General features: G+C 40.0%; 1 protein-coding gene and 2 pseudogenes across 1 annotated transcript; all 3 read right to left on the bottom strand.

Moving 5' to 3' along the window:
* Positions 1 to 29,917: 29,917 nt before the first annotated feature.
* On the bottom strand, positions 29,918 to 30,276 carry LOC119538390 (annotated as a pseudogene).
* Positions 30,277 to 37,672: 7,396 nt separating this feature from the next.
* On the bottom strand, positions 37,673 to 39,409 carry LOC119536584 (mammaglobin-A-like). The gene is made up of 3 exons (XM_037839439.1): positions 39,355 to 39,409; positions 37,888 to 38,075; positions 37,673 to 37,684 (listed from the first exon to the last, which is right to left on the bottom strand). Exons 1-3 carry the CDS (start codon positions 39,407 to 39,409, stop codon positions 37,673 to 37,675), a joined length of 255 nt encoding a protein of 84 aa, XP_037695367.1.
* Positions 39,410 to 48,140: 8,731 nt separating this feature from the next.
* Positions 48,141 to 48,707, bottom strand: LOC119536583 (annotated as a pseudogene).
* Positions 48,708 to 72,089: the final 23,382 nt, after the last annotated feature.

Here is a 72,089-nt window from a genome sequence, read left to right as displayed (position 1 = left end):
ACAATAAAAAGTTGAGTACAAGGTTTACGCAGAGAGTTGTTCCATGTTTATCCTCTCAGTTTGAATCAGGGCAAAAACCTAAGAATAAAAATGAAGCAGAAGAAGACCAACTCTTGTAGGAGATGGCAACTCAGTGGAGACGGGAGTCAGGTGAGAAAAAAGTATAGTGCCTTCAGGTGCCCTGACATGTCCCAGCTAGCTGGAAGGAGAGAAGATCAACAGAGGAAGGTCATTTCATCCTATGTCTCAAATAATTTCTACAGCCCTAATGTGAAATGTCATGCAGAACTCAATAAAATTCAACCAGGTACACAAGGAAACATGACAAAATGAAATAACAGATGATGGGGAAAGACCTCTAACAGCTCCAGATATTGGGATAATATAATGAGACAGGGATTTTTTTATTTAAGTAACTATGCTTAATATATTTAAAGAGACAAAAGTCAAGATTGAGAAGTTGGACAGACAATGGAAAATGAAAAGAATGGAAATTCACCATCTGAACCATGTTACTGGCATTAAGAACTGAATGATAGGGTTTAACAGATTTTGTTTTTCAAAATGGGTTGCTGCTATAATAAATACCTAAAAATATGGGAATGGCTTTTTGAAACAGACTGGAAGGATTTTGAAGAGCATGATAGAGAAAGACTAAATTTCCTTGAACCAGCTATTAGTAGAAATCTGGACTTTAGACCTCTGGAGGTGAGGGATCAGATTTCTAGGTAGCAGTGCTCCTATATCTGGGGTCAGAGGCCAAGGAGGAACAGGCAGTAGCCAGTGCAGGGAGAGCAGGTGCAATGGGTGGCTGAGCCCAGGGTGGAATTCTGGTGGAAGCCAGGTTGGGGTGGTGGGTGTGGGCCTCCAGCTGGGTCCCAGCTTCCACCTGCATCACCTGACCTTTTACATGGAAAGTGCTAGTCTCATCCTTGGCAGGTTGGAATGGAGTCCCTGCTTGGCCCTGGTGGTAGTCCATTGCCAGTGGTTGTGCCATGGGGCTCCAGGGGCCTGCTGAAGAGGAGAGTTCCCACCATCAATCTGTGGAATAATCAGCTAGTACTGATTGTTATTTTTAAAATTACTAAAGTAATACAGTGTATTAGTTAGGGTTCTCTAGGGAAACAGAATCAACAAAGTATATCTATAAATATGTCTATGAATATAAGATTTATAGAAGTGTCTCATGCAACTGTGGGTATGCACAAGTTCAAATTCTGTAGGGCAGGCAGCAAAATGGCAACTCCAATGAAGATATTTGATGACCTCCTCAGGCAGCGAACTGGCAACTTGGATGAATGTGTTCGATGAACTCCTCAGGAAACAAACTGGCAACTTGGACGAACTCCTTGGGAAATGCTTTCCTGGTTAGCTGAAGAGGTGAAAGTCCTCTAGTTGTCTGGCTTAAGAGTTTTCAATTGATTGGATTAAATGCAGTTGATTGCATTCTCTCTTTGTAGAAGACATGCCCTTCATTGACGTAATCAGCCACAGCTGCTGCCAATTGACTGATGATTTAATAAACCAGGCTTCTGGTTTATTAAGCAGCCATAAATATCCTTGCAGTAATGGGTAGGCCAGTGCTTGCTTAACCAGACACCTGGGTACCATCACCTGGCCAAGTTGACACATGAACCTAACCATCACATATAGTGTCACAGGAAGATTGGAAAATTAAGGAAAAAATACCATCCCTAATTTATCTCACCAGCTATAGGAACTTCTGTAGCATTTGCAGATGTTTTCTTTTATTCCCTATTGTTTGTTTTTCAGTAGCTACAATATAGTTGATATAGACAAAAGAATGTGTGTGCATACATACACACACACATATAAATTATAAAGCAGGAATAACAATAATAAATTACCACTTGTGTACCTACCACCCCCTTAAGTAGAACATTAAACACACTTTCAAAGCCACCTTTATGTTCACAATCATTCTTCATTATCTTTTTATCTATTTTTGTTGACCTCCTAATACAAGGATTTGAAGATGTTTCCCTATGTTATCTTCTAGGAGTATGGTACTGTCTCTTATATTGAGGTCTTTGATCCACTTTGAGTTAACTTTTCCTTTTTTTTATTAACTCTTTTTTTAAATCAACTATCTATCTATCTATCTATCTATCTATCTATCTATCTATCTATCTATGTATATATAAACATACAATAAAAAAAATTTCAAACAGACCATGACAAGGGAGTAAGAAAAAGACAACTAACCTAAGGTAACTGTTTTACTTCCAACATGTTCCTACTCTACCCCAAGAAAGCAACCTAATACAGCAACATTTCTGTGAACTTGTTCCTACTATATCCATCAGAAATTAACAGAACATAGTCATTCCTGGGTATTCCCAGAATGTTAAATTTACCCACAATAGCTTATCTGTTCTTATTGGATTATCATTCCCCTTTCCTTAATTGCTCTCTATCACTAATTCCCCTACATTCTACATTATAAACCATTTGTTTTACATTTTTCAAAGTTCACATTAGTGGTAGCATATACTATTTCTCTTTTTGTGCCTGGCTTATTTTGCTCAGCATTATGTCTTCAAGGTTCATCCATGTTGTCATATGTTTCACAACATCGTTCCTTCTTACTGCCGCGTAGTATTCCATCGTGTGTATATACCACATTTTATTTATCCACTCATCTGTTGAAGGACATTTGAGTTGTTTCCATCTCTTGGCAGTTGTGAATAATGCTGCTATGAACATTGGCGTGCAAATATCTGTTCATGTCACTGCTTTCAGATCTTCTGGGTATATACTGAGAAGTGCAATCGCTGGATCAAAGGGTAACTTTATATCTAGTTTCCTAAGGAACTGCCAGACTGACTTCCAGAGAGGCTGAACCATTATACAGTCCCACCAACAATGAATAAGAGTTCCAATTTCTTCATACCCTCTCCAGCATTTGTAGTTTCCTGTTTGTTTAATGGCAGCTATTCTAATTGGTGTGAGATGGTATCTCATTGTGGTCTTAATTTGCATCTCTCTAATAGCTAGTGAAGCTGAACATTTTTTTCATGTGCTTCTTGGCCATTTGTATTTCCTCTTCAGAGGACTGTCTTTTCATATCTTTTGCCCATTTTATAATTGGGCTGTCTGTTCTATCATCATTGAGTTGTAGGATTTCTTTACATATGCAAGATATCAGTCTTTTGTCAGATACTTGGTTTCCAAAAATTTTTCCCATTGAGTTGGCTGCCTCTTTACCTTTTTGACAAATTCCTTTGAGGTACAGAAACTTCTAAGCTTGAGGAGTCCCCATTTATCTATTTTTTCTTTTGTTGCTTGTGCTTTGGGTTTAAAGTCTAGGAAGTGGCCACCTAATACAAGGTCTTGAAGATGTTTCCCTACATTATCTTCTAGGAGTTTTATGGCACTGTCTTTTATATTGAGATCTTTGATCCATTTTGAGTTAATTTTTGTGTAGGGTGTGAGGTAGGGGTCCTCTTTCATTCCTTTGGATATGGATATCCAACTCTCCCAGCCCCATTTGTTGAAAAGACCTTTATGACCCAGTTCAGTGACTTTGGGTCCTTATCAAAGATAAGTCGGCCATAGATCTGGGGGTCTATCTCCAAATTCTCAATTCAATTCCATTGATGAATATGTCTATCTTAGTGCCAGTACCATGCTGTTTTGACAACTGTAGCTTTATAATAAGCTTCAAAGTCAGGGAGTATAAGCCCTCCCACTTCGTTTTTCTTTTTTAGAGTGTCTTCAGCAATTCAAGGCATCTTCCCTTTCCAAATAAATATGATTACTAGCTTTTCCAAGTCTCCAAGTAGGTTGTTGGAATTTTGATTGGGATTGCATTGAATGTATAGACGAATTTGGGTAGAATTGACATCTTAATGACATTTAGCCTTCCTGTCCATGATCATGGTATATTTTTCCATCTTTTAAGGTCCCCTTCTATTTCTTTTAGTAGAGTTAGGTAGTTTTCTTTGTATAGTTCTTTTACATCTTTGATTAAGTGTATTCCTATTTACTTGATTTTTATAGTTGCTATTGAAAATGGTATCTTTTTCTTGAGTGTCTCTTCAGTTTGTTCATTTCTACTATACAGAAACATTATTGACTTATGTGCATTAATCTTGTATCCTGCTACTTTGCTAAATTGTTTATTAGCTCTAGTAGCTGTATCGTCGATTTCTCAGGGTTTTCCAGGTATAAGATCATACCATCTGCAAACAATGACAGTTTTACTTCTTCCTTTCCAATTTAGATGCCTTTTATTTCTTTGTCTTGCTGTATTGCCCTGGCTAGCACTTCCAGCACAATGTTGAATAACAGTGGTGATAGCGGGCATCCTTGTCTTGTTCCTGATCTTAGAGGGAAGGCTTTCAGTCTCTCACCATTGAGTACTATGCTGGCTGTGGGTTTTTCATATATACTCTTTATCATATTTAGGAAGTTTCCTTCAATTCCTATCTTTTGAAGCATTTTTATCAAAAAGAGATGTTGGATTTTGTTGAATGCTTTTTCAGCACCTGTTGAGATGATCATTTGATTTTTCTCTTTTGATTTGTTATTGTGTTGTAATACATTGATTTTCTTATGTTGAACCATCCTTGCATGCCTGGAATGAACCCCACTTGGTCATGGTGTATGATTTTTTTAATGTGTCTTTGGATTTAATTTGCAAGTATTTTGTTGAGAATTTTTGCATCTATATTCATTATGGAGATACGCCTGTAGTTTTCCTTGTTTGTGGCATCTTTGCCTGGTTTTGGTATTAGATTGATGTTAGGTTCATAAAGTGAGTTAGGTAGTGTTCCATTTTCTTTGATGTTTTGAAAGAGTTTAAGTAAGATTGGTGTCAGCAGGGCAAGCCAGGCCAAAGGGTAAAGGTTGAAACTGATTGTGTTTTAGAACTTTAACTTCCATATGAGACCAAGGGAATAGATATTGATTTGGTACAGGATCTAAATTTTCTAAATGGTACAACTCTACAGTTGATTTGTTCAAACACCACAATTGCATGGAACTTTGAATAGGAAGTGAGTTATGGTAGGTTAGTATAGGTTGGAGTGAAATAGTGAAACATCCCAGAGAAATTTGGGCAGATAATAAAAAATATAATTACAGCCTCCCCCTCCCCAGCCCCGAGGATCTGGGGGAAGGTGCAGATGTGTTGGACATCCTCACCTGGACTGGTGTTGATGTTGTCACAAACATTGGGAATGGCGGTTTGATGTGCTGAGCCCTCGAGCATGGGACTTGCCCTTATGAAGCTCATTACCACAAAGGAGAGTCTAAACTTGCATGTAATGGTGCCTAAGAGTCTCCCCCTGAGTACCTCTTTGTTGCTCAGATGTGGCCCTCTCTCTCTATAACTGAGCCATCTCGACAGGTGAACTCACTGCCCTCCCCACTACATGGGACCTGACTCCCAGGGGTGTAAATCTCCCTGGCAATGCAGAATATGACTCCCGGGGATGAATGTGGACCCAGCATCATGGGACTGAGAGTATCTTCTTGACCAAAAGGGGGATGCAAAATGAGACGAAATAGTTTCAGTGGCTGAGAGATTTCAAATGGAGTCGAGAGGTCACTCTGGTGGACATTCTTATGCACTATATAGATAACACCTCTTAGGTTTTAATGTATTGGAATAGCTAGAAGTAAATACCTGAAACTACCAAACTCCAACCCAGCAGTCTGAACTCCTGAAGACAATTATATAAGAATGTAGATTACAAGGGGTGACAGTGTGATTGTGAAGACCTTGTGGATCACACCCCCTTTATCTAGTGTATGGATGAATAGAGGAATGGGGATAAAAACTAAAGGACAAATGGGGTGGGATGGGGGGACGATTTGTGTGTTCTTTGTTCACTTTTATTTTTTATTCTTGTTCTGGTTCTTTCTGATGTAAGGAAAATGTTCAGAGATAGATTGTGGTGATGAACGCATAACTATGTTATCATATTGTGGACAGTGGATTGTATACCATGGATGATTGTATGGTGTGTGAATGTATTTCAATAAAACTGAATTTAATAATAAAAAAAAAAGATTGGTGTCAGTTCTTTTTGGAAAGTTTGGTAGAACTGCTCTGTGAAGCCATCTGTCCCTGGACATTTATTTGTGGGAAGCTTTTTGATGACTGATTAGATCTCTTTGCTTGTGATTGGTTGGTTGAGGTCTTCTGTTTCTTCTCCGGTCAGTCTAGGTTGTTCATATTTTTCCAGAAAATTGTCCATTTCCTCTACATTATCCAGTTTCTTGGCATACAGTTGTTCATAGTATCCTCTTATAATTTTTTAAATTTCTTCAGGATCTGCAGTAATGTCACCTTTCTCATTCATTATTTTCTTTATATGTGTCTTCTCTCTTTTTGATTTTGTCAGTCTAGCTACGGGCTTGTCAATCTTGTTGATCTTCTCAAAGAACCAACTTTTGGCATCATTTATCCTCTCTATTGTTTTTTTGTTGTCTATGTCATTTATTTCTGCTTTAATCCTTGTTATTTCTTTTCTTCTACTCAGTTTAGAATTGGTTTGTTGTTCATTTTCTAGCTTCTTCAATTGATCCATTAATTCTTTGATTTTGGCTCTTTCTTCCTTTTTAATATATGCATTTAGTGCTATAAATTTCCCCTGCAGTACTGCTTTTGCTGCATCCCATATGTTTTGGTATGTTGTGTTCTCATTTTCATTCATCTCTATATATTTAGCAATTTCTCTTGCTATTTCTTCTTTAACCCACTGATTGTTTAGGAGTGTGTTGTTTAACCTCCAGGTATTTCTGAATTTTCTAAGTCTCTGATGGTTATTGACTTCCAATTGTATTCCATTATGGTCAGAGAATGTGCTTTGAATAATTTCAATTATTTTTAAATTTATTGAGGCTCATTTTATGTCCCAGCATATGATCTATTCTGGAGAAAATTCTGTGAGCACTAGAGAAGAATGTGTATCCTTGTGATTTGGGATGTAATGTTCTATATATGTCTGTTAAATCAAATTCATTTATCAGATTGTTTTGGTTTTCAATTTCCTTACTGGTCTTCTGTCTGGTTGATCTATCTATAGGAGAGAGTGATGTGTTGAAGTCTCCCACAATTATTGTGGAAACATCAATTGCTTCCTTTAGTTTTGCCAGTGTTTCTCTAATGTATTTTGTGGCACCTTGATTGGGTACCTAAACGTTTCTGATTGTTATTTCTTCTTGTTGAATTGCCCCTTTTATTAGTATGTAGTGGCCTTTTTGTGTCTCATAACATCCTTGCATTTAAAGTCTATTTTATCTGAGATTAATATAGCTACTCCTGCTTTCTTTTGGCTGTAGCTTGCATGGAATATTTTTTTCCATCCTTTCACTTTCAATTTCTTTGTGTCCTTGTGTCTAAGGTGAGTCTCTTGTATGCAACATATTGATGGTTCATTTTTTTGACTCATTCTGTGAATCTATATCTTTTAATTGGGGAGTTTAATCCATTTACATTCAACATTATAACTGTGAAGGCGTTTCTTGAATCAGCCATCTTATCCTATGGTTTATGTTTGTCAGATATATTTTTTCCCTGTCTCTGTTAATGTCCTTTAACATACCCATACTAAATCTCTTTAGTACTAAACCTTTCTCCATGTCTCTCTCTCCTTTCTTTGTTTCTCTGTTTGTAGGGCTCCCTTTAGTTTCTCCAGTAGGACAGGTCTCTTGTTAGCAAATTCTCTAAGCATTTGTCTGTGAAAAATTTAAGCTCTTCCTCAAATTTGAAGGAGAGTTTTGCTGGATAAAGAATTCTTGGTTGGCAATTTTTCTCTCTCAGAATTTTAAATATGTCATGCCACTGCTTTCACACCTCCATAGTGGCTGCTGGGTGGTCACTACTTAGTCTTATGTTGTTTCCTTTGTATGTGGTGAATTGCTTTTCTCTTGCTGCTTTCAGAACTTGCTCCTTCTCTTCAGTATTTGACAGTGTGATCAGAATATGTCTTAGAGTGGGTTTATTTGGATTTATCCTATTTGGAGTTCACTGGGCATTTATGATTTGTGTATTTATGGTGTTTAGAAGATTTGGGAAGTTTTTGCCAACAATTTCTTTGAATACTCTTCCTAGGCCTTTACCCTTCTCTTCCTCTTCTGGAACACCAATGAGTCTTATATTTGGATGTTTTATATTATCTATCATATCCCTGAGGTCCTTTTTCATTTTTTCAATTTTTTCCCCATTCTTTCTTTTGTTCTTTCATTTTCCATTCTATCATGTTCTAGTCGCTGATTCATTGTTCAGCTTCCTCTGGTCTTGTAGTATTAGTATCCAGAATATTTTTAATTTGGTCAACAGTTTCTTTAATTTCCATAAGATCGTCTATTTTTTTATTTCTCTTGCAACTTCTTCTTTATGCTCTTCTAGGGTCTTCTTGATGTCCTTTATATACTGGGCCATGCTCTTCTTCATGTCCTTTATATCCTGTGCCATGGTCTCATTGTTAATCTTTAGTTCTTTGATTAATTGCTCCAAGTACTGTGTCTCCTCTGATCTTTTGATTTGAGTGCTTGGGCTTGGGTTAGCCATATCATCTGGTTTTTTCATATGCTTTAAAATTTTCTGTTGGTTTTGGCCTCTTTGCATTTGCTTAACTTGATAGGGTTCTTTTAGGATTTTTAGACTCTTTAAAACCCTTATCTGTAATTTGTAAGATCTATATCTTCATGGAGTACACTTTAACTAAGCAGCAGGTGGCATCCACTAGCCACCTATTCCCCTCAAACCAGTTCTCCCTGCTTTGTCTTTGTGTTGAGTGAGGATGTGTCTTTTGGGGTCCAATTGGTGTACCAAGCTTGCCCACCCTCTATATGGGGCATGTGTCTGGGCCATCAGGGAGGTGGTTGGCTCTAACAATCAAATTTCACTGGTGTTCCTGGAGATTTAAAACTGCTGCAATAGTCTAATCCTTCAGTTCAGTCCTGCCACAGTTTGTCTCTGCCTCTGACCCACAAGTCCTTGGTATTGTCATATGGTCCCTGAGACTTCTGAGTGGGTCCCTCTTCCAGGCCATGCACCCCCAGGTCCTCTGTTGAAGGATGACTATGCTATGTCATAGGTGAACACCATTCCCCCAGGGTGGTTCTGGGCTGCAGGGCTGTGTTGGGAAGCTCCCAGTTTGCTGAAAGGATGGCTGAATGTGGCATGTTAATTCACACTGCTCCACCTTCCCAATTCTGGGACAACCAGCTGAGGGTGCAGGGAAGGCTAATGTCCATGCCTGATTTTGTGGTGTGTGTGTGTGTGTTATTGAAAGCACTTCCCATCACACTGGGTTGTTTGGGGCAGCTCTGGGCTGTGGGGCTGGCGATGGGCAGGAGTGTTCCCTGTCCACCGGGAAGATGGCTCTGAGAGGACACCCCACTTTTCTTGGGAAGTTGTGGTGTTTAGTGAATTTTCTCAGCCACTGGACTTATTTCCTTGTGTCTCAGAGCTCTCTTAGCTCTGTTCTTGTCTTGATTTGCCCAAATTGCAAGTCTTTGAGGCTTTCTGTATTGGGCTTCTTAGAGTAATTGTTTTAGAAAAAGGGAAAAAGATTTAAAAAAAAAAAGGGAAAGGCCTTTCTTGCAGATCTAATGGGTTATTGAAATGCTGAGAGACAAGGCAATTAGGGCCATTAAGGAATGGTCCAGGGGGCAGAGAAACCAGTTTTTCTTCCGGATTTGCATATGAGTCTGACTCTGCCTGAGCTCTGCCCTTCCCTGTTCTATGTTCACCCGAACTCCCAAAAGCCTCCACTTTTATTTTTGGGTTTTTCTTGCTGTTTTTGCTATCCCTATCTCCTCTCTGCTGGGCTGGCTGCTCCTGGGTTCATGAATGTTGTATGAGGTATGCCCAAAGTCAAATTGCTCTGCAGTGTCCAGTCCACACAGTTCCTGGCTTTCTACCTACTGCCCTGGAGGAGTAACTAAAATGTACACCTCACCACTCTGCCATCTTGCCCCGCCACTACTTGAGTTAACTTTTGTGTAGGGCATGAGGTGGGGGTCCTCTTTCATTCTTTTGGATATGGATATCCAGCTCTCCCAGCCCCATTTGTTGAATAGACTGTTATGTCCAGTTCAGTGGTTTTGGGGGCCTTATCAAAGATTAGTCAACCATAGATCTGGGGGTCTCTTTCTGAATTCTCAATTCAATTCCATTGTTCAATATGTCTATCTTTGTGCCAGTATCATGCTATTTTGACTCCTGCAGCTTTATAAGAATGTGCAAAGTCAGTGTCCTAGTTTGCTAATGCTGCAGAATGCAAAACACCAGAGATGGATAGGCTTTTATAAAACGGGAGTTTATTTCACTACACAATTACAGTCTTAAGGCCACAAAGCGTCCAAGGTAACACATCAGCAATCAGGTACCCTCACCGGAGGATGGCCAATGGCCTCCGGAAAACCTCTGTTAGCTAGGAAGGCAGCTTGCATCTGCTCCAAAGCTCCGGCTTCAAAACGGCTTTCTCCCAGGACGTTCCTCTCTAGCAAGCTTGCTCCTCTTCAAAACATCACTCCCAGCTGCACTCTCTTTCTTCCCCCCGAGTCAGCTCATTTATATAGCTCCACCGATCAAGGCCCACCCCGAATGGGTGGGGCCACGCCTCCATGGGAACATCTCATCAGAGTCATCTCCCACAGCTGGGTGGGGCACACTCCAAGCAAATCTAACCAACACCAAAACTTCTGCCCCACACAAGACTACAAAGATAATGGCATTTGGGGGACACAATACACTGAAACCGGCACAGTCAGGGAGTGTAAGTCCTTCTGCTTTGTTTTTCACTTTTAAAATGTTTTTGGCAATTTGAGGCATCTTATCCTTCCATATAAATTTGATAACTAGCTTTCCCATTCTGAGAAGTAGGTTGTTGGAATTTTGGTAGGAATTGCATAGAATCTGTAGATGAGTTTGGGTAGAATTGACATCTTACTGACATTTAGCCTTTCTATCCATGAGCAAGGAATATTTTTCCATCTTTTTAGGTCCCCTTCTATTTCTGTTTGTAAAGTTATGTAGTTTTCTATGTGTAGGTTTTTTACATCTTTGGTTAAGTTTATTCCTAGGTTCTTGATTTTTTTAGTTGCTATTGAGAATGGTATCTTTTACTTGAGTGTCTCTTCAGTTAGGTTATTTCTAGTGTATAGGAACATTATTGACTTATGTGCATTAATCTTGTATCCCACTACTTTATTAAATTTGTTTATTAGCTCATGTAGCTGTGTCAGCAGTTTCTCAGGGTTTTCCAGATATAATGCAAATAATGGCAGTTTTACTTCTTCCTTTCTAATTTGGATGCCTTTTATTTCTTTGTCTTATCAGGTTTCTCTGGCTAGCACTTCTAGCACAAAGTTGAATAACAGTTGTGGTAGTGGGCATCTTTGTCTCATTCCTGATCTTGGAGGGATCATTATCTTTTAAAATGCATTTTGTACATATTATAATTAGGGCATACACCCAGATTTGAAACCTGATTGTTGTGCTGCCCATGGCTTGTCAGGGCTCAGTCAAGGGCATTTGTGCAGGCCCTTGGGAGGCCCTTAGATCTCCCCAGGAGTTAAAATCGAAGCCACTGTCTTTGGGCTGGGTAGGATGGAGGCATGTTTGGGCAGTGACTCTGCTGCTTTGAAGAAGCTGTCTGGTGTTGCTGCCCATGTGGCAGAGGGCCTGGGGCATCACTGGACAGATATGATGGGGTTGTCCTGGGCCAGCATGTCCCCAGTCCAGTGTCACTGTCCTCCATCATGTACCCCCCCAGGAGAAGGAGCAGCAGCACCAGAAGAACCTGTGGTGGAAAGAAGAGGCTGAGCACCTCCACAGGCAGACAGTGAAGGAGGACAAGCGGCAGAGACTGGAGGATGTGAAGCTGTAAGTGGCCTGGCTCCCGTGCCTGACTGGACAGGCATCCTGCCCCAGCCTCTGCTGGCCACCCATGACTTCCTTGTGCTCTGCAGGAAGGAGGAAGTGCACCTCTGCAAAGTTCTACAGGGCCAGGAGCGCATTGAGCAGATGAAGGAAGAGAGAAGAAGCAATCAAGCAGCAGTTTGCTCAGGTTGATGAGAAGACTGAGAAGGTGCGAGCCTCAGGCTGGCAGGCAGCCAAGCTTTGGGGTGACTCTACCTGGTCGACCCCAAGCAGTTCAGACTTTGTGGCCTGATGGTTATGGCTGGACCACTAGGGAAGTTAGGCGGTTAATATCCCACACCTCTCCTGCCCCACAGGCTCTAGAATCTGTGCTCTACCAAGCTTAGTGTGGCAGTTCTCAGCTCTGGGTCCTCACAACAGTTCTTTGCCAGTGGGTGGCTGATACTTCTGGACAGGACAGCTGCTGGGCACCTCTCCCCTGGCCTGGGGGTGCCTGCCATGTTCCGCATGCTCAACGAAGTATGGCTGCTCCAGTGGGCACATGTACGGGGCTCTGCCGGCCAAGGAGGAGCAGTTGGCAGAGGAGAAGGTGAAGAAAAAGGCCAAGAAGATGGAGGAGGTGGAGGCACAGAGGAGATAGGGCAAGGAGGCTCAGGGGTTCAGGTGCCTGTAGCAAGTACAAATGCAGGTGGGCAGAGATGTGATGGCAAGAGGTGGAGTGGTTCAGACTCTGCTTCAGTGCCTTGAGTACCTACCTGGCACCATCATAGGCTATTTTGGGCCACCCCTCCCAGAAGGAGTTTCAACAAATGACTCCGGGATGGTGATAGTGACCTTCTTCCTGTTTTCTCTAGTGGTGCAGTTTGAGGATAAAGTGCATGGACACTGGAGCCAAACTTTTCTGAATTCAAATCTCAATTCTGCCATTTATTAGCTGTGTGACCTTAGGTGGATTTCTTGGACTCTGTGCTTCAGCCACTTCAAGTAACAGTGGTATCTCCTTGATGGGGTTGTTGTGAGGATTAGAGGCATTAATGTATGTGAAGTACTCAGATCAGTACCTGGAACATGGTCAATGTTGTCATCCATTTCCTGAATGTTCTATCTGTGCCAGCAGGGGCATAGCTCTTCCTTAGATCTCAGAACTCTCAGGGTTGTGACTCAGTAATGCAAATTTGTCAATAGGGATTATAATGTTAATGGCAAAAATTGATTGTTCCAGGTGTGTCATCTGTATAAATCCAAAAACTCCATAAGGTGTAGGTATTGCTCTTGTCCCCAGTTTATAGATGAATACACTGAGGCAAGAGAGGTTAAGTGACTTGCCCAGGGTCACACAACCAGTGAGTCTGGCTCCAGCGTCTATACTCCTAAGCGTGAAATTTGCTGCTGCAACAAAGGAAGTTGTTCTAAGATACCTTTTCAGGCTGGTTGTGGGGATTCTTGTAGAGCCTGGCTTCCTACATGTTCCACAGCCACCCCCTGCTTTCCCTGTGATGGTGGCTGATGCAAGGGAGGCTGGAACCCCATGGGAACAGAACCTGGCCTGTCCCTCCCTCCCTTCTTCTCCTGCTCAGAGGGCCCCAATCCTGCTCTCTGTTCCAGTCTCAGGAGGAGGAAGGTTGACAGCAGAAGGTAAGGAGGAAGAGCAGGAGCAGCTGCAAAAGTGACCGAGGGCAAGAGACTGGCAGAGCAGCAGGATAAGAAGCAGCATTGGGCAGTGCAGGAGTTGAAGAGGGAGCAGGAGAAGAAGAGGGAGCTCGAGTGGAAGAGGGAATGTGAGGGGCTCCAGGCCAAGAGGTGGGGGAGGCCCCAAAGGCCAGGCAGGAGATCCAGCCTGGTGGTCAAGGAAGACTGAGTCCTCTCACCAGCCCTCCATCCTGCATTACTATGCATGTATATAGAAGAAAATGACATAACAACTCCAACCTCCATCTGAGGGCTTGAAAAGAAGGGCAGGTTTCTCCCTTGTCTCCAAACCGAGGTGTCTGTAGCTGGCAACCACCAAACACCAGGCCTGTCGGTTATAGGAGATTTAAGAGGTCAGGAGATGGGGTTGTTGTTCAGGATTTTGTCTTGAATCTGCCTTGAACTGGGTGTTCTGTCCCCTTCAGTTCATTTTTCCATCAGTTGACACAGGGGAGTTGGTTAGACCATCCAGTGTTTTCCAGTAGGGGCACCCTTGGCTTTTGGGATAGTGGTGTTCTTGGTGATACCTTTTTGTACAGTGCAGGATGTTTAGCATCTTTGCCCCTGCCCACTGAATGTACCTACCTCCCCTGGTGATGATAATAAGTCAGTATGCCACTCCCCACCCAGAATTTCCAGATTCCCTGATTGAGAACCATGGTCCAGCTGGTCCTGAGGTCTCCCAGTTCTCTGTGCAGTAGATGAAAACTCCACATCTAATTCTCCAGGTGTTTATCCTTGGCCTACCTTGTAGCTGTGGTGAGTCCTAGTGATGCAAAGGAAGGTGAGGTGCAGACACTATTGGCCAGGAAAGATGTCAATATAGACAGATACACCTGCATGTGGACATGGGGCACCTGTGGGGACAGACAGGTAGGCATGTTCAAGCCCAGGCCCCACTTTGTCCTCTCTCCTGCCTCTACTTCTCTGGGTAACATCCAGGCTGAGAGGGTCAGGCAAGACTTTTCTCTGTGTCCATCTTTGTGGGTGGCCATAATCCCTGTGGAGAGATGGGGAGTCACAGCCAGCAGACTGGACTGCCTCAATAACCCTCCTGTTGTGTCATGGAGTTGACCAACACAGATGTGGTCCTGGCCCCGTGGACAGAGTCAGAGATGGGCACCACTGGCTGATGTGCCCTGGTAGTCTGGGGTGGGGACAGCAAAGTTGATTTTAGAACTGATTGTTTGCCACGATGCCAGTGGCTCTGTTGTGAAGGTGGTGGTCATGTGACTGGCACATGTGGGTTGGGTCCCACACCACATGCTTACACCTTGGTTGAAGCCTCACCAAGGACCAATGTACCAGAGATGCATTCAGAGAGGTCAGATGACCTGCTCACAGTCACAAGCTAGCAAAGCCATGAGCAGCTGCTGCCCTGCCATGTGCCAGGCTTGGAGCCAGAGTCAGCCCTGGGCGTTGCACCTGACCAGCAGAGCAGAATATTTGCACCAACATGGTGCTGAGGAGGGAACATGGATTGTGTCACTATATTTTCCTGATGACCCTGGAGAGGACAAGTCTCCATTCTATGGAAAAGTGAGGCTCGGAGATCTATGTCAGTAGGAGGGAGGAACCAGACTCTGGTGGTCTCCAAAGTGTGCTCCCATGCTTGCTCCCTCCGTGCTTGGGTGTGCACTTTCCTAGCACTTCCTGCCAAAAGCATGGCTGTAGGCTCTAATCTGTTGTGCCCATTCTGCTGTCCTCTTTTGAGGCATGTCCTGGTGGACCTGTCCCAAGGGGTACTTGCTTGGCCTTCAGTGATCAGCAGGAGAAATAGAAGGCCCTGTGGCTGTAGAAGGAGTAACTGCAGAGGGAACTGGAAGAGAAAAAGAAAAAGGTAAGGTGGGTGGGGTGTGGGGCTCCGATGGGATCTAAGACGTGCTTTGTTCAGGAGAGTGTGGAGCTGGCCCTGATCTTGGTACCCCTGGTGCAGAAGCCACCTCACCTGCCACATTGGTGGGTCAGCCTTGTGGGAGGGGATGGCACATTCCCTAATGCTGTGCCCGCTGCCTGGGACCCAGGAAGAGCAGCAGTGCCTGGCTGGTCATCAGCTGCAGGAGGAGAAAGAGATGAAATCCAAGGAGCCAGTGACCATCAAAATCCTGAATGTGACTGTGGATGTTTAGGTGAGACTCATGCCCCAGAGTGGATTATTCTCATCCCAGTAGTCCAGAGACATGGGCTATGTTAAGGCCCTGAGAGAGAGGAAGGGTATAAATGGCCCAATTATTTCTTTTTATTTTTGATATACCTGTTTTTTTATTCTAAAAGTAGAAATGGTTGTTTAAAAGAGAGTAAGCTTTTTAAAAGAGTATAAAGTAAAAAAAAAAATTAGGGGATCAAGATACCCTTAGAATTAAACTCTATTAAGCTTGATATCTGTCCTTCCAGGTTTTTATATTTTAACCTATTTACACACACATGCACAAATGCACATGTTTTTTTCAGGGGAAACATGCCTTTATTCATGACATCGATAAGAGTTTTATACAGCATCTTACAAGTATTGCTGTATGAATAAATCATTTTTTATGACTTTCCATAAATAACATGTCCCACATGAATTATCTGGCACTCCCTCAAGGAACTTCATCTTCCACTAAAGACCTGTCTCTCTATTGTTTGGAGCAGTGGATGAAGACATATCCACTTTAAAAACATTCATATGATTTCTTTCATGTTGCATATCATCAGGTCATCCTACTAAGGGCTTTGCTACATAGGTGAGTGATAATATTTATTTTCTCAAATATGATCTGGCTTACATTGATGAAGTATTTAGGATGACCAAATCTCTACCAGATTCATTAAAAACAGTGTTTCTTTTTTGTGTGTGAGTTCTTTAGTATGTTTAAATCAGTGGCTGAAATCTCTTCCATATTCAAAAGATTTATATTATGGACTACATCATGTAGTCTAATGTCTGAACATTGAAGACTTTCACATATAATGGCATTCATAGGATTTCATTCCATTTTGAGTTCCCTCATGTCATTGAAGTTTACAAACATAAACTAAGGTTTCCCAAGATAGGTGATATTCCTATGGTATCATAGTTTTCTCATGTATTCTAAGGCAAGAATGATGGGTGAAGGCTTTCCCAAACAGATGACATAAATAAGGTTGCTATTCCCTGTGAATTCTCTCATGATTTTTAGGTGAGAACATTGAGTGAAGGCTTTCCCACATAGATGACATTCATAGGGTTTCTCTCCAGTGTGAGTCCTTTCATGTACTCTAAGGCTAGAAAAATGGGTGAAGACTTTCCCATACGGATTACATCATAAGGTTTCAGTCCAGTGTGATACTTCTCATGTTCTCTAAGGGAAAATTAATGGGGGAACATTTTCCCACATACATGACATTCATAGGGTCTTTGTGCAGTATGAATTCTCTATGTACACTAAGTTTAGAAATTTTATTGAAGACTCTCCCACATATGTGGATTCTCTCCATTGTGAGTTTTCACATGTTTTCTCAGTGTGGAGAAATGAGTGAAAGCTTTCCAACATAGATGACATTCATAGGGTCCCTCTTCAATGACATACATACATTTAAAAATAGACACAGATTTCACATGCCATTTGGTAGCTTGATTTTTTCTCTTTTTTTCTAGTGTAAATACCTGTCTGTTTCAACACATATTTTTTCAAATATATAGCTATTTCCAAATTTATTTTTTAATCTTTTTTAAAATTAACATTCTTCATACATACACAAATTATTTTAATTTGCACATTTAGAGCTTATAAATATGCACATATATGTATTTAATATTTTTATTCAGTCTGTAATTTTGAATAAATGTACCCACTCATAAATAGCCAAGGCCTTCAAAAACTAATGTACCCTTTTACCTTAGCTACAACACCATTATCACAACCAAATGATTGTCAGTGGATGAGCCTCCAGTTGCCTTATAAATGTCATAAATACTTTTTAACCTTTTTAGAGAAACAGTGACCTTGCAGAGCAAAATGGTGGCTTAGAAAGGTGTGGAATTTAATTAGGCCTCTAGAGCAACTAGTAAATAACCAGGAACAACTAGAAATAATCTGGAATAACTGTTGGGAGAGATCCGTGAATGGATACACATTGTACCCCAGCCTGGAGTGGGCAGAACAGCTGAGATTGTAGCACAGACTCATAAGTAAAGTTCTGCAAACACAGAGCTGATGCCCCACCCACCTTGAGCAAGGCAGGGTAAGCTGAAACCCTTCCATGTGGAAAAAACAAATAGGTTACAGGGAAAGTAACTCAATCAAGCTCCAAATGCTGTTTTAATTAATGAATTTGGACTACTGTAAACAAGCTGCAAGCACAGATAATCTTGTATGGAACAGGAAGGAAAGCAGATTCCTTCAGCAGTGAGGAGGAGGGCTGACAGAAAAAAATGCATAAATATATAAAAACAGAGAATTTTGGAGATGGCTGCACTCAGAATACTGGAAGACAGCTGTGTCCCAAGAAAAGGGGCATAGAGAACTGGGTATGAACTCCAGTAGACCCATGAAGCTGAGGTGTTGGGGACTGGCTCTGAAAAGGGGCTTTTCCTCCTTTTCTTTTTTCTATCTCACTCTAAGTACCCCATTAGAGGAAGCCACAGGCATTTTCAATTCAGTGTTGACCCAGGCAGGGGTGGAGTTAACAGATCCAGAAAGACAGAGGAGGAATTCAAGTAGAGAAGATAACTCCCTAAGGGCTGTATCTTTCCTAAGAAAAGAGGGGTTTGACCAGCTAGAGTGACTGCTCTCTCAGAATTCAGACCCCAGGGACTGGGGGAAGACAAACAAACAAACCATAAACAACTTAAGCTTGGCTTCTGACACACTTGGCCCCTGGCCAGGGCAGGATCCACTGTGAGTTAAAGGGACCACACTTCTTTATACCAGTGGGGAGCTGTGGGCTGACAAGTACCACTTGCTGGGCAGGATAAGAAAAGCACAAAATCTAGAGATCTCACAGGAAAGTCTGTCAATCTTCTAGGACTCACACTCAGGGAAATCAAATACTGAATACAGCCTCCTCCTGAGACCTGAGCCTCTCTGGTCTGGGAAAATCTGATTGGGGTAATCAGGGAAACCAGATGCCTAGACAACAGAAAATAACACATCACACTAGGAAAAATGAAGATACGGCCCAATTAAAGGAACAAACTTACAATTAAACTGAGATACAGGAATTGAAACAGCTAATTATTAATCAAAAAAATCTCCTAAATCAATTAAAAAATCAATCAAAAAATCAAAGTAGTTGAGGGAAGAAATTGCAAAAGAGATGAAGCATAGAAGGGTATAAGGAAGACTGGATGAAAATAAGGAAGAAATTGAAAGTTTGAAAAAACAATTGGCAGAACTTATGGGAATAAAAGGCACAACACAAGAGATGAAGGACACAATGAAGACATACAGCAGCAGATAAGAGGCAGAAGAAAAGATTCATGAACGGGAGAACAGGACATCTAAAACACTACACACTAAGAACAAATGGGGAAAAGAATGGAGAAATATTAATGACATCTCAGGGAACTGAGTGACAACATGAAGCACATGAATGTACATGTCATGGGTGTCTGGAAGGAGAAGAGAAGGGAAAAGGGGTGGAGGAAATAATGGAGGAAATAGTCACTGAAAATTTCCCATATCTCATATGAAAGACATAAAATTACAGATTCAAGAAATGCAGCAAACCCAAACAGAATAGATCTGAATAGATGTATGCCAAGACACTTAATCATCAGATTATTAAATGTCAGAGACAAAGAGAGAATTCTGGAAGCAGCAAGAGAAAAGAAACCCATCACATACAAGGGAAGATTGGTAATACTATGTGTAGATTTCTCAGTAGAAACCATGTAGGTGAGAAGACAGTGGCGTGGCATATTTAAGATACTGGAAGATTAAAACCACCCACCAAGAATTTTATATCTGGCAATACTGTCCTTCAAATATGAGGGAGAGTTTAAAATATTCTCAGACAAACAGACAATGAGAGAGTTTGTGAACAAGATACCTGCTGTATAGGAAACACAAAAGGGAGCACTACAGACAGAAAGGAAAAGACAAGAGAGAGAGGTGTGCAGCACAGTTTTGGGAGATGGTAGCACAATAATGTAAGTACACTGAGTAAAGATGACTGTGAGTATGGTTCAAAGAGAAAGGTTAGGGTCATATAGGGCACCAGAAGGAAAGATAGAAGATAAAGACTGGGACTGTATAGCTTATTGAAACCTAGAGAGGTCACATTGTGATAAATTGTACAAATATGTTTTTATATGAGGGAAAACAAAGGAATGTCAACTTTATAAGCTGTTGAAATGGGGGTGGTATTGGGGGAAAATGCAATCAATGCAAACTACAGTCTATAGTTAACAGTAATATTATGATATTCTTTCTTTAATTGTAGCAAAGGCAATATGCCAGAGCTAAATGCCTGTAAGAGGGAGAAATAAGGGAGGAGCATGGGATTCTTGACATTAGTGTTGCTGTCTGATTTTATTATTGTATTTTATTTTAATTTTACCTTTTATTTTGTAGGTTTTTAGTTACCATTTTTCTTTCTTTTTCTTTTGTCTTTTTACTTTTTTCACCCTTCCTCTTTCTTTGTGTCTGTGTTTTTAAATCTTATTTTTACCTTTCCTTTTATCCTTTGTATTATTATTTTTTTCAATTCTTTTTTTGAGTAATGCATGTATGTATGTGCTAATTGTGGTGATGAATGCACAACTATATGATAATACTATAAATAATTGATTGTACGCTGTGGTTGATTGTATGGTATTTCAGTATATCCCTATAAAATTTCAGGGAAAAAATAAAGAGGGATGCAAGTGCTGGAGAGAACTTGGAGAGAGAGATGTATGTATTCATTGTTGGTGGGAAAGTAGAATGGTGTAAACTATCTGGAGAACATAATGGTGGTTCTACAGGAAGCTAGGTATGTGGGTGTCACAAAGTCCTGCAACCTCACTATGGGGGATATATACTTGGAAGATCGGAGAGCAGGGACATGAATGGACAATTACACACTGGTGTATATGATGCCAGTATTCACTATTTGCAATGGATGGAGGTTGTCTAAGGGTACACTGACTAATGAATAGAATGGTGGACTTTGTTGTATGCATACAGTAGAATATTGAGTGGCTACAAGAAGGAATGAAGTTATGAGATATGTAACTAGGTGAATGGATCTTGAGTACAGCATTTTGAGTGAAGAATGCCCAAAATGAGAGGACAAACGTTATAATATTTCAGTAATATGGACTAACTATAACATGTGAACTCTGAGAACTGAATCTTATGGCACAACTTGTCAGGGAATGCTTATTGTGATGGTCCCTGGATTGAAAGCTCTTGCATCAGTCACCTCTATTCCTGAGTTATAATGGTTATCTCTAAATCCTGAGATGCTGAGGAACTTGTGCATAACCTGGTCAGTCTCTGGAACTTTGGGTATCTGTGTGTCATCTGAGACTTCAGGCTAGAGCTTGGCAGCTATGAATGTCAGTGTTACTCCACAAGGCAACTGTTGAAAGAGCTGAAAAAGAGTTCAGACTTCAATTAGAGATGTGAATGAAATGGATATGGTTAGGACTAAGGGAAATCAGGCCCCAGAGTAAAGGATGATGCTGACTGGGTTTTAAAACTACAACTTTCATGCAAGACCAAAGGAGAAGATGTTTATTTGGTGCAGGACCATCTTTTCTGTAGCACGCTAGGTAATTTAACCTGTACAATCAGTTTGTTTGAACACCATAGGTACATGGAGTTGTGAAAGGGAAGTGGGATTTGATGCGTTCTTATGGGCTGGGGTGAAATCCTCATACATCCCAGAGTGATATAGGCAGAGAGTAAAAGTGTATTTGTGGGCCCCCCTGAGGAACTGGGGATAAGTGCAGAGATGTTGGACTTTCCCACCTGAAAGTTATGGGTGATTTTATTGCAAACATTGAGGACTGTCAATTTAGTGGGCTGAGCCCTCAATCTGGGGCTTTCCCTTGTGAGGCTAGTTGCTGCAAGGGAGAGGCTAAGCCTACTTATAATTGTGACTAGGTGTCCCCTCCGTAGAGCCTCTTTGTTGCCCAGATGCGGCACCCTTTCTCTCTGCAACCACTTGGCAGGTGAACTCACTCCTCTCCTCCGTCCATGGGACATGACACCCAGGGTTGTAAATCCCCCTTGCAATGTGGGAAACATCTCCTGGGGATGAGCCTGGACCCAGCACTGTGGGATAGATAGGATCTTCTTGACCAAAAGGAGGAAGAGAGATGAAACAAAATAGAGTTCCAGTGGCTGAGAGATTTCAAATGGTGTTGAGGGGGCACTCTGAAGGATAGTCTTATGTGCTATGTAAATATCACCCTTTGGTTTTTGATGTGATGGAGTGGCTAGAGGGAAGTCCCTGGGGCTGTCAAATTGCAGCCCAGTGACCTTGATTCTTGAAGATGATTGTATCACTTTGCAGCTTGCATGGTGTGGCTGTGTGACTGCGAAAACCTTGGGATCCACACTCCCTTTGTCCAGTGTATGGACAGATGAGTGGAAGAATGGGGACAAAAATTAGATGAAGAATATGATGGTATGGGTGGCATGGAAAGATCTAGGTGTTGTTTTTTGTTTTTATTTTTATTTTGGAGGAAGGAAAAGGTTCAAAAAATGATTCTGGTGATTAATGCACAACTGTATGATGGTGCTGTGAATAATTGATTGTACACTGTGGATGACTGTAGGGTGTGTGAATATATCTCTATGAAGTGTGTTAAAAAGTAGATGAACAAGGTGGGGAACGGGAATGGGAGGTTTGGATATTTTTATTTTATTTTTTATTTTAGTTTTTGGAGTAATGAAAATGTTCAAAGATTGTGGTGATAAATGCACAACTATATGATGATACTGTGAACAACTGGTTGTACACTTTGTATGTTATGTGAATATATCTTAATAAAATTGCATTTAAAAGAAACAATGATCCAAATAAAGTCCATACATTATGATTGGTTAATATGTACTTTTAAAGCAGGTTTGTTGAGATGAATTCATACAATCCATCTAATCATAATTCATACAATCAATCCAATCCATCTGATCAACGACTTCTAGTCTACCTTTACCAATATTCTTTATTTGTACACTCTCTTCCAAGCCTCTCTCCTGTCCTTTTTTTCCAACCTGCAGGAATTCCTTTCATGTTTCTTATAGCACAGGTCTCTTTTTAATGAAGTCTCCTAGCTTCTGCTTATCTTTGGCTATTTTAAAATCTACAGATAAAGATGATTTTGCCAGATAGAGGATACCTGGCTGGAAAGTTTTTGTTTCAGTAACTTGAATATATCATATCAGTGCATTCTCATCCAAATGATTTCTGGTGAGAATTGGCACTTAATCTTACCAGGCATCCCTTACATGTTATGAAGAACTTTTTTCTTGCTGCTTTCAGAATTCTCTCTTTAACTTTGGCATTTGACTTTCTGATTTGTATGTGCCTTGGAATAGGCCTATACAGCATTATTTGGTTTGGTTTGGAGGTTTTTGGACCTGGGAAATCAAAGACTTTCATAAGAGTTGGAAAGTTCTCAGCTATTATTTCCTCAAAATATTCCTTTTGCCCCTTTTCCCTTCTCTTCTCCTTCTGGGACAACCATGATGCAAACATTTGTGTGCTTCATATTGTCAATCAGTTTCCCATGTCCCTACACAAATTTTTGCATTCACTTTTCTGTCTGTTCTTTTGTCTGTTCTAACTTGTATGCTCTGTCTCCTAGCTCACTGAACCTTTCTTCCACCTTTACAAATCTGCTGTTGTTTGTCTGTCATTTATTTTTAATTTCATCTATTGTGCCTTTCATTCCCATAAGATCTGTTATTTTCTTTGCATACTTTCAAATTCTTCTTTATGCTCACCTAATGTCTTCTTAATGTCCTTTATCTTTTTAGCCATCTTTTTGAATTGGTTTAGGGGATTTGTCTGAATATCTTTGATTAGTTGTTCCAGACTCTATCTCCTCTGACTTTTTCATTTGCTCCTTTGACTGGCCATATCTTCCGGTTTCTTAATATGGCTTGTTAATTTTTGCTGATGTCTAGGCATCAGATGGTCTTGGTAAGTTTACTCTGAAGATGAGAGTTGTTCATCAGTGCTTTTGTTGTTGATTGCATTTGTGTTAATTCTCTTTTTGATACTTGGTTCATCATTATTACCAAAGCTGGGCTGGGCTGGGGACCCATGAAAGGGGTGCACATGTGTTCTGAAGGGTCCTAGGGAGACGATCATGTAAAGATGCCAGATAGCCTTTAATTCTGCTACCCACAGGTGTACTCTCCTGGCCTTCCCAGCATATGACCCTATTCACCCAAAAGCTTTTTAGGCATTGTTGCAGTTTGCCAACATAGCCAGAATGGAATATATCAGAAATGGGTTGGCTTTTTCAATGTGAATTTATGAGTTTACAATTTGCAGTTCTAAGGCCATAGAAATGTCCAAATTACGGTGTTAAGAGGAAGATACCTTCTGTGAGAAAAGGCTGCTGGCACCCATGGCTCCTGTGTCACATGGGAAGTCATGTGGCAATGTCTGCTGGTCTTTTTCTCTGGGGCCCTGCTTTCAAAATGGCTCTCTCAGTTTCTGTGGGTCCTTCTTGTTTCTCCAGGGTGTTTTCTTTTTAACCTGTCTCTCTCCATGAGATCTGTTAAAGGACTCCAGTAAAGGATTAAGAACCATCTTGAATTGGGTGGGTCACATCTCCATGGAAACAACCTAATCAAAAGGTTACACCCACAACAGATATGCACACACAAGACAGGATTAAAAGAATATAGCATTTTTCCTGGGGCACATAACAGTTTCAAATCAGCACAGGCATCTTCCTGGAGGTGCACATTCGCATCTTCCAGCAGATGGTGGACTTCTGCAACCTATTCCCTTCAGCGCACATAAGGCTGAAAAGTTCCCTGCAGACTCCAGAGAATGGCAAAGCCATGGCTGGGGAGGCAGGTTGAAACCACCTGCCCAGCAGTCCAATTTCACTGGCCCAAATCTGGAATGGTGCTAGACTATGTTCCACCTCATTCTTGGGAGGGAGAACTTCCATGGAACTTCCAATTTGGAGCTGCCTACCTGCTAGGGACCAGAGAATTGGACACTTTCTGCCCCAAGAGCGGGGAATGGGTTCCAGGAGCTGGAACTTGGCAGGGGTTTATGCACGATCTCTCACTACAGCTTCTCCATCTCTTCTTCCCACACTCTCCTGGGTGTTGCTCAGCACATGCCCCAATCTGCAGAGTCCCAGACACATTGTTACAGAGACTTTCTGCCTGACCCCTGGTTGTTTTTCTGGGAGAGAAGTGAGCCCAGCCTGTCCCTCATCACCCATCTTGGGTTCTCTGTAATTTGTCTTTTTCAAAATCTCTGAATCTCTTGTTTTTAAGGGCTATCTAGTATTCCTTATCTTGATATATGAGAATTTCTTTAGCCAGCCTGTTCAATGGACCAGTGAGAGAGGAAGCTGCAAGGTTGTGACCTGTCCACCCATGTTCCCCCCATGTTCCCTGTTCAGCCAGGCCATCATCCACCAGTACTACCATACCCTGAATCTTCCCAGGCTCTTTGGGACCATTCTCCCACTGGACTTGTAGGACATCTTAGAGAAGAGCAAGCCCTGCCACCACAAGCACACCAGCTCTGCTGTCTGAAATGCACTGCCCCTGCAGGGCCCCAGGGTCCCCAGCAGCTTGGCCTACAGCCTGAAGAGGCACTGAGGCAGGCCCAGGGGCTGTGTTGGGCAGTCACAGGCCCTGTGAGTCTGTCCACCTCTGTGGTTCTGGTGCCTTCTGCTTGGTGTGCATCTCTGAGGGTTTGGTCAGCAGTGTGTATGTCTGTCCTATCTGTGCAGGTGTTTCTGCTGCAGGTGGAAGGTGAGATGAGGGCTCTCTTAAGGCTGGGCATGGGTGGTGGGTGGAGGAGAACCAGGCCTAGTCTCCCCCCACCCACAGGCAGCACTCTGTAAATAGATTGTTAGAATTTGCAGAATTTTAGCCACCAGTATTTGCTAGCTAGTCTAATAAAGTATATCCCTCAAGCCTGCTGTGGGTATTGTGAAGACTGGGGCCCTCACATGGTGCCGAGTTTTGGGCCTTTGGATGTGCTGGTGGCCTGAGACCTGTCCCTTCCTTTGGGGTGTGTGCCATGACCAGGGAGCCCCAGCCCCAGATATGACTATCAATCCAACTTCTTCCAACTTTCCTCATGATCCTGATGCAGTCCCTGGGGAGCCCCTGAGAAACATGGTTCTTCTACAGTTACTTTCATGAAGGGGCAGGTGAAGATGTGTCTCATTTCTTTCTGGGGAGCTCCCTCTTTGTATTGGGGGCATTTGGCCTATGGGAAAGAGCAAGAGTTGAGGTCAGGAGACCTGGTCCCATGACCTGGTTCTGCACGTAGACAATCTCTCCCCATCTTGGCCTCGGGGGCTACACTTGCTGCATGGATGGCGAAAGGACTGGAGACACTGTGTGTGCTGTTGAAGGGTGAGAGCTGATGGTAATGAGGAGGTCTTGAAACCACCTTGGGACCAGAGCTGGCCAGCAGTGAGATATTTCCACAACAGAACCAGGTGGCCACTAATCAAATGCTTAGTGCCAGTGAAAGCAGACCCTGATGCTGCCCACTAGCTGCCTGCTATGTTCTAAATGTGTTAGTCAGCCATTACAATCTGCATCTCTAGCCATCACAACAGGGTCATCACACTATGGCCCCTGAGCCCAAGAAAGCTGTAGTCAGTTTTTGCAAAGTTTATTGGAACACACCCACATGCATTCGTTCACCTATTGTCCATGGCTGCTGTGCTGTAGGGCAGAGTTAGGGAGCTGTGATAGAGGCCTTCTGGCCTGCAAAGCTGAATATACTATTTGACCCTTTGCAGAAAAAGTTCTGACTCCTGCTTTAGGACAAAATAAAGGCTAAGTGTGAGAGTGCCTCAAAAAATGAGGATGTAGTGAGCACACACAATAGACCAAAGTCTAGAAGATTCAACCCATGTGTTCTGGTTTGCTAATGCTGCAGAATGCAAAACACCAGAGATGGATTGGCTTTTATAAAAAGGGGGTTTATTTGGCTACACAGTTACAGTCTTAAGGCCATAAAGTGTCCAAGGTAACACATCAGTAATTGGGTACCTTCACTGGAGGATGGCCAATGGCGTCCAGAAAACTCCTGTTAGCTGGGAAGGCATGTGGCTGGCGTCTGCTCCAAGTTCTGGTTTCAAAATGGCTTTCTCCCAGGACGTTCCTCTCTAGGCTGCAGTTCCTCAAGAATGTCACTCTTAGTTGCACTTGGGTATTTGTCCTCTCTCAGCTTCTCAAGAGCAAGAATGCTTTTAATGGCCGTCTTCAAACTTTCTCTCATCTCCAGCTCCTGTGCTTTCTTCAAAGTGTCCCTCTTGTCTGTAGCTCCTCTTCAAAACATCACTCACAGCTGCACTGAGTTCCTTCTCTTTGAGGCAGCTCATTTATATGGCTCCACTGATCAAGGCCCACCCTGAATGGGTGGGGCCATGCCTCCATGGAAATATCCCATCAGTTATCATCTACAGTTGGGTGGGGAGCATCTCCATGCAAACAACCTAATCCAAACGTTCCAAATTAATCCCCACTATTATGTCTGCACCACAAGATTGCATCAAAGAATATGGCTTTTTCTGGGGGACATAATACATTCAAACTGGCACACCATACAAGAAAAATGTTTTGTTTTTTTCAAAACTGTGTGCAATTCAGATTTGATCCATATGGTCTCTGACTGGAAACTGTTGTGGTGAATAAACTGTCGAGTGTGTCTTTGCCTCAAATTACAATGTTAAAGTGTCATTGCTAGTACCGAGCATATTTATTTAGTGTGAGAAAAAGTTGTTCAAAAATAACGTAGCTCTAGTTGCTTTGCATCTTTATCAGTATTGTCAGTAATTTTTATTTCAGACATTCTAATAGATGTATAGCGGTAGCTCATCATGGTTTTAATTTGTGTTTCCCTAATGGTTATGGTGAACATCTTTTCATGTTTATTTGCCATCTGTTTATCCTTTGGTGAAGTGTCTGCTCAAGACTTTACAATTTTTAAATTAGATTGTTTACTTACCTTGGAGATTTAAGAGTTTATGTATTATGAATACAAATCCTTTGTCAGTTACTTGTTTTACAATATTTCTCCCAAACTGTAGCTTGTCCTTTAATTCACATGACAATGTCTTTCACAGAGCAAAATTTAAACTTTTGATGAAGTCCACTTTCTTATAAATTATTTTTTTTATTCTGGATTTTTCTTCTGGAGTCATGTTGAGAAATCTTTTCTTTGCCCCTGGTCTTGAAGATTTTCTCCTCTTTTCTTCTAAATATTTTCTAGTTTTACATACTTCATTTAAATCTATATTCAATTTTGAGTTAACTTTTTATAAGGTGTGAGGTTTATGTCGTTGTTTATATGGATGGATGTTTAATTGTTCAGCATAATTTGTTGAAGATATATCCTTTTTCCACTGAATTTCCTTTTGCATCCTTGTCCAAAATCAACTAAGCCTATTTGTGTGGGTCTATTTCTGGACTCTCTATTCAGTTCCTTTGATCTGTGCATCATATCTTTTTGCCAATACAACCCGATCACAATCATGATAGCTTTGTCATATGTCAGATTCTGGTGTATGTTTCCTACAATTTTATTCTTTGTCAAAATTATTTTGGCAATCTATTTGCCTTTCAATATAATTTTAGAATCTGCTGACCATGCGAAAAATCCTGTGGGATTTTGATTGGAATTGCTTCAAATCTAGAGAAAAATTTGGGGAATAAAATGTATTTATTATAATGAGTCTTCTAATCCAGAAACATGATGTCTCTCTACTTTTTATGCCTGTTTTTCTTTATCAGCATTTTATAGTTCTTAGCATATATGTCCTATACATTTTGTTAGATTTTTATATTTAAACATTTCTTTTTGGGGGAGCTATTGTAATTGGTATTGTTTTTCTGATTTGGTTTCTACTTGTACATTGCTGTACTATGGAAGTACAGTTTAGTTTTTTGTATGTTGCCCTTGCATCCTGTGATGCAACTAGGGCAGGATTAGAGAGATATTTATAACACCAAATATCTGTGTTAGAAAAATCAATGACCTCACTTCCACTTTAAGAATCTAGAGAAGAAAAGCAAATTACACTCTGTGTAAGCAGAAGTGAAATAACAAATGTACGACCAGAAGTCAATAGACTGGAAGAAAAAAAATAGTAGGGAAAATTGAAGAAAACTAAAGCTGGTTTTGAGACCAATAAAATTGATAAACCTCTGTTCAGACTGGTTGGGGAAAATGAAGAGACAGATGACTTCTATAAGAAATGAGAGAAGTGACATCACTACAGGTTGTACAGACTTTAAGACATGATAAGAGAATATTATGAACAACTTCATGGCAATGATTTTGGAAATTTAGATGAAGTTGGATATTATTTCAATTCACTCAGGAAGAAACAGAAAACCTAAATTGCCTCATATCTCTCAAATAAATAGAACTTGCAGATAAAAATCTGACACAGAAAAAAATCAGTGGTAAATTTTGCAACATATTTAAGGAGGAAATAATACTTATTCTACAGAATGCTAACCTCTTGCAGAAAATTAGAGAGGCAAGAACACTTCCTAACTCAGTTTGTGAGGCAAGCATTGCCTTGATCTCAAAACCAAAGACCCTGGGATCTGATCATGCCTTTTGTGGGGCACATGATCAGTCCCCAACAGTGAGAAAATCCTTTTCTCACACTGTTGGACCAAAGCAAGCATGTCTTCATTACTACTGCTACATTGAATCAAAGGTTCTAGCTGGTGCAATAAGGCAAGAAGAAGAAACATTGAAAAGGAAGAAATAACACTGTCTTTATTTGAAGACGTCACATAGAAAATCTGATAGAATCTACCAAAGAAAAGAGAGCTATTAGAATAAATTAGTAAGGTTGCAGAATACAAAGTTAATATAGAAAAATCAAGTTTATTTTTATATACTAACCCTGCACAGCCAGAAATTAAAATTTAAAAAGATTTAAATTTAAACAGTTTACAATATTGTAAAAAGCTACCAAATACTTTAAGAATAAATTTGGTAAAGATATGAAAGATCTCTACAGTGAAAATTAAAAGTGTCACAGAGAGGAAATGAAGACCAAAGAGGAGACAGATACGGTACTGATAGACTGGAAACTCATTACTGTTAAGATGTCACCTCTCCCACAAAATTGTTCTATAGGTTGAATGCAATCCCAATCAAAATCCATATAGGCACTTTTTTTAAGCAACTGACAATCAGCTTATTAAAATAGTTGGGTTAAGCATCTGCAATGGTGACTTCTACCTTAGCTCCTGGCTTGCTACTGGTGGAAGTAATCTGTTTAACAATCCAAGATGGATTGTGCAAGTCCATGTGTTCCTTATAGATTCTCATCTGGAAATGGTCTCAAGTATTAGGACCTGCACCACAAGGAGAATTCCTTGTGGTGATTCTCAGAGCCTTTGTGGGCACTGGAACTGGTCTCTTCACTTTGAGGATCTTTTCCGTTGCACCTCCAATGAAGTCTGCGCACACCTTTCCAAGGACTTCCCATTGTGGCTGGCTAGGGTGATTCTAATGTGATGAATTGCCACCTCTGTTTCCACGGGCATCTTTCTGGGGTCCTCAAAAGCCATGGCTGTGGTGTGACTTCCTGATGGACTTGTTCCCCGGTGAGAGGGAACAGCGTGAGTCAGGAAGAGTGGGGAATTGGAATGTGACAGCATCAGTGACCACCTTTTCCTCAAAAAGTCAGTCATTTAATAAAATAGAAATTTACAATCTGATTATAAAACATTTATTTAAATGCAAAGGACCTATACTGGGCAAAACAACTTTGAAAAATATGAATGAATTTGGAGGGATTACACACATAACGTTAAGACTTATTACATTCTTATTCTATGGCATTTCCATAAAGATAGAAAAATAGATATGAAACTGTATAGAGAATCCAAAAAAATTACTGCATGTATGTGGTCACTTGATTTGACAGGTGGAATGGCTATGTCCTGGAGCATTTGGTTATGTAAAAAGATACAAAAAAACTCTTACCCTTTCATCATATCATATTCAACATTTAGCTCCTAGTGGATCATAGACCTAAGTGTAAAAGCTAAAAGTATAAAAACTTCTAGAAGAAAATATGAGAAAATGTTTTTGTTTCTATCTTTGTGTTTGGTTTGAATTTCTTTCACATGACTCCAATAGTGTGAACTATAAAAGAAAATGTTAATTGGATGTAATCAAAATTAAAGAATTTACTCTTTTAAAAACTCTGTTATTCATCAAATTTAGTTTTTTATTTTATATTTTATATTTTATTTTTTATTTTTATTGGGGGATGAACTAAAAAACCTGTTCTGCCGTATCCCTGGGAATAGATCTGGGCTTGGCCTTCACCCCGGTCAGAGTGAAAATGAAAGAACTAGATTCATCTAGGCTCCTGCTCCAGCAGGACCCATTTGTGAGCAGCAGCCCCATCCCCTCACTGTATCCTACCACCTTCCCTACATGGCCCACTCTTGTCAAGCCCCAGTTAGTTACTTGCTCCATGAGGCTTTCCACATATCCTCCAGGTAGACTATGTCATAGCTTTGTTCTTGCTCCATCTTGGTCTTTCACTGCATGAACCTAAATCCATGTGCTTAGTGGGGTCATGGGCATGGGCATGCCCTTCAGTTCAGTTGACCAAGCAACAGTGAATGCTGGATAAGCTTTGTTTGGGAAAGGACTGTATCAACCTCTGCTGCCTCTGGGCTTCCATGATGTTGACTTCTCCAGAAGCTTTGGGAAAAGGAAGAATGGGCACGGAAAGGAAAGCCAGCCATAACCTGCATTCCAAGGGGTTCTAAACTACACCCAGACCTCAGGTTATTGTTTTTATCTTTGAGCCACTTGGAATCCAAACTTGAGGCTCCTTTGAACATTTATGGAAACTGGGATAGCAGCACCCAGAACTGTAGATGCTGAATTACATGAAAACTAAAGTCCTTGCTTTGTATTCCTTGGTGATCTTGCTGCCCTCAACTAGCAGAGTAGAAAATAACTCACACTGCCAACTGCAACCACATCACCACTCCTGTCCAATAATTTTGAACTTTCTCAACCAAAGCAGTCCACCCTGCTTGCTGGGAGAAGGAAGTGAACTCATTTTGGAATATTAATAACCTTCAATTATAAGACACCTACTATGTAAGGCACTGTGATGGTTTGAAGCTTTATGGACCCCAGAAGATCACATTTTTAAAGTTAATCCATTCTTGTGGTTGTAAACCTATTGTGGGTGGGACTTTTGATTAGGTTATTTCATTTGAGTCTTGCTTTATATGGAGTCCTTTATAAGAACATGAAATTTAGAGAAACAACATGGAAACAAGACACAATCTAAGAGAGAGATGCACAGAAGCTGAGAGAGAGAGTCTTGGAAGCAGAGAGAAAGGCACTGAAACAAGAAGCTGAAAGCAATAAAGCCCAGAAGAGAATGGAGAGAATGGCAGGCATCGCCATGTGCCTACCATCTGCCAGAGACGCTCACGATCACTGGTAACCCATCTTCAGGGAGAAAACATCTTGTGTTAATGCCTTGACACAGCCTCAGAATGAGTCTTTCATGTTAATAAATCCCCAGTTGCAAAAGCCAACCCATTTTATAGTATCTGCATTTCAGCAGCTTTAGCAAACTAAAATAGGCACTGTGCAAGGTGCTTTGCCTCAGCTGTGTCCAGCAGTCACATCTGCTCTCTTAGTTGGCTGGTGATCTTTTCACCTTCATTTTAAATGGACAGAAAGCAGAACTCAAAAGATTTAAAATAACTTGCCTAAGATCATAGCATGTGTAACCAGGTATTCTATTCCAGAATATTGTATGGAACAAGCTTGAATTGTCCTCTGTATTTTCTTTTTGGTTGCATGAAGTTTTTATTTCCTAATCATAAACTTAACTCTGCAATCCAGCTAGGCTTGGAAGGGGAATGTGCTGGTTTGGATCTGTTATGTGCCCCATAAAAGGCCATGTTCTTTTAATCCAATCTTGTGGTGGTAAACCTAAATTGGGTGGATTTTGATTAGATTGTTTCCATGGGGATGTGACCCTGCCCATTCAAGGTGGGTCTTAATCTTTTCCTGGAATCCTTTATGAGAACTCACACAGAAAGAGAGCTCAGAGATGCTGAGAGAGACATTTTGGAGAGCAGCTAAGATATGTAATCCAGAGTGTGATCTTGGGAGAAGGTAAGAGAGAAGCTAAGACAGAAGTCCAGAGACATTTTGGACAAAGTCACAGAATCCAGAAGCTAAACCCAGGAGAGGACCAGGAGACTCTAGCCATGTGCCTTCCCATGTGACAGAGGAACTTCAGATGTCATCAGCCTTTCTTCAGAGAAGCTTTAGCAAACCAGAACAGAGTAGAACACAAAGAACTTCAGTGAAATCACAAAGTTTATATGATACTGAGAGCAGACCAGGGGTGGTGGGGTGCTCCCATGAGCTACAGAAGGAAAAGCATGGTGGTTAAGACAAAACAAATCAAATTTATTAGACTTGTCCACAGTTGGCAATGGTGATCTTCTTGCTTGTCTTGCTATACCTGGACCCAAAGTGCTCCATGGTTTCCTTAATGTTTATGCTACGTTTCACCTTGCCAAAGACCTTGTGCTTGCCATCTGTTCCAGTTTGCTAATGCTGCCATTATGCAAAACACCAGAAATGGATTGGCTTTTATAAAAGGGGTTTATTTGGTTACAAATTTACAGACTGAAGGCTATGAAAATGTCCAAATTAAGGCATCAACATAAGTATACCTTTACTGCAGGAAGGCCGATGGCATCCAGAAAATCTCTGTTAGCTGGGAAGGCACGTGGCTCCTGTCTGGTTGCTCCTAGGTTGCATTTCAAAATGGTGTTCTCCAAAATGTCTCTCTAAGCTGCAGCTCTGAGGTCCTTCTGTTTTTGAACTATTTTATAAGACTTCAGTGAACTAATGAAGACCCACACTGAATGGGTGGGGCCACACCTCTGTAGAGACATTCTATCAAGCAGTTGTACCCTAACCAAAAGTGTCACAGTTGGGTGGGTCACATCTCCATGGAAACACTCAATCAAGTTTCCAACCTAATCAACACTAATACATCTGAGCCCACAAGATTGCATTAAAGAGCATGGCTTTTTCAAGGACATAATACATTAAAACCGGCACACCATCCAACCACTCAGTCTTAGCAGTGCAGTTGAAACATTGGGAACTGTTTGTGTTGAGTCCAGCATTGTCCAAAGAGATGTCAGGACCCTTATGCTTCAGGATGAAGTTCTCATCATCAAGCATATCCCGATAGATGAACTTGCCAGCAGTGCTGTTATGGCATGTAAAGTCACCCCTGGCAATACACCCAGGAATAATTCTGTGAAAGCAGGAATCCTTATAACCAAATACTTTCTCCCCAGTGTTCACAGCATGAAAACTGTCTTCTGTCTTTAGAACTTTATCTGCAAATAGCTCAAAGGAGACATGGCTAAAGGGATCATTGTTGACTGTGATGTCAAAGAACATGAACACTGTGGGATTGATTGTGGCTGTGGGTGGGGGACTGCTGTGGCAGTGGGCAGTGGCATCTGCAAGCTGTCCTCTGTATGTTAATGAACCATAAAACATTTTTCTTTGCATAGGTACATCAGCAATGTATAAAAGTTCTGATTTCTCCACAACCTCACAGTCCTCTTTTTGGTATGAAGTGGTATCTCATTGTTGGTATGATTTGCACTTCCCTGATGGCTAAAGATGTTTAGCATCTTTTCACATGCTCATTGGCCATTCTTATGTCTTCTTTGGAGAAATGTCTATTCAAGTCATTTGCCCATTTTTAAATTGGGTTGTCTTTTTATTCTCAAGTTGTGAATGTTCTTTATGCCTTCATGGTTTCTTGAACACTCTTCTATCATTCCCATTCATCCCTTTTCTGCCTAATTTAACTAGATTTGGCTCCTTCTTTTGTAACCAAACACCCTGACTGGTATAGGAGGTATGAAGTCTGGTTCCCTAACCTTACACAATCCTCCTAAGGGATATTAAGGATACTTCAGACAATTTACAAACAGTTATCAAGCACCCGTGAACAGAGCTTGCAACTACTGTTTATTATTGCTTCCTTGGTGTAAACATCTTGCTTCCTCCGGTATCATAAATTTAGTCTTTGAGACCAGAAGTTTGTGTTTCAAATCAGGAGCCTTTACTTTTTATCATCGGCAAGAGTGACTGGTATCTGGAATTGATGGAATTGAGCACAGCTTGGGGACAGCATGAGGCTTGGGCTTTCCCCTAGTTGTTAACCTTCACCCCGGAGTGCCCCTCTAATCAAATTAGAGTCTCATCTGGTTTCCCCACTGGAGCCACCTTAGAGTCATGTGCCCTCTACAGGGCCAAGACACTCCACTGGTAAATGGTGAGTTTCCTGGTCAGATCTTCAGGCCGGAGCTGGAAGTAGACACCTTATGTTCCAAAGCCAGGCCAAACCTCATCAGACCTTCTGCTGGATTGTATATATGGTGTTCCCCAAAAGCCACGTTCTTTAATGAAGTCTTGTGAAGGCATACATTAATCTTTTAATTGAGTGTTTCCATGGAGATGTGACTCAATCAACTGTGGACAAGACCTTTGATTAAATTATGTCCATGGATATATGGACCCTGCCTATTCAGGGTGGGCCTAAATTAGATCACAGGAGTCCTAAAAGAGAGCTGACAGACAGAAGGAGGTTAGAGAAGCTGAGAGAAACTTTTGGAGAGAAGCTAAGAGCTGACACTGATGTTGACACTTGTGATGCTTGGAGACATTTGAGATGCTAGCCCAGAATTTGCTCTGGAGAACCTAAGAGAGGACCCCCAGATGGTTAGATGCACAGGAGCTGAAGAAGCTAAGAGAGAAAAGCCCAGAGACATTTTGGAGAAAGCCATTTTTAAACCAGAGACCAGAAGCAAAGGATCAGCAGATGCCAGCCATGTGCCTTCCTAGCTAACAGAGGGATTCCGGACACCATCAGCCATTCTTCAGTGAAGGCATCATCTTGTTGATGCCTTAGTCTGGACACTTCGATGGCCTTAGAACTGTAATTGTATCCTAATAAATCCCTTTTATAAAAGCCAATCCGTTTCTGGTATTTTGCATAATGGCAGCACTAGGAAACCGGAACACTCCTTGAAAATACCATTTGTTAGAGTCCCGAGCCTCTTCCTTGCTTCCACATGAGAAATCCGAATTGCAGAGGCTGTACAGTTTCAGAATTCATCTTACACATGGTTAAGGAATGGAGCCAGCATAGAGTGGAGACGAACCACGGTGAGCTAAGCTCACAGGTGAGATCAAGAATGTGGTGGACGCAGGGAGTCTGAACATGACCCAACCATCAGCGAGAAGTGCCTGAGGACTTCAGAGAGAGTGGCTTAGAGAGGGGAAAATGCTGTTCCCCAGAGAGGACCAATGCTTGCACTACAGCTGGTAAGGACATAAGTACTTTTCAGGTGCTTTATCCCCTCACCGACAAGTTCTTTAATGAATAATGTCTGAGTGCACGTGTGTGTGGTGTGTGGTGTGTGGTGTGGGTGCATGCCTGTGTGTGAAACATGCCAGGCCCTCTACATCTTCCATTTTAATTAGGAACTAAAACTACAAAGGGACTTTAGCTTTTTGCATTGCATTTAGTTTATTGAAATGAAAACATATTTGAGGTCTCAACAATTGTCTTGTGGTTTGTAGATAAAAAGACAAAATAATATAAAGAAAGGCAATGATTTATAGCAATCAGCAGTAAGTTTGTTATCATACTTGGTAGTCTCCCGAGCCAAAGGTCTTTTGGAAAGTTAAAAAAGTTTACAGCGCCAACTGTCATATATTATGTTCTGGAAAACAAAAATAGACAACACTCAGATTTTCAACACACTCTTGCAAAGTAAAATATTGAAATTCAGAGAACTTTTCTTCTACTAGTTTTCCTGGATTTTCCCACAGCCTCTAGCATTCACTAAAGCTAGAGCTGGAAGCTAAATCAGAATTATCTCATTTAGTGTGTCATACGACAGACAATTATTGATGCCAAAGTAGTCCTGGTGATTCTGGATCTTTTCTCTTTTGAGGACCCCCATTAACGATATTTTCTCCAAGTTTTCTATTCTTTGAAATAATTTACCAGATAAATAAACTGCATTTATTTTTTGATGAAAACGTATTGTAGCTGTTTCTGAAAACACTGTTTCAACCGAGAATTGTTAAAATCTGAGCTCACATGTGAGGACAAGTGATGTTTTTGAGTTTCTATACAGCCCTTAACTTTAGAAATACTGAAAACAGTTTGAGGTCCTCTACTATTACCTTTTTGGCTTAAAGGTATCAGAGCTCTACATGATGAATGATTAGTTTAATCTGAGTTTTAAAGAAGAAAAATCTCATCATCCGAAACTGCAAGTGATGTTTACATTTGTCCTTACACTTTTTTGGATATTTCTAAATTTTATACCATGGAATGTTTGAAATTGAATATTAGAATATTGGATAAAGGCTAGAAAAAACCTCAACTAACATGGATTTATAATTAGGAGAAAATACTCATTGATATAACTGCTGATTTTTGTTTCAAACAATTCCACCACCCACTGTGATTTCAGCCCCATGATCTGTGCTTAACATTTCACGGGTGTGGTTAACAAAATGGTCCATGATTTCCAGTCATTTATGCTAACAAATCTTGGTTTCTTGGATGTTCATTTTAAGTTCTTTAGATTTGAAGTATTTAGAAACTTGCTCAAATGATGTACTCTGTACTTTATCAAAAAATTCTTTGGAGTGTTTTTACTATCTGTTTTTTGTAGAGAAAGGGACCTGTCTTAGCTGATCCCTCCTCCCAGTGAGGGGCTACTTGAGAAGCACATATGCTCTTCTCTTGATAGAAAATGTTTGTCTATGTGTGTGCATGCGTCGGTCAGTGAGGGGGCTAAGCCAGGCCTTTCCGGAGCTTTCTTTTCTCTCTATTGCATTTTTCTTTATCATTCACTGAAGAATCTGCAAAGTGAATTGGAGAATAAAATGTGGAGCCTTGGATTACGTACTTGATTCCAAAGTCAGCGGACTCACCACACAATTGAATGAACTGATTTAAAGAAATCATGTTCAGCAATTGCTTTGGTATTACCAGAGAGAAATTTAGAGCCTGCTTTTCCCCTGACATTGGTTCTGAAGAACACATAAGGAGAAACCAAAATTACCATCATCAAGTTGGCATTTGCTAAAGTTTCATTTGACTGATTGAGAAAACATTGTTTGAGTTCATCAACAGCCAATGCAGTGTTGTTGTCTGGTATGTACTTTTGAATGAATTCTTTCAGCTCAACTGTAGACACTCCAGGATCAATGCATTTTTCAGTCACATCCTGAAGAAGTTGGCAGCCAGAACCTGTGAAAAAAGCAAAATAAAATGGTTTCATTACCAGCAAGGTATGAGACCCTTTCTGGGTGTCCCAGTAGAGACATAGATTCAGAAAGATTATGGTGTAGAGTTCTGAGTTCTGAGGAGTTTTACTTTCCCCAAAGATCAAACTCAAAATATGAGGGGTTCTTCAACGTACAGCAATGCCTTCTCCTCCCCTCTCCTGTCAGGGAAGCCAAACACCATTCAACCTTGAGAACACCTGAGAAATGTGATGCTCTGACTTGGTGCAATACATTAAACATTATTTAATCTCTCACTGTTGAAAGTCACGCAATGCTTCACTCTATTAATAATTCAGTATCAATTAGGAGTTTGAAGTATTGTGGGTGTAATGGTTCTGGCATATTGTCATTAGCTTCATTGACTTCATTGATGATTGGCTGCAACAACAAAGAATGTAAAAATGAAATTCTTGTTCGTAAAATGACCCCTCAGAGATGGAGGGGAAAGAGCTCTGTATGTGGATTGAGGAGAGCTGAATTTTACTGCCATTTTCTGCTAGTTGATCTTCAGCATATCATCTTTTGCCCGTCTGTACCTACTCTGGGAACAAATGAGGCCCAGTATCTAAAAAAGCTTTGAAAATATAAAAAGCACACTGCATATGTGAAGTGTTTTTGATGATGAGATCCAGACTGCTGGAGCTTTTTCCACTCTCTGATCTTCATTGCTGGAAGGAGGTATCCAGATGGATGAGTTTTCCTCTTACTCAGACTTGAGAAGGAGGGACTGGGTGCCCAAGGACATTTCCTATAGGCTCAGATCACCTCTGCAGATGCATGTTGAGTGGGTGCATGTTGTGAGACCATGAACCACACTCTATTGCTTGAATCTTGTCTCCTGGAAGAGTTCCCATTTCCTTTAAGGAAACCCCATAAAGGCCTTTTTTTAGGAAACTTATCTGAAAGCAAATGCCATTGGGTCCTCAGATCATATCCTTCCTTCGCTCCACCAAGATATCTAATTCAATATTCAATTGCATCCTCTTTTCATGGTACCTGTGACCATGGTGGGATAACCTGAATGACAACTAGACAAGACTCATATGGCTCCAATACAAGGGCAAAGCCCATGAGGGAAGGACTTTTTTCATTGTCTGGAGTTAATGGTTGCCCTTAGGTCTACGATGCCCAGAAATTTATACTGGGTCTGGCCTGTACTTGGATTTGGGGACTGGGAGGTGTTCCTCTGGAGTCTGGGAAACAACTGAGCCCACAGTCTGCCCTCCCTCCATGGTACTCACCTGCATAGCAGTACATGGGGAAGGCAACCAGGAAGAGGACCATCATCAGCTTCATGGCTGCAGTTGTCCGCTTCATCTTAGTGGCAGGGATCAAGGAAGTCACTTTGGAGATGGATGCCCAGGACTCCTCTATTTATTCTCCTGGTAGCCACCTTAATTCCTTCCTGTAATGAGAGAACCAGTCACAGGACGAACCTGGCATTGGACCAGGAAACAACAATGAGGACAAATGAACCCCAGCCAGCCTGTGTCCTGTTTGTAGAACACCAAGGAGACCAAGGTCTTTGGATTCAAGACAAGTTTGGTTCTGCAATTATGACCCATGGCTTTAGGTAGAATGGTTGTGGACATGTTTTCTAAAGTATAAAGTAAAATAATAGAACTTTGTGAGTCTGTGTTGTGTCTTTCGTGTTGTTGTTTCTTCTTTTGCTACTGCTTTGTCCTTCTTCTCCTTCTTGCAATGAGCTTCATAAGCTGTGAGTGGGTTTATGGTGGATTAACCTAACTGGGCTAGGTGAAGTACCTCACACCTGTTCTTGGTGGCAGACTTCCCTTGCTTGCTCTTTAGGATTTTCTTCCTACAAACTCAAAGGATGATGTGACTATGTAGAACAATTTATTGCTTAGGGTAGGCAGGGCTGAATGGCAGAAGGGTGACAGGATTTGGGCCCATGCAGATGTGGAATTGGGTTCTGGCTATAACACCTAGTCATGAAGAGTCCTTGGGCAAGATACATAGCTGGTCTCTCCAAGCCTCCTTCTCATCATTTAGAAAATGTATAAATGGTACCATGCCAGGATTTTATAAGATTTATAGATGCCCTTTGTAAAAGCCTGTTGCCTGGCCTAGCATATGATAACCTTTAAAAAATAGGAGTTTGCATCCCTCCCTCCATCCATCCTATGAACTGGGCCCAATGCTACAGGCTACAGATTTAGTTGTAAGAACTACAGGAATGAGAAGGCAATGACAATCCCACAAATAAATGAGTAATATAAGAAAATGGCAAATTCTACAAGAACAACAAAATGACCACAAAAGCAGAGTATTGTGATGGAGACTGAGTAGAGTGGGGGTGATGTTAGGTAGGAGGGTCACAGCTTGACAAAGATGGGGCTTGGATGAGTGGATGCCAATACCCAAGGCAAGCTCTCCAAAAGCGTCTTGTAGGTAAAGGAAACAGAAAGCACAGAGGCTCTGAGGACAAACGGTGCTTGACAAGGTGAAAGAAACAAGGAAAGGAAAGGGTGGCCAGAACATCACAAAAGAGGGTAGGACAGCCTTGTAGGACAGAAAATCCATCCTGGTTTAAGCAGGGGCAATAGGAAGTTCTTAGGAACCAGAAACACAAAGTTGGCTCAAGTTAACAACAGTAAGAGAAATGGATGAGAGAGCCAGAAAAGTGATTTAATTCTTGATTACACATGGATGCAATATTTGCCCTCTGGATTACTTGTGTCATTTCTCTCTCCATCATTCAGCTGGATCATAAGTTGCCAAAAACAAAACTGATTTAGAAAGAGATTGGAAACACAGCTGAATATTTTGTACTCAAGTGTGTACTTTCATGTGGTTGTCCATGGCTGGCATCCTTTATTCTAAAGCCAAGTGAAAGCCATTGGTGATGAAATGGGAGTCTGTCTCCTTGGACAGGACACAATATTAAGAATGGCAAAGATCTTTCAAATGCCAATAATAATAATAATAATAATAATAATAATAATGTATCTGTATATGATTCAATGAGAATGGAACCAGGACAAATACCATGCTCTTTCTTATCCCAGAGCTTATTCTGTGGCCCACCCCCCTTCAAGACACTATGTGATTCAGAATGAGCTCTACTGCTTATGAACCTACCCTGTTACCTGGTGGAACAGAGGTTCCTTTGGTGATTGCTCACTTATTAAAAAAAATTATGTATACTGTGCCTAGCACTAAGGAAATTGTGTTTCTTTAACCTCCATGTTTTATCCAGACATCTGATGGTGTCTCAGCCCACAAAAGACATATTTGCCAGCATTTTCAGGGCCCAATGCTTGGTTGGTCCAATATTTTTTCTCTTCCCAAAAGGGATTTTTAGTTAGGTCCCCAAATTAAGTTAAAAACCTAAAGAACTCAAGTAATTTTCAGTGTTTATTTTTGTGACAAATATCTATTGAGAACCTGCTATGACAAAATAGGGTGAAAGATAAATCCTTCACAGAGCTCATTCACATACATTCTTTTTTGTTTTCACTCTTAAGTTTTATTAATTTCTTCAGTTTGCTCATTATTTAAAACAAGACATATGCTTTGAAAAGCATTCTTACATATAAATAGACCAGGGACACTTAAGTAATTGATCCCTAAAGCATGCTAATTAATTTTTTTCAGGTGTGTCTTGGAAAGGGAAATAAGCTTTAAGCATTTTTCTTTGGATTAAACACATTTGGAAATTATTATTCAGAATTGCCAAATGTTTTACTAGAACAAATGTAATTTTTCCAATAGTTTTGAAATGCTGATGCAATTAAATGGCATTTGTGTTGATAAAGAGGACTGGAAAGATGTTTGTGCTATGCATGATGAAAAAGAAAAGAGTGGGCATGTGATATATTTACAATAAATGAATCAGGTAGCATGAATCAAGAGTTTTAGATGGAAGAACAGGAATCATGAGCCATATTATATGACACATATATATTCAAGGCACATGACTAGGCTAAACAGATGACTATGTTCTATAGACTAATTTGTTCTTTTGTTTAGAAAATAATTTCTATTTAACAGCACTTATTGATAAATAAATGCAATTAGATCTAGGGCAGCAGGTATCTTCCTTTCAGACACACTCCAAAAATACATAATAGATAACAGTTGGCTGAGTAGCCTAAGCAGTATGATTACAGTCCAGTTTTCTTACATTGCAGTTAAATGAATGTTAAACTATTTTACATTGTTTCCATACATCATACTGTCTACTCTCTTTTAAGTCACACAAAAGAATTCTTCAAAAGTAGGCAGATTAAAGAATTTATTAGCCCACAAAGGATGCTCAAACTATTATTCAACAGCAGTCAAACCCAAACCTTGGATTTGACTGTTGACTCTACTCAGTTTGGGCTTTTGCCAGAATGGAAAAAGTTTCCCATGAAAACTCTCTACAACTAAAATGCTAGCACATCCACTGTGGTCCTCTTCTTTTTCTTCGGTGAGCCAGAACAATTTACCTCCCCACTCCCTCCACTACCTATTCTATTAACAATACAATTGCCCTAAATATCCACAGAAGGAAAAAGAATATATTAAAAATCAACCTTCAACAATATTTTAACCATCATTTTCTCAAATCAACTGCAACATGGAAATGGGTATCAAGTAATTCATTTTATTGTGAATGATCAGCACGCTCAACTTTATCCCTGAAAGTGAATACTATGAGAACAGGGATAATTGTGTATGCTTCTAATGGGCAAGCAAAATGCCCCTCAATTGATTGAAATAAAATGTTTATATAGAACTTAAAACAACTCAATCTGTCTGGGAGGTGGGGCAAGATGGTGGCATAGAGGGGTGTGAAATTTAGTTAGTCCTCTAGAGCAACTAGTAAATAACCAGGAACAAGAAGTAAATAATCTGGAATAACTGTGGGGGACATCTGTGACTGGACACACATCATACACCATCCTGGAATAGGTGGAATGGCTAAGATCACAGCACAGAATTGTAAATAAAGCTCCCCAAACTGTGGAGCTAGTTTCCCTTCCACACCAGCATGTGAGGCTGAGCACTTCCCTTTGGAAAAACTGAAACACTTCCCTGTGGAAAAAAAGAATCAGGCTATAGGGAAAGTAATCCAACTGAGCTCCAACTGTGGTTTTAATTAAGAAATTTCAATGACTGACTACAAGTTACAAGCATAGATAATCCCAGATGAAGCAGGAAAGATACCTGAGGTTCCTCCCAGCAGAGAGCAGGCATGGATGATGGAAATAAAATACATACATAAATAAAAACAGAGGCTTTTGGAGATGGCTGAGCTCAGAATACTGGAAAACAGCTGTGTCCCAAGAAAAGGGACACAGAGAACTGGGTACCAACACTGGCTGACCAGCAAAACTGAGGTCTGGGGACTAGTTCTAAAAAGGGGCTTTCTCTCTTTTTCCTTTTTTTTTCCTTCATCCTAAATAGCTCATTAGAGAAAGCTTCAGGCATCTACAGTTGTCATGGCTGACCAAGGCAAGGGTGAAGTTAACCATGTCAGAGAGACAAAGGAGAAATTCAAGTGGAGGAGATAACTCCCTAAAGAGTGTATCTGCCCTAAGGAAAGAGGGGCAGAGCCCAGCTCAAATGGTGGCCTTCCCTCGGAGAATTTAGACCCCAGAACCTGGGGAGGTGTGTGAAAAAAAAAAACACTTGGAAAAAGAAAATCTTGGCTTCTGAAACCCTCGACCTCTGGACGGTACAGGGTCTATGGAGAATTAACGGGACTGTACCTCTTTACACCAGTGGGGAGCTGTGGGCTGACAAATGCCACCTGCTGGGCAGGATAGGACAAGCACAGAGTGGAGAGGCCTAACAGGAAAGTCTGACAATCTGCTGGGTCTCACCCTCAGGGAAACCTGATACTGAATACATCTTCCTCCTGAGACCTGGGGCTGTCTGGTTTGGGGAAATCTGATTGGGGTAATCAAGGAAATCAGATGTCTAGACAACAAAAATTACAAATCATTCTAGGAAAAATGAAGATATGGCCCAGTCAAAGGAACAAACTTACACATCAACTGAGATACAGGAATTGAAACAACCAATTATTAATGAAACAAATCCCCTAAATCAATTCAAAAATCAAATCAATGAGTTGAGGGGAGATATGGCAAACTAGACAAAGGATGTAAGGAAGACATTAGGTGAACATAAGGAAGAACTCAAAAGTTTGAAGAAATAATTGGCAGAACTTATGGGAATGAAAGGCACAACACGAGATACAAAAACACAATGGAGACAGATGTGAAGAGGCAGAAGAAAAGATTCATGAACTGGAGAACAGGACAGCTGAAATCCTTTGCACAAAAGAACAGAGGGGGAAAAGAATGGAAAAATATGAGCAGCATCTCAGGGAACTGAATGACAACATGAAGTGCATGAATGTATGTGTCATAGGTGTCCCAGAAGGAGAAGAGAAGGGGAAAGGGGACATAAAGAATAATGGAGGAAATAATGAAAATTTCCCATCTCTTATGAAAGATCTTATGAAATATTCCCATCTTAGGAAAGATCCAACAAGGGCAGCATACCCCAAACAGAATAGATCCAACTAGACCTATGCCAAGACACTTATAATCAGATTATCAAAAGTCAAAGACAAAGAGAGAATTCTGGGAGCAGCAAGAGAAAAGCAATCCATCACCTACAGGATAATCTCAATAAGATTATGTGTAGATTTCTCAGGAGAAACCATAGAGACAGAAGGAGTGGTGTGATATATTTAAGATACTGAAAGAGAATAACCACCAACCAAGAATTTTTTATTTCACAAAACTGGCCTTCAGAAGATGAGGGAGAGCTTAATATATTCTCTGACAAGCAGACAATGAGGGAGTTTGTGAACAAAATAAGATAACTGCTCTATGGGAAATACTACAGTGAGCACTACAGGCAGATAGGAAAAGACAGGAGAGAGAGTTTGGAGCACAATTTTGGGTCTTGGTAGCACAATAATGTAAGTACACTGACAAAGATTACTGAGTATGGTTGAAAGAGGAAGGTTAGGGGCATGTAGGACACCAGAAGGAAAGAGAAGATAACGACTGGGACTGTAGAACTTAGTGAAACCTAGAGTGGTCAATGATTGTGATAAAATGTAAAACTATGTTTTTACATGAAAGAGACCAAAGGAATGTCAACTTATCAAGGTGTTAAACATGGGGTGATATTGGGGAAAAATGCAATCAATGCAAAGTAGAGTCTATAGTTAATAGTAACATTGTAATATGCTTCCTTTAATGGTAACAAAGGCAATATACCAAAGCTTAATGCCTATAAAGGAGGATACTAGGGAGGGTTATGGGTCCTTGGCATTGGTGTTGTTTGACTTTTTTATTGTATTGTATTTTAATTTTATCTTTTCTTTTGTAGCCTTTTAGTTGACATTTTTTCTTTCTTTTTCTTTTTCTTTTGTCTTTTTACCATTTTTTTTTGCCTCTTCCTCTTTCTTTTTGGAAGAAATGGAAATGTCATTATATAGATAGTGGTGGTGCATGTATAACTACATGATTTTACAGGGAAAATTTGTTTACCTATGGTGGAATTATGGTTCATGAATAAAACTGTCTAAAAAGTAAACAGATGGATAGAAAATGTGGGAAAGGGATGTACCTAACAACCATGGTTAAGGAAGTAGAATGGTACGGACCATCTGGAGGGCAGTGTGATGGTTCCACAGGAAGCTAATCATGGGGTTGCCATACGGTCCTGCAACTCAGTTATTGGATATTTACTTGGAAGAACTGAAAAGAAGGACATGAATGGACATTTTCACAGTGTGGTTGATGGGGTCAGTATACACAATTTGCAGTGGATAGAGATGGCCAAAGGGTACATAGACTGATGAATGGAATAATGAACTGTGGTGTATACACAGAATGGAGTATTGAGCTACTACAAGAAGGAGTGAAGTTGTGAGGTGAATGGATGTTGAGGAGACTATGTTGGGTGAAATAAACCAGAAATGAAAAGAAAAACATTATAATGCCTCAATATTATGGACTAACTGTTATGTGCAAACTCTGAGACCTGAGCCTGAGAGCATAGGTTATCTGGGGAAGACTTATTGTAAAGGTTCCTAGATTGTAAGCTCTTACAGCAGTTACATCTATTCCTGAGTTGTCATGGTTATTTCTAAATTCTGAGATGCTGAGGTCTTTATGTAAAACCTGGTCAGTTCCTGGAACTTTGGGTATCTGTGTGACACCTGAGACTCAGAGCTGAAGTCTGGCAGCTATGAATCTTGGCATTACCCCATACAGCAAATTTTAAGGAGTCTGAAAAAGTAGATCAGACTTCAATGACAGATATAAACAAAATGGACTTGGTTAGGACTAAGGCAAATCAGACTAAAGGGTAATGGATGATATTGGCAGTGTTTTTAAAACTTCAACTTCTGTGTGAGACCAAAGGAAGAGATGTTTATTAAGTGCAAAACCTATATTTTTTGTAACACATTATATAATTTACCTTCTATGGTCAGTTTATTCAAATAATATAATTACATTGAACATTGAGTATTGAAGAGGTACTTAAATCTTGTTCATTAGTACAGGATAGTGTAAAGCCCCAATACATCCCAGAGTAATTTGGGCAGAGAATCAAAATGTATTTGCAAAGCCCCCTTGAGGGACTGGGAGAAAATGTGGAAATATTAAATTTTCCCATCTTGGGAATTGATGATATTCTCACAAGCATTGGGGACTACCAATTGGGAAGGCTAAACACTTGATCTTGGGGCTTGCCCTTGTGAAACTTGTTCCTGAAAAGAAGAGGCTAAGCCTACTTAAAATGGTGCCTAAGTGTCACCCCCAGAGAACCTCTTTTGTTGCTCAGATGTGGCCTCTCTCTCTAAGCCAACTCTGCAGGTAAATTCATTGCCCTCCCCCATACTTTGGACATGACTCCCAGGGGTACAGTTCTCCCTGGCATTGTGGGATTGAGAAAGCCTTCTTGGGCCAAAAGGGGGAAGAGAAACAAAACAAAATAAAGTTTCATTGGCTGAGAGATCTCAAATAGAGTCAAGAGGTCATTCTGGAGGTTATTCTGATGCATTATATAGATATCCATTTTTAGTTTTTAGTGTATTGGAAAAGCTGGGGGGAAATACCTGAAACTGTTGAACTGCAACCCAGTAGTCTTTATTCTTGAAGATGACTGTATAACCATATAGCTTATACTGTATGACTGTGTGATTATGAAAACTTGTTGCTCCCACTCCCTTTATACAGTGTATGGATAGATGAATAGAAAAATGAGGACAAAAAGTAAATACATAATTGGGAGGGAAGGGGATTATGGGATGTTTTGGGTGTTCTTTTTTACTTTAACTTCATTTCTTATTGTTTCTTGTGTGTGGTAATGGAAATGTTCAAAAATTGATTGTGGTGATGAATGTACAACAAATGATGGTACTGTGAATAATAGATTATACACCATGGATGATTGTATGGTGTGTGAATGTATCTCAATGAAATTGAATTTGAAAAAAAAAAAAAAAAAAAAACCTTAATCTTGCTAGGCTCCTAAAAAAGGCAGCTCCAACAATTTGATTACAACTCTCAAAATAACTAATCTCCACTTATATTGCTTTGGAGCACCCAAAACTCTTCAATAACAAAAGACATTAGGATGACATATAAGCAATACTGTTTCTTGAATAATTTTGTGTTCACATACAAAGTACCTGCTTACTTTCAGTATAGAGCTCATAAAGCTTGTAGTTTCCATCTTAGTGACAACTTTGTGCAATTGAAACCAAAAATGTTTCTTTAAGCAGACAATAATTAAACCAAAGAAACAAACACCTTTTTAAGGCTGCTGCTGCAATGAGTGGTTCAATCTAAAGTGCACTGTGATAAATTGGTTGATAGGACAAAGATAAATCTGATGGCATAGAGCAAGTTTTTTAAAAAGTGAGAAGAGGGTTGAAGAGACTGACAGGTACTATCTGTCAGTAGTGAAAGGCTTGAGTCACGTGGATTGTTTTTAACTCCTTATTCTTTCATATCCTTGGTTAATGATAACTTTTTCTTTCTTATTTCTTCACACAGCTTGGCCATGTAAATCCACCACGGAGAGGTGACACAATGATACAGTTGAACACTGAGTCCGTGAGATTTTGTTTTGTCTATCAATATTTCCAATCTTTCTCCCTGTTGAGCTACCAGATCTATGTTTCTGACCATGATTCCTTTCAGTTCATCCACTTGGGCTTGAGTCTCCATCACTTTATCTAGGCCCTAATCTCAGAGTGATGCTTAGGCTGTGCAGTCAAGACACTTGAGAACTCGCTATTCATGGCATATGGAAGTGCTGTCTGTGCTCTGGAAACACATGTAGTCTGGAACCTCTCCTTTATCTCATTCAAAAAACTAAATGCTCGAGAATGTTCAAAATCATCATCAGTGATATGAAGTTATATTATCCTGTCTTGGGATATCCAGTGAAACAAATATTTGCCATGTGAGTATATTGGTTTGTTATTTTCCAAAGGTATCTTAGCCAGAATCTGCTCTGTCACCTCCAGGAAGTTTCCTCCACATCAAGCATGTTCGGTAAGGATAGAGGTTCCCCTGACAATAACAGCAAAAAGAATGGCCATGGCATCAATATGACTGGCACCTTCCACAGGAGCATGGGCTCTGGTCATGGAGCAGCCAACTTTGGCCAGGGAGCCTGCACCTCAATGCCACTGAATTCTGCATGAAGTTCCTGGCCCGTGCATGCAGCCTCCTGGGACTGTCCACATATGTTCTTATAAGAAGAAGGCAGAGGAAGATGTGACACACAGACAGAATAGGAGAAACTGTGGCTACGGAGGCATAGAATAGTGTGATAGGGCCACAAGGCAAAGTATGCCAGCAGCCCCTGAAATGTGGAAGAAGCAATGAATGGATTCTCCCCAGGAGCCTCCAGAGGAAGCACAGACCTGCTGATACCTTGATTTAAAACTTCTGACCCCCAGAGCACTGTGAGAGTTAGTTATTTGAAGCCACCATGTATCCTAATTTGTTACAGCAGCCACTGGAAACTAATACAGGGCCTATGATGTCTCCAAGTTTCTGAGTCAGGTAGTTCCATTAGGCAGGATGGTGGGCTCATGGAAGGGAAACTAGGTTTGGGGGCAGACAATGTGGTCAGGTTTTCCATATTGCTTTCTAATCAATTGTGGGGTGCTTGAATGAGTTTGTTTAGTTGGATACATAGTTCTGCAGCTCTAGGGAGAGGTTGATGGTAGCAGCTTTAGCCTATGGTGTTGAGGAGTGGTGTAGATGTCGATGAGCTCTCTGGGCATATAAAGAAAAAAATTTAGCTGAAGTTTGAACCCTAGAGATGCACTAAAACTTGAGAAGTATATGAGATATATTTTATGCTGGACATGACATATGAGTTAAACTGCAGTGAGGGGCTGAGGGCCGAGGATGTTCGGTTGGGTGGGGACATATTAGTAGTGCTGCTGGTTTTGAATCACATGACTAGCCAACCATTTGGGTGGTGTATATCCTCCAATGTCAGAACTGTTGCAGGAATGTTTTAATTGCTTTTTACCCTTAACCATCATTTTTAATCATGGTTGATGAATAGGAACATCTGTAAAGTAATCAAGGATGATTCCTGACCAATTATTTCCTCTTGCTATCCCTGAACCACTTGCTACCATTGGTGACAGGACATAAGTTCTCTGAAGTTTTCTATTGGCGACACCAAGTGGCCACTTAATGGTTAAAACTATCCCTAAGTCAAGGCCTGAGACTGTTGGATAATAACAAGACAAGTGGAGAAGTGCACTGCCAAGAAATTTATTGAAGCAAGACATTGAGACATCCATGTTTTCTGGTGAAGATCAGGTTATCATTGAAGGACGGAGGTAATTTAGGGTGCAGGTAGCTAAAACCAATCCAACACAATTTTCTTTTTAATTTAATATATTTTATTCTGAAATAAATTCAATCTTACAGGAAGAGTTGCAAAAACAGTACAAACCCCATACATAGAACTCCATCATACCCCAACCCCCCTCCCCCAATACCCTGATCCACCACCTTTAACAACACACCACTCTTTCTTTCTTTCCCTCCCTCTCTCCCTCCCTCCCTCCCTCCCTAACACCCATCATCTATTGCTCTGTCCTCTGAACATATGTGAGCAACCTGCACGTATCTTTGAACAAACAATATAATTCACATATACCTTTCCCATGGACATGAACATTCTTTTATGCAATCTCATTGAGAGCTAAGAAGTTCAAGAAATTCAACATTGATATAAAGCTTACATTCTATATTTCCTTTTTTTTTAATTTTTAAATCTTTTTATTTTGAAATGCTTTCAAACTTACAGAACAGTTACAAAAATAAGACACATACACACGCAAAAATACACACCCCATACACAGAACTGCAATATACCCTTCTCCCCAGGTACCCAGATCCACCAATTTTAACATTTTGCCACATTTGCCATATCATTCCACCTATATATCCATCAACCTATCAGTCCATCTATCTATCCATTTATCTATCAATCCATTTTTTGAACTCTTGGGTATAGGCTGAATACATCATATTCCTTGTACACTTAATACTGCCATGTACATTTCTTAGGAACAAGGACATTCACTTATGTATCATCCACCTTAAATGCAGTTACCAAGTTCAAGAAACTTAATGATATAAAGTTTACAGTCTGTATTCCAATTTTTAATAATGTCCTTTTGGGCCTTTTTCTCCTCCCTTGTTAGATCCTGTCCCACATCACATACTGCATTTAATTGTCATTGTCTCTTTAGTTGAACTTGCCTTTTTTTTTTTTATTGTGAGAACATATATACAACATAAACTTTCCCAACTTAACCACTCCCACACATATGATTCAGTGCGATTATCACATTCACTATGTTGAGGAATCCTCACCACCTTCGACTATTAAAACTTTCTATATTTCCTTTTGTGTGTGTGTGTGTGTGTGTGTGTGTGTGTGTGTCCCATCTGTGTCCCTTTGAGCCTCCTCTCCTCCATCCTCAGATCCCATCCAGGATCATCCTTGGCATTTAATTGTCATCTATTTAGACTTTTTTTTTTTCAATTGTGGAAACATATATATAGCTTAAATCTTCCCATTCCACCCCCTCCCTAGCATTCCATTAAATGGGATTAATCACATTTAGAATGTTGCAATGCAATCACCTTCCCACCATCCATTTCTAGAAGTTTCCCTTCACCCCAAACAGAAACCCTACTCTGATTTCTTAACTCCTCACTGCCCCTTCCCCCACTTCTCAGAACCTCTATTCTACTTTTCATCTATGTGGTCATATTCTCTGATACTTTCTTTCTTTTTACCATCCAACACAATTTTCCCTGAGAGAGAGAAAAAAAAATGAGGTCAGTTGTGCTGCTCCGGGAGATGACTCGTTAGCACAGACTGTCATTTGCAATCAAGAAGTCAATGGAATTTCTGCCAACAAAAGGCTATTTGGAGGGCTCTAGAAAGAAAACCATAGGCAACTAGGGCACAGACATGAGACCATTACAACAAAGAGTGCAGGAAAGGAAAGAACTTCTTCCAAAGTCAGGCCAATAAACCTGGAGTCACCTAATGGGATGGCTTGGGATTCTACTGGAAGAAGGAGGGTGAGGAGGTCGACAGGGAAGCCCAGCAGTTCTTTTCTCTGAGGTCCCAGGTCAGTGGTCTCTACTTTGCCCTCTAATGGAGGGATCCAGTGCTGAGACATCTGGGGTGGGGGAGGGGAATTTGGGAAGTTCTGATTTCAGTAGATCGCCAGGCTTACTGCATGGGATTTCTGCCTCATGGAAGATGTGCTTCTCAGCCCTGAGGATCCAGCTTCTTTGCCATTTGCAGCTGTACCTTTGGCTATGTGGTCCTGTCGAAGCTGGTGAAGAGATTGGCTGCCACTCTTCAGTCCTAACAGAGGCCTGGCTCTAATTCCCTTCCCCCACATCTGTCTTCCCTGTTCCACACACCTAACACTGCCTATGAGAGTCTTACAGTGAATGTGTCCCAACTGGGCAAGTGGAGCTCGCTTTCAGGAATGGCCCCTGACAGGTGGTCAGCCAGGCTCTAGCCTTCAATATCTCTGTGTGAGGCCCTCATTGTTTCCTTTTTGAGGACCCTATGGAGAATGCAGCAGCCAGGGAAGTGACCTGAGAAGGAGAGACATGCCCCTGGATGCCATGACACGTCTCTTGAATTCAGCAGGTGTTCCGGTAGCTTCTACCCTTTGGCTACAGGTCACCTATCAAGATGTGAGCACAAAGGCAGTGCATCTCCACCTGTGCACACCACAGAGCAGCAAGCTGACCTCAATGCTGGCTGTGAAACTGCTCAGAAATGTCTATGTAAAACAAGAGAAGGAAATTACCAGCATATCTGAAAGAAGCAATTTGCTTCCTAAGGAGATCTGATCTACACATTTCTTCACTTCCACCTTGGCCACAACAGCTTCTGGGGGTGCTGTAATATCTTGAAGAATTCATCATTACCAAGTAAGAAGTTTGATAATTCATCAAGAGATAGGCAGACTATTGCATTGGTGGGAAGAGATTAAAAAGAAATACAATTTATGTAAGGAAAGCAATGTTTCTCTAATGAATCCGCAGTAATGTTAGAACTAGACAGCAACCACAGGGTTTTAAGATCCAACCCCATAATTGTGCAGATGACAGTTAAAGACCTTAGAGGTTGTGATTTTCTCAGGATTACTAAGTGGCAGAACTAGGACTGGAAACCCGGTTTGCTGATGCCAAATTCAGTGTTTTTTTTTTTTTTTAAAGCAGTACCTACTGTTTTCCAAGACTTCTCTAGTTTGTTAAAAAGCAATTCACTTGTCTTGGATTTGAATAAAATTAAGCTATGTCTACTACTCAAGTGACACCTTGTGTTTTTTGGATAAGGGGAAAGAGGAGATTCTAAGTAATTAATTTTCAAATGAGTGGTCAAGTCAGAATCTTACCAGAGATTGGAGAAGGAAGAGTAAATCTGGGGAAGAGCAAGTAAAATTATTAAAATGTTGAATAGTGGTATTTTTTTGTTTTTGTAAGGGCATCCTGTCTTCAGCATACCCTCAGATAGTTCAGGGAAAAAAGTGCATGCAGGCACACATGCTTGTCTGTAGGGAGAGAGAAAAATAGAAATATAAAGTAAGTGTGGTAAAATGTTACTAACTGGGGAATCTGGATGAAGAGTACACAGGAGGTCTTTGTAATACTCTTGCCACTTCTCCTTAAGTTTGAAATTATTTCAAAACAAAGTTTAAAAAAATAATAGACTCTAACTGTTTACCACCTTTACCATAGCCTTCTGGTCTAAGTCACAATCATCTTTTGCTTAAATTATTGTTGTAGCCTCCTAATTGGTCTCCCTGCTACTATCTTTGCCTCACTTCTTTTTTTTATTTTTTTAAAAATTCATTTTATTGAGATACATTCAATACCACCCAGTCATACAAAACAAGTTGTACATTCGGTTGTTCACAGTACCATTACATAGCTGTGCATTCATCACCAAAATCAATCCCTGACACCTTCATTACCACACACACAAAAATAACAAGAATAGTAAAGTGAAAAAGAGCAATTAAAGTAAAAAAGAATACTGGATGCCTTTGTTTGTTTGTTTGTTTTTTTCCTTCCCCCATTTTTGTACACATCCATCCATAAACTAGACAAAGGGGATTGTGGTTCATATGGCTTTCCCAATCCCATTGTCACCCCTCATAAGCTACATTTTTATACAATCATCTTCAAGATTCATGGGTTCTGGGTTGTAGTTTGATAACTTCAGGTATCTACCACCAGCTACCCCAATTCATTAGAACCTAAAAAGGGTTGTCGGTATTGTGCATAAAAGTGCCCACCCAAGTGACCTCTTAGCTCCTTTTGGAATCTCTCTGCCACTGAAGCTTATTTCATTTCCTTTCACTTCCCCCTTTTGGTCAAGAAGATGTTCTCCATCCTGTGATGCCAGGTCTAGATTCCTCCCCGGGAGTCATATTCCACATTGCCAGAGAGATTCACTCCCCTGGGGGTCTAAACCCATGTAGTGAGGAGGGCAGTGATTTCACCTGCCAAGTTGGCTTAGCTAGAGAGAGAGGGCCACATCTGAGCAACAAGGAGGCATTTGGGAGGAGGCTCTTAGGCACAACTATAGGGAGGCCTAGCCTCTCCTTTGCAGCAACAGTCTTCCCAATGGCAAGTCCTGTGGTACAGGGCTCAACCCATCAAACCACCAGTCCCCTATGTCTCTGAGCACATTAACAACCATTGAGGTGGGGCAGGCCAATACCCCTGCATTCTCCACCAGCTCAAGGGGGGTCTGCATATTTTTTCCCTTGTTTTTTTTTAATTAACACTTTTTTTAAATCAACTGTATAAAATATAAAAAAAATTTTAAAAACATACAATAAAAGAACATTTCAAACAGAGCATAACAAGGGAGTAAGAAAAAGACAACTAACCTAAGATAACTACTTTACTTCCAACACATTCCTACTGTACCCCAAGAAAGTAACCTAAATATAGCAACATTTCTGTGAACTTGTTCCTACTACACCCATCAGAAATTAACAGACCATAGTCATTCCTGGACATTCCCAGAATGTTAAATTTACCCACAAAAGCTTATCTGTTCTTATTGGATTATCGTTGCCCCTTCCTTAATTGCTTTCTATCACTAGTTCCCCTACATTCTACATTATAAACCATTTGTTTTACATTTTACAATGTTCACATTAGTGGTAGCATTTAATATTTCTCTTTTTGTGACTGGCTTATTTCACTCAGCATTATGTCTTCAAGGTTCACCCACGTTGTAATATGTTTCATGACATTCCTTCTTACTTTCGTGTAGTATTCCATCGTGTGTATATTCACATTTTATTTATCCACTCATCTGTTGAAGGACACTTGGGTTGTTTCCATCTCTTGGCAATTGTGAATAATGCTGCTATGAACATTGGTGTGCAGACATCTGTTCGTGTCACTGCTTTCAGATCTTCCAGGTATATACCGAGAAGTGCAATCACTGGATTGAAGGGAACTCTATATCTAGTTTTCTAAGAAACTGCCAGACTGACTTCCAGAGTGGCTGAACCATTATACAGTCCCACCAGCAATGAATAAGAGTTCCAATTTCTCCATGTCCCCTCCAGCATTTGTAGTTTCCTGTTTGTTTAATGGTAGCCATTCTAATTGGTGTGAGATGGTATCTCATTGTGGTCTTAAATTGCATCTCTCTGATAGCTAGTGAAGCTGAACATTTTTCATGTGTTTCTTGGTGATTTGTATTTCCTCTTCAGAGAACTGTCTTTTCATATCTTTTGCCCATTTTATAATTGGGCTGTCTGTACTGTCATCATTGTGTTGTAGGATTTCTTTATACATGCAAGATATCAGTCTTTTGTCAGATACCTGGTTTCCAAAAATTTTTCCCATTGAGTTGGCTGCCTCTTTACCTTTATGACAAATTCCTTTGAGGTACAGAAACTTCTAAGCTTGAGGAGTTCCCATTTATCTATTTTTCCTTTTGTTGCTTGTGCTTTGGGTTTAAAGTCTAGGAAGTGGCCACCTAACACAAGGTCTTGAAGATGTTTCCCTATGTTATCTTCTAGGAGTTTTATGGTACTGTCTTTTATATTGAGAGCTTTCGTCCATTTTGAGTTAATTTTTGTGTAGGGTGTGAGGTAGGAGTCCTCTTTTATTCTTTTGGAAATGGATATCCAACTCTCCCAGTCCCGTTTGTTGTAAAGACTGTTATGACCCAGTTCAGTGACTTTGGGGGCCTTATCAAATATCAGTCAGCCATAGATCTGGGGGTCTATCTCTGAATTCTCAATTCAATTCCTTTGATCAATATGTCTATGTTTGTGCCAGTACCATGTTGTTTTGACAACTGTGGCTTTACAATAATCTTCAAAGTCAGGGAGCATAAGTCCTCCCACTATGTCTTTCTTTTTTAGAGTGTCTTTAGCAATTTGAGGTATCTTCCCTTTCCAAATAAATGTGATTACTAGCTTTTCCAAGTCTGCAAAGTAGGTTGCTGGAATTTTGATTGGGATTGCATTGAATCTGTAGATGAGTTTGGGTAGAACTGACATCTTAATGACATTTAGCCTTCTAATCCATGAACATGGAATATTTTTCCATCTTTTAAGGTCCCCTTCTATTTCTTTTAGTAGAGTTATGTAGTTTTCTTTGTATAGGTCTTTTACATCTTTGGTTAAGTTTTTTCCTAGGTACTTGATTTTTTTAGTTGCTATTGAAAACGGTATCTTTTTCTTGAGTGTCTCTTCAATTTGTTCATTTCTAGGATATAGAAACATTACTGACTTATGTGCATTAATCTTGTATCCTGCTACTTTACTAAATTTGTTTATTAGCTGTAGTAGCTGTACTGTTGATTTCTCAGGGTTTTCCAGAATAAGATCATATCATCTGCAATGACAGTTTTACTTCTTCCTTTCCAATTTAGATGCCTTTTATTTCTTTGTCTTGCTGGATTGCCCTGGCTAGCACTTCCAGCACAATGTTGAATAACAGTGGTGACAGCGGGCATCCTTGTCTTGTTCCTGATCTTAGAGGGAAGGCTTTCAGTCTCTCACCATTGAGTACTATGCTGGCTGTGGGTTTTTCATATATGCTCTTTATCATATTGAGGAAGTTTCCTTCAATTCCTACCTTTTGAAATGTTTTTATCAAAAAGGGATGTTGGATTTTGTTGAATGCTTTTTCAGCATCTGTTAAGATGATCATTTGATTTTTCTCTTTTGATTTGTTAATGTGTTGTAATACATTGATTGATTTTCTTATGTTGAACCATCCTTGCATGCCTGGAATGAACCCCACTTGGTCATGGTGTATGAGTTTTTGATTGTGTCTTTGGATTCAATTTTCAAGTATTTTGTTGAGAATTTTTGCATCTATATTCATTAGGGAGACTGGCTGGTAGTTTTCCTTTTTTGTAGCATCTTTGCCTGGTTTTGGTATTAGATTGATGTTAGCTTCATAAAATGAGTTAAGTAGTGTTCCATTTTCTTTGATGTTTTCAAAGAGTTTAAGTAAGATTGGTGTCAGTTCTTTTTGGAAAGTTTGGTAGAATTCCCCTGTGAAGCCATCTGGCTCTGGGCATTTGTTTGTGGGAAGCTTTTCGATGACTGTTTGGATCTCTTTGCTTGTGGTTGGTTGGTTTAGGTCTTCTGTTTCTTCTCTGGTCAGTCTAGGTTGTTCATATGTTTCCATGAAGTTGTCCATTTCCTCTACATTATCCAGTTCGTTGGCATGCAGTTCATAGTATCCTCTTTTATTTTTTTTTAATTTCTTTGGTATCTGCAGCAATGTCACCTTTCTCATTCATTATTTTGTTTATATGGGTCTTCTCTCTCTTTGACTTTGTCAGTCTAGCTAGGGGCTTGTCAGTCTTGTTAATCTTCTCAAAGAAACAACTTTTGGTGTTATTTATCCTCTCTATTGTTTTTTTGTTCTCTATGTCATTTATTTCTGCTTTAATTTTTGTTATTTCTTTTCTTTTATTTGGTTTAGGATTGGTTTGCTGTTCATTTTCTAGCTTCTCCAATTGATCCATTAGTTCTTTGATTTTGGCTCTTTCTTCCTTTTTAATATATGTGTTTTAGTGCTATAAATTACCCCCTCAGTACCACTTTTGCTGCATTTCATAGGTTTTAGTATGTTGTGTTCTCATTTTCATTCATCTCTATATATTTGGCAATTTTTCTTGCTATTTCTTCTTTAACCCACTGATTGTTTAGGAGTGTGTTGTTTTACCTCCAGGTATTTGTGAATTTTCTAAACCTCTGATGGTTATTGACTTCTAGTTGTATTCCATTGTTGTCAGAGAATGTTCTTTGAGTAATTTCATTTTTTTTTAAAAATTTATTGAGGCTTGTTTTATGTCCCAGCATATGATCTATTCTGGAGAAAGTTCCATGATCACTAGAGAAAAATGTGTATCCTGATGATTTGGGATGTAATGTTCTATATATGTCTGTTAAATCTAATTCATTTATCAGATTGTTTAGGTTTTCAAATTCCTTATTGGTCTTCTGTCTGGTTAATCCATCTATAGGAGAGAGTGATGTGTTGAAGTCTCCCGTAATTATTGTGGAAACATCAATTGCTTCCTTTAGTTTTGCCAGTGTTTCTCTAATGTATTTTGTGGCACCTTGATTGGGTGCATAAACATTTCTGATTGTTATTTCTTCTTGTTGAATTGTCCCTTTTATTAGTATGTAGTGGCCTTCTTTGTATCTCATAACATCCTTGCATTTAAAGTCTATTTTACCTGAGATTAATATAGTGACTCCTGCTTTCTTTTGGCTGTAGCTTGCATGAAATATTTTTTCCATCTTTCACTTTCAATTTCTTTGTGTCCCTGTATCTAAGATGAGTCTCTTGTATGCAACATATTGGAGGTTCATTTTTTTCACCCATTCTGTGAATCTATGTCTTTCAATTGGGGATTTTAATCTATTTACATTCAATGTTATAACCGTGAAGGCATTTCTTGAATCAGCCATCTTATCCTTTCGTTTATGTTTGTCATATATATCTTTTTCCACTCTCTATTAATATCCTTTAATGTACCCATGCTGAATCTCTTTAGTACTGAAAATTCCTACATGTCTCTCTCTCCTTTCTTTGTTTCCCTGTCAGTAGGGCTCCCTTTAGAATCTCCAGTAGGGCAGGTCTCTTGTTAGAAAATTCTCTAAGCATTTCTTTGTCTGTGAAAAATTTACACTCACCCTCAAATTTGAAGGAGAGTTCTGCTGGATAAAGAATTCTTGGTTGGCAATTTTTCATACTCAGAATTTTAAATATGTCATGCCACTGCCTTCTCACCTTCATGGTGGCTGCTGAGTAGTCACTACTTAGTCCTATGCTGTGTCCTTTGTATGTGGTTAATTGCTTTTCTCTTGCTGCTTTCAGAACTTGCTCCTTCTCTTCCATATTTAACAGTGTGATCAGAGTATGTCTCAGAGTGGGTTTATTTGGATTTATTCTATTTGGAGTTCACTGGGCATTTATGATTTGTGCATCTATGGTGTTTAGAAGATTTGGGGTGTTTTCCCCAACAATTTCTTTGAATACTCTTCCTAGACCTTTACCTTTCTCTTCCCCTTCTGGAACACCAATGAGTCTTATATTTGGATGTTTTATATTATCTGTCATATCCCTGAGGTCCATATTGATTTTTTCAAAATTTTTCCCCATTCTTTCTTTTGTTCTTTCATTTTCCATTCTGTCGTCTTCCAGGTCACTGATTTGTTGTTCAACTTCCTCTAGTCTTGTACTATGAGTATCCAGAATCTTTTTAATTTAGTCAACAGTTTCTTTAATTTCCTTAATATCATCTATTTTTTTTATTTACTCTTGCAATTTCTTCTTTATGCTCTTCTAGGGTCTTCTTGATGTCCTTTATATCCTGTGTCATGCTCTTCTTCATGTCCTTTATATCCTGTGCCATGGTCTCATTGTTCAACGTTAGTTCTTTGATTAATTGCTCTAGGTACCGTGTCTCCTCTGATCTTTTAATTTGGCTGCTTGGGCTTGGGTTATCCATATCATCTGGTTTTCTCATATGCTTTAAAATTTTCTGTTGTTTTTGGCTTCTTGGCATTTGCTTAACTTGATAGAGTTCTTTTAGGATTTGTAGACCAATTGAAATCCTTATCTCTGATTTTTCAGAGCTACAGCTTCCTGGAGTACACTTTAACCATCAGGTGGTATCCACAAGCCACCTATTCTCCTCAAGCCAGTTCTCCCCTGCTTTACCTTTGTAGTGAGTGGGGGAGTGAGTCTTGTGGAGTCCAATTGGTGTACCAAGCTTGCATATGTAGCTGGTGTTGCCTGCCCTATATATGGGGCATGTGTCTGAGCGGTCAGGGAGGGGTTGGCTCTAACAGTCAAATCTCCCCGGTGTTCCTGGAGATTTAAAGCTGCTGTAATAGTCTAATCCTTCAGTTCAGTCCTGCAAAAATTTGTCTCTGCCACTGACCCACAAGTCCATGGTATTGGCATATGGCCTGAATGGTAGTATTTTGAGACTAAATTGTAGGAATTAGGATTACATCATTGCATAAATACAGAGTTTTGAAAAATACTAGTCATTTTTAATGCAGTTGAATCTTGTGCACAAAATTGAAATTGACTCTTTCGTTCTTCAGTGACTGTACAGAAGGTGATTAAGGAGGTGGAAACTGGGAGCTCATTCTTGACTCCACTGAGAAATGTGGTGGGCACTGGGGCAACCTCTTTCCCATGTTGGAGTCCTCATTCCTCTGAGTATGCGACAATGACCTTGCCACCCTGGAAGTGCTCTCCCAGGCTCTGTTATGACCTGATCAGACTACAACAAATTGTGTGAAGAATTTGAAGAGAGTAAGATTAGAGCGACATAGAGAAAGAGGAAGAATTTCAGAAAGCAAGGTTTAAAGAGAAAGACTCAAAGGAATTTGCATCAATACTGAAGGCATGGTATACATGCATTCATAATTGTTGAAACAATGGCTAGGACAAATTCTAGAAAAATAGAAACCTTAGTGGCAAGGGTTGGTCCAATGATTATTACTCTTAGCACTCCTAGTATACCAGTAGTACTTGTAGATTTGAGTGCTGTTTATTCACAGAATCCATTTGAAAATTTTTTATTCATAGGACATATTCATATTCATAGCCTGGGGGTTGGAGTGGGGGAGCAAGCACCTAAGGGGACCCCACTTTGACCACCCCCTCTGCATCTGACAGGACAACTGGGTGTATTTGCAATGCATCTGAATGAATCAACTTCCCTGATAACACAGCCACCTTCACAACATAGATGACCTAAAACATTGTTGAAAAGATCCTACTAGGAGAAAATTTACTGGGAAAAGCCACTGCTCTACCTGTTCTCCAACTGGCCCTATGATTCTGCCAGTTTTTCTTTAGGAGCTGGAGTTGACAACATTGCAGAGGCTCAAATTGTCAGTCCACAAAGGCTAGTGCAACAAGGGGTCACATCACTTCCTAGGGCTGATGTCACAATTCAATAAACCCACTCACTCCCTATTCCCAAGAAGCCTCAGGGGTGTGAGGTGTCCAGGCAGACTCAGAGGTGTGGAGGGTCCCTCTGTCTCTTGGGCTCCAGACAGAGAAGATGATGAAAACAAAGAGACAGATGAATGGCTGAGTGCTTGCTTCCTTACTCTTCTTGAGCTCAAGTATTTCACTTCAACCCTAATTAACTCTGCTGCCTGAGGCACATCTCCTGTTTCAGAAAGTTTTAATATTTTTATTAGAGCAGTTGTAGATTTATAGAAAATTGTGCTGGAAGTACAGAGCTCCCAAATACCTCTTCACCAGACACACAGTTTTCCATGTTACTAGCATTTGGCATTAGTGTGGTACCTTTGTTGCCATTGATGCAACATATAATTATGGTTCTATTATCAAATATAATCCATAGTTTACATTATGGTTCACTCTTTGTGTTGTACAATTCTATGGGGTTTTAAAATTTTTATTCTGGAAACACATAAAACCTAAAATTTCCCATTTTAACCCCTTTTAACTGAATTGTAGAGTATACAATACAGTAGCATTAATTCATTCCCAATGTTTTGCTACCATCACCACCATCCACTACCAAAACTTTTCCACCACATCACATAGAAGCTATGTACAAATTAAGCATTAAGCCTTCTTCTGATCCCACATCTCCCTGCCCTGTAACCTGTATTCTGATTTGACTCTACAAATGTGCCTGTTCTAGTTACTTCATATAAGTGAGATCATATAACACATGCTACAACATGGGTAAACATTGAAGACATAATGCTGAGTGGAATAAGCAAATTTCATTTTAGAGGGAGGTGAGTCAGCCCCCAGCCAAAACCATGCACTCCCCACCTGCCATTCCATGATTGTGCCCTCATTCTCTGAGTCAAGAATTTTCTATCTTCACACATTACCCTTTACAATGAAATTTTATTTGAGTGTAGTCCCAGCCCAGGCCAGAGGTTCCCATTCATGACTGCAAAACAAATCACTTGGGGAGCATTAGAAAACCTTTCCAGGTACTTCTGGAAAATCCCTGGGAATTTTGCTTCAGCGGATCTGGGGCTGGGTCCAGACACCTGGAGTATTTAAAACTCCACCTGTGCTCCTGAGGGGCAGCGAGGGCTGAGGGCCACTGAGAAAGACCTGTAGCAACTGAGAGAACTTGCAGTTACTGTGGTGTTGGTGTACCTATTGGCAGGGTTTGGTTGAGTTCCCATGGAGGGCAAGACCTGTGCTGAACTAAATACCACGGGAAAGTACTGTGTAAAGATGACTTTACTAACTAACGTCATTACACATGCAATCCTTTTGCCTTTTATGAAAATTTCCAAATTGAAGATAGTTGTTTAAGCTCAGTTACTTTTGAAATACACAAACTTTGAAAAGGTCTATGAGATAAGTCATGAATCAGAGGAACTTTCAGACCTTTATTGTTTAAAAGCAAGAAAAAATACAAGTGGACCATCCACTGGTATCTGAAAATTCAATTAGAAAGAAACTTTATTGTAGTATCTGTTGCAGAGGGATTATAAATGTCAAATATAATTGATAAGAAGGTTTCTGTGTTTTCATAAACCAGTAGGTAGCTTTAAACAGGAGGGAGGATCATCCTTCTTTTTTAAAAATTGAGATATGATTCACATGCCATTTAATTCACCCTTTTAAAGTATACAATTCAGTGGTTTTTAGTATATTTATAGAGTTGTGCAGCCATCACCACTCTAATTTCAGAACATTTTTCACACACCTAAAAAAGAAACCCCATATCCATTAGCAATCACTCCCCATTCCTCTCCTCCTCTAAGGCCTGGCAACCACAAATCTTTTGTTCTAGCTCTATGGATTTGCTCATTCTGGACTTCTGTGTCTGATTTCTTTCACTTACCATGATGTTTCCAGGGGTCATCCATGTTATGGCATGTATCAGTACTTCATTCCTTTTATGGCTGAAAATATTCCATTGTATGGATATACCACATTTTGTTTATCCATTTGTTAGTTGATGGGCATTTGAGTTGTTTCCACTGTTTGGATATTATGAATATTCCTGCTATGAAAAGTTTGCTCAACTTTTTGTGTGGATATATGCTTTCATATGCTGGTACATATGATAACTCTGTGCTTAATCTTTTGTAACATTTTACATTCCCACCAATAATGTATGAGAATTTCAATTTTTCCACATTCATCCAATATTTATTATTCTCCTTCATTTTATTTTAGCCATCCTAGTGGATGTAAAGTGGTATCTCAGTGTGGTTTTGATTTGCATTTCCATAATGACTAATGATGTTAAGCATCTTTTCATGTACTTGTTGGCCATTTGTGTATTTCTTTAGAGAAATGTGTGTTCAAGTCCTTTGTCCATCTTTTAATTTGGTACTTTGTCTTTATTGTTGAGTTGTAAGAGTTCTTTACATATTCTGGATATTAAACCCTTATCAGTTATGTAATTTGCAAATATTTTCTCCCATTCTGTGGGTTGTCTTCACCTTATTGATAGAGTGCTTTGAGACACAAATGTTTTAAATTTTGTTGAAGTCTTAATTTATTTTTTTCTTTGGTTGCTTTCTCTATTGGCATAATATCTAAGAAACCATTGCCTAATCCAAACTCATGAAGATTTACACCTGTGTTTTCTTCCTAACAGTTTTATAGTTCTAGCTTTTCTAATTAGGTCTTTGATCCCCTTTGAGTTAATTTTTGTATATGGTGTGAGGTAGGGGGTCCAACTTCATTCTTTTACATGTGACTATCTAATTGTCCCAGCACTGCTTATTGAAAACATTATTCTATGCCTAGTGAATTGTCTTGGAAGCCTTGTTAAAAATCAATGGGAGGCAGGGCAAGATGGCAGACTGGTGAGCTGCATGTTTTAGTCACTCCTCCAGGAAAGTAGGTAGAAAGCCAGGAACTGCGTGGACTGGACACCACAGAGCAATCTGACTTTGGGCATACTTCATACAACACTCATGAAAATGTGGAACTTCTGAGATCAGTGAAATCTAAGCCCATTACAGAAAGCTTCAAAGACTTGTAATTTGGGCAGGTCAAGACAAGAGCAGAACTAAGAGAGCTCTGAGACAAAAGGCAATAATCCAGTGGCTGAGAACATTCACTAAACACCACAACTTCCCAAGAAAAGGGGGGTGTCCACTCACAGCCATCATCTTGGTGGACAGGAAACACTCCTGCCCATCGCCTTCCCCATAGCCCAGAGCTGCCCCAGACAACCCAGTGTGACAGAAGTGCTGCAAATAACAGGCACACACCACAAAACTGGGTGTGGACATTGCCCTTCCCTGCAACCTCAGCTGATTGTCCCAGAGTTGGGAAGGTGGAGCAGTGTGAATTAACAAAGCCCCATTCAGCCATCATTTCAGCAGACTGGGAGCCTTCCTACACAGCCCAGCAGCCCAGAACTGCCCTGGGGGGACGGCACTCACCTGTGACATAGCACAGTCATCCCTCAACAGAGGACCAGGGGATACACGGCCTGGAAGAGGGACCCACTTGCAAGTCTCAGGAGCCATACACCAATAGCAAGGACTTGTGGGTCAGTGGCAGAGACAAACTGTGTCAGGACTGAACTGAATGATTAGACTATTGCAGCAGCTTTAAAACTCCAGGATCACCAGGGAGATATGATTGTTAGAGCCACACCCCTCCCTGACTGCCCAGAAACACGCCCCATATACAGGGCGGGCAACACCAACTACACACACAAGCTTGGTACACCAGTTGGACCCCACAAGACTCACTCCCCCACTCATCACAAAGGCAAAGCAGGGGAGAACTGGCTTGTGGAGAACAGGTGGCTCATGGACGCAACCTGCTGGTTAGTTAGAGAAAGTGTACTCCACGAAGCTGTAGATTAGATAAATTAGAAATAAGGACTTCAATTGGTCTACAAATCCTAAAAGAACACTATCACGTTAAGAAATGCCAAGAGGCCAAAAACAACAGAAAATTATAAAGCATATGAAAAAACCAGATGATCTGGATAACCCAAGCCCAAGCACCCAAATCAAAAGACCAGAAGAGACACAGCACCTAGAGCAGCTACTCAAAGAACTAAAGATGAACAATGAGACCATAGTACAGGATACAAAGGATATCAAGTAGACCCTAGAAGAGCATAAAGAAGACATTGCAAGACTAAATAAAAAAATAGAAGATCTTATGGAAATTAAAGAAACTGTTGACCAAATTAAAAAGATTCTAGACACTCATAGTACAAGACTAGAGGAAGTTGAACAACGAATCAGTGACCTGGAAGATGACAGAATGGAAAATGAAAGCATAAAAGAAAGAAAGGGGAAAAAATTGAAAAAATTGAAACAGACCTCAGGGATATGATAGATAATATAAAACGTCCAAACATAAGACTCATTGGTGTTCCAGAAGGGGAAGAAAAGGGTAAAGGTCTAGGAAGAGTATTCAAAGAAATTGTTGGGAAAAACTTCCCAAATCTTCTAAACAACATAAATACACAAACCATAAATGTTCAGCGAACTCCAAAAAGAATAAATCCAAATAAACCCACTCTGAGACATATTCTGATCACATGTCAAACACGGAAGAGAAGGAGCAAGTTCTGAAAGCAGCAAGAGAAAAGCAATTCACCACATACAAAGGAAACAGCATAAGACTAAGTAGTGACTACTCAGCAGCCACCATGGAGGTGAGAAGGCAGTGGCACGATATATTTAAAATTCTGAGTGAGAAAAATTTCCAACCAAGAATACTTTATCCAGCAAAGCTCTCCTTCAAATTTGAGGGAGAGCTTAAATTTTTCACAGGCAAACAAATGCTGAGAGAATTTGCTAACAAGCGACCTGCCCTACTGGAGATACTAAAGGGAGCCCTACAGACAGAGAAACAAAGAAAGGACAGAGAGACTTGGAGAAAGGTTCAGTACTAAAGAGATTCGGTATGGGTACAATAAAGGATATTAATAGAGAGAGGGGAAAAATATATATGACAAACATAAACCAAAGGATAAGATGGCTGATTCAAAAAATGCCTTCATGGTTATAACATTGAATGTAAATGGATTAAACTCCCCAATTAAAAGATACAGATTCACAGAATGGATCAAAAAAAATGAACCATCAATATGTTGCATACAAGAGACTCATCTTAGACACAGGGACAGAAAGAAATTGAAAGTGAAAGGATGGAAAAAAATATTTCATGACATCTACAGCCAAAAGAAAGCAGGTGTAGCAATATTAATCTCAGATGAAATAGACTTTAAATGCAGGGATGTTTTGAGAGACAAAGAAGGCCACTACATACTAATAAAAGGGGCAATTCAACAAGAAGAAATAACAATCATAAATGTCTATGCACCCAATCAAGGTGCCACAAAATACATGAGAGAAACACTGGCAAAACTAAAGGAAGCAATTGGTGTTTCCACAATCATTGTGGGAGACTTCAACACATCACTCTCTCCTATAGATAGATCAACCAGACAGAAGACCAATAAGGAAATTGAAAACCTAAACAATCTGATAAATGAATTAGATTTAACAGACATATACAGAACATTACATCCCAAATCACCAGGATACACATACTTTTCTAGTACTCACGGATCTTTCTCCAGAATACATCATATGCTGGGACATAAAACAAGGCTCAATAAATTTAAAAAGATTGAAATTATTCAAAGCACATTCTCTGACCACAATGGAATACAATTAGAAGTCAATAACCATCAGAGACTTAGAAAATTCACAAATACCTGCCTGGTGGTTAAACAACACACTCCTAAACAATCAGTGGGTTAAAGAAGAAATAGCAAGAGAAATTGCTAAATATATAGAGACGACTGAAAATGAGAACACAACATACCAAAACCTATGGGATGCAGCAAAAGCAGTACTGAGGGGGAAATTTATAGCACTAAACGCATATATTAAAAAGGAAGAAAGAGCCAAAATCAAAGAACTAATGGATCAACTGAAGAAGCTAGGAAATGAACAGCAAACGAATCCTAAACCAAGTAGAAGAAAAGAAATAACAAGGATTAAAGCAGAAATAAATGACATAGAGAACAAAAAAACAATAGAGAGGATAAATATCACCAAAAGTTGGTTCTTTGAGAAGATCAACAAGATTGACAAGCCCCTAGCTAGACTGACAAAATCAAAACGAGAGAAGACCCATATAAACAAAATAATGAATGAAAAAGGTGCCATAACTGCAGATCCTGAAGAAATTAAAAAAATTATAAGACGATACTATGAACAACTGTATGGCAACAAACTGGATAATGTAGAGGAAATGGACAATTTCCTGGAAACATATGAACAACCTAGACTGACCAGAGAAGAAATAGAAGACCCCAATCAACCCACCACAAGCAAAGAGATCCAATCAGTCATCAAAAATCTTCCCACAAATAAATGCCTAGGGCCAGATGGCTTCACAGGGGAATTCTATCAAACTTTCCAGAAAGAACTGACACCAATCTTACTCAAACTCTTTCAAAACCTTGAAGAAAATGGAATACTACCTAACTCATTTTATGAAGCTAACATCAATCTAATACCAAAACCAGGCAAAGATGCTACAAAAAAAGGAAAACTACCGGCCAATCTCCCTAATGAATATAGATGCAAAAATCCTCAACAAAATACTTGCAAATCGAATCCAAAGACACATTAAAAAAATCATACACCATGACCAAGTGGGGTTCATTCTAGGCATGCAAGGATGGTTCAACATAAGAAAATCAATCAATGGATTACAACCCATTAAAAATTTGTAAGGGAAAAATCAAATGATCATCTCAATAGATGCTGAAAAAGCATTTGACAAAATCCAACATCCCTTTTTGATAAAAACACTTCAAAAGGTAGGAATTGAAGGAAACTTCCTCAATATGATAAAGAGCATATATGAAAAACCCACAGCCAGCATAGTACTCAATTGTGAGAGACTGAAAGCCTTCCCTCTAAGATCAGGAACAAGACAAGGATGCCCGCTGTCACCACTGTTATTCAACATTGTGCTGGAAGTGCTAGCCAGGGCAATCCAGCAAGACAAAGAAATAAAAGGCATCCAAATTGGAAAAGAAGAAGTAAAACTGTCATTGTTTGCAGATGATATCTGGAAAACCCTGAGAAATAGATGATACAGCTACTACAGCTAATAAACAAATTAGGAAATTAGCAGGATACAAGATCAATGCACATAAGTCAGTAATGTTTCTATATGCTAGAAATGAACAAACTGAAGAGACACTCAAGAAAAAGATACCATTTTCAATAGCAACTAAAAAAATCAACTACCTAGGAATAAACTTAACCAAAGATGTAAAAGACCTATACAAAGAAAACTACATAACTCTACTAAAAGAAATAGAAGGGGACCTTAAAAGATGGAAAAATATTCCATGTTCATGGATAGGAAGACTAAATGTCATTAAGATGTCAATTCTACCCAAACTCATCTACAGATTCAATGCAATCCCAATCAAAATTCCAACAACCTACTCTGCAGACTTGGAAAAGCTAGTTATCAAATTTATTTGGAAAGGGAAGATGCCTTGAATTGCTAAAGACACTCTAAAAAAGAAAAACGAAGTGGGATGACGTACACTCCCTGACTTTGAAGCTTATTATAAAGCCACAGTTATCAAAACAGCATGGTACTGGCACAAAGATAGACATATAGATCAATGGAATCAAATTGAGAATTCGGAGATAGACCCTCAGATCTATGGCCGACTGATCTTTGATAAGGCCCCCAAAGTCACTGAACTGAGTCATAATGGTCTTTTCAACAAATGGGGCTGGGAGAGTTGGATATCCATATCCAAAAGAATGAATGAGGACCCCTACCTCACACCCTACACAAAAATTAACTCAAAATGGACAAAAATCTCAATATAAAAGAAAGTACCATAAAACTAGAAGATAATGTAGGAAAACATCTTCAAGACCTTGTATTAGGCAGCCACTTCCTAGACTTTACACCCAAAGCACAAGCAGCAGAAGAAAAAATAGATAAATGGGAACTCCTCAAGCTTAGCAGTTTTGCACCTCAAAGGAATTTGTCAAAAAGGTAAAGAGGCAGCCAACTCAATGGGAAAAGATTTTTGGAAACCATGTATCTGACAAAAGACTGATATCTTGCATATATAAAGAAATCCTACAACTCAATGACAATAGTACAAACAGCCCAATTATAAAATGGGCAAAAGATATGAAAAGACAGTTCTCTGAAGAGGAAATACAAATGGCCAAGAAACACATGAAAAAATGTTCAGCTTCGCTAGCTATTAGAGAGATGCAAATTAAGACCACAATGAGATACCATCTAACACCGATTAGAATGGCTGACATTAAACAAACAGGAAACTACAAATGCTGGAGGGGATGTGGAGAAATTGGAACTCTTATTCATTGTTGGTGGGACTGTATAATGGTTCAGGCACTCTGGAAGTCAGTCTGGCAGTTCCTTAGGAAACTAGATATAGAGTTACCATTCGATCCAGCGATTGCACTTCTCGGTATATACCCGGAAGATCGGAATGCAGTGACACAAACAGATATCTGCACACCAATGTTCATAGCAGCATTATTCACAATTGCCAAGAGATGGAAACAACCCAAATGTCCTTCAACAGATGAGTGGATAAATAAAATGTGGTATATACACACGATGGAATACTACATGGCAGTAAGAAGGAACGATCTCGTGAAACATATGACAACATGGATGAACCTTGAAGACATAATGCTGAGCGAAATAAGCCAGGCACAAAAAGAGAAATATTATATGCTACCACTAATGTGAACTTTGAAAAATGTAAAACAAATGGTTTATAATGTAGAATGTAGGGGAACTAGCAATAGAGAGCAATTAAGGAAGGGGGAACAATAATCCAAGAAGAACAGATAAGCTATTTAACGTTCTGGGGATGCCCAGGAATGACTATGGTCTGTTAATTTCTGATGGATATAGTAGGAACAAGTTCACAGAAATGTTGCTATATTAGGTAACTTTCTTGGGGTAAAGTAGGAACATGTTGGAAGTAAAGCAGTTATCTTAAAAGAAAAAAAAATCAATGGACTTTAAATTTATGAGTTTATTCTTGGACTCAAAAAAAATCACATGTGGGCGGTGGGAGGAGTCCTGCTGCAGCTCCACCCCTCCCCTGGGAGCTGTGGGAACAGCAGGGAGGCTCGGGGATGACTGGGTCTAATCCAGGCTCACTGGTGTTTTGACCTCAGGAAACATATTCGGTTTATGTCAGTCCAGTTTTCTCATCTGTAAGAGGGGGTGAATAATACACCCACATCATACATTTGGTGTGATGGTGAAATGAAAATCTTTCTCCTTCTCTAAATTTTTTAACCCAGTTCTTGACACATAGTAAACCTCAATAAATGTTAACTATTATTACTATCTTGTTTCCATTGTCATTTGTGACAAAGGTTGCACCAGTCCTCAATTTGGGGCATTGATGAAAACCAGTAAATAACCAATGTTCAGAACTCTAAGAAAACCCCACCCCTCCCTGAAATAAATGGAGGAGAAAGCCCAGCTCATGGCTTCTGAGGCTGTAGGCACATGGACATGATGTTAGGAAATCAATCCTGTTTTACAGCTGATAGCCTGGAAGGAATTCTCTGTATCTGTCAGACAGAACCTTTGTGGGCACAGAATATGCCATTTCCATGTTATTTTTGTTACTCCTGTAGCTTTTCACATTTGCTCAGTTTTTTTTTTACTTAGTGCTTTTAATGGCTGCCCTCCTCTTGCCTTGTTGACTCAATATTTCAGTTCAGTGTTCCTGTCCTCGGGAACTTTCTTCTTGATGCCTGTGGCTTGGTCAAAATTCCCCTTTCCAAGTTTCTGCTGGCACCACACTCCTCTCTTTGGCAGCACTTGCAGAGATTGCAGTTTTAAAGACATATGATAGGTTAACTAATGAGATCCCCCAAGACTGGTAGTTCCACAGTTGCAGTGGCAGCATTGGTTTTGCCCATCCACACTCAGCACAGGGCCAGGAACAGAGAAGGGGGCTCCTTGAATAAATGAATGGATGAATTTATGACTCCACCAACTGTGGAGCTTGGTTAGCCTTCATCTTCAGTCTGACAGGATGCCTGCTATGAAAGGTTTCCCTTTGGACAGTTGAGGCAGAAGACGAGCAGCATGGTGATGCAGGGGAAAGAAATTCAGTGCCTTTCTGCATCAATAGAGGACAGTGCACAGAGGAAGACTTGCCTACCTACCATCCCCAGCATCTAATTTCCAAAGTTCCTAAGCCAAAGTTTGGGGGGTTTGGAATCAAAATAGATTTTAACTTGATTAGACTTAAACAGAAAATTCTTTTTTTTTTTTCACTTTTCATGGGTGGGAGCTCAAATTTTAGTTACATTCTTTTAGCTTTAGCAGAAATCTATTGTGGATCAACCCCACACATGCATGATTCAAGGGGTGGTTAGTGAGTGACTCGGGCAAAGTTTACACAGAGAATCTGGGGTCCTTGTTCTCTGCCTCTCTATTTTCTAGCATTCTAACTTCCCTTTCTAGTGGCTGTGGCACCTGGGCTCTGTCCTCTGATTCCTCAGGGGAAAAAGATGATGTTTATTTAAAAATCACAATTTTGGACACAGTGTGCCGGGCCATGACTGTGGCTTACGCTGAAGCCAAAACCACACAATGGGGAAATCACTCCATGCCAGTCCTTTCTCTCAAATTTCAAAATCCCTCCCAAATTTGCCTGTTTCTTTTTTTAAAATTTGCTTAAAGTTTATCATTGTCATCTTCAAGCCAGTCAGTCTTTCAGGAGCTACCTACACCATAGCAGAAGCAGAAGTTCTGGTACTGTTTTGCAAATGCTCCCGATTATTTGTGTGAGAAGCAATCGAGAATTTCATCTTCTT

The sequence above is a fragment of the Choloepus didactylus genome, chromosome 6 (genome assembly GCF_015220235.1).
Source record: "Choloepus didactylus isolate mChoDid1 chromosome 6, mChoDid1.pri, whole genome shotgun sequence".
Classification (NCBI taxonomy): Eukaryota; Metazoa; Chordata; class Mammalia; order Pilosa; family Megalonychidae; genus Choloepus; species Choloepus didactylus.
The sequence above is the reverse complement of the archived record's forward strand: the minus strand, read 5'-3'. Positions and strand labels throughout refer to the sequence as shown.

Bases quoted from the DNA above. Each gene is read 5' to 3' on its own strand.
- LOC119536584 (XM_037839439.1), bottom strand. From the start codon at position 39,409: ATGAAGCTGATGATGGTCCTCTTCCTGGTTGCCTTCCCCATGTACTGC. The intron at 38,076-39,354 runs GTGAGTACCATG...CTTTTTTCACAG, and splicing joins CCCCATGTACTGCTATGCAG to GTTCTGGCTGCCAACTTCTT.